The 69,851-nt window shown below is 44.4% G+C and overlaps 5 protein-coding genes and 2 non-coding genes across 8 annotated transcripts in view; 3 read left to right on the top strand and 4 right to left on the bottom strand.

The window, feature by feature from the left end:
- Nucleotides 1-10,849, top strand: part of LOC135104647 (uncharacterized) — a 25,932-nt gene extending 15,083 nt beyond the window's left edge. Inside the window, exons 12-22 of the mRNA XM_064012179.1 lie at nucleotides 1-98; nucleotides 891-1,088; nucleotides 1,471-1,635; nucleotides 2,180-2,461; nucleotides 2,818-3,003; nucleotides 3,644-3,787; nucleotides 4,075-4,284; nucleotides 4,512-4,733; nucleotides 5,074-5,277; nucleotides 5,647-5,877; nucleotides 6,334-10,849. The exon at nucleotides 1-98 is cut by the window's left edge and continues 145 nt beyond it. Coding sequence (XP_063868249.1) covers nucleotides 1-98; nucleotides 891-1,088; nucleotides 1,471-1,635; nucleotides 2,180-2,461; nucleotides 2,818-3,003; nucleotides 3,644-3,787; nucleotides 4,075-4,284; nucleotides 4,512-4,733; nucleotides 5,074-5,277; nucleotides 5,647-5,874 — 1,937 coding nt within the window. The 3' untranslated portion in view covers nucleotides 5,875-5,877; nucleotides 6,334-10,849. The remainder of the gene's footprint in view (nucleotides 99-890; nucleotides 1,089-1,470; nucleotides 1,636-2,179; nucleotides 2,462-2,817; nucleotides 3,004-3,643; nucleotides 3,788-4,074; nucleotides 4,285-4,511; nucleotides 4,734-5,073; nucleotides 5,278-5,646; nucleotides 5,878-6,333) is intronic.
- Nucleotides 10,850-11,985: 1,136 nt separating this feature from the next.
- On the bottom strand, nucleotides 11,986-27,795 carry LOC135104646 (monocarboxylate transporter 12-like). Its single transcript, XM_064012178.1, has 5 exons — nucleotides 27,694-27,795; nucleotides 15,256-15,470; nucleotides 13,954-14,061; nucleotides 13,057-13,314; nucleotides 11,986-12,968 (listed from the first exon to the last, which is right to left on the bottom strand). The coding sequence occupies exons 1-5, from the start codon at nucleotides 27,711-27,713 to the stop codon at nucleotides 11,986-11,988; spliced, it is 1,584 nt and encodes a 527-aa protein (XP_063868248.1). The 5' UTR covers nucleotides 27,714-27,795.
- Nucleotides 27,796-31,089: 3,294 nt separating this feature from the next.
- LOC135105222 (probable 18S rRNA (guanine-N(7))-methyltransferase) lies at nucleotides 31,090-37,381 on the top strand. Its single transcript, XM_064013341.1, has 7 exons — nucleotides 31,090-31,511; nucleotides 32,612-32,649; nucleotides 33,288-33,466; nucleotides 33,944-34,137; nucleotides 34,556-34,684; nucleotides 35,269-35,375; nucleotides 36,352-37,381. Exons 1-7 carry the CDS (start codon nucleotides 31,470-31,472, stop codon nucleotides 36,491-36,493), a joined length of 831 nt encoding a protein of 276 aa, XP_063869411.1. The 5' UTR covers nucleotides 31,090-31,469; the 3' UTR covers nucleotides 36,494-37,381.
- Nucleotides 37,382-38,038: 657 nt separating this feature from the next.
- Nucleotides 38,039-57,169, bottom strand: LOC135105221 (XK-related protein 4-like). The gene is made up of 11 exons (XM_064013340.1): nucleotides 57,077-57,169; nucleotides 52,567-53,108; nucleotides 49,322-49,541; nucleotides 47,246-47,338; nucleotides 46,617-46,676; nucleotides 45,849-45,982; nucleotides 44,689-44,815; nucleotides 43,438-43,571; nucleotides 43,220-43,358; nucleotides 40,030-40,207; nucleotides 38,039-39,817 (listed from the first exon to the last, which is right to left on the bottom strand). The coding sequence occupies exons 2-11, from the start codon at nucleotides 52,613-52,615 to the stop codon at nucleotides 39,659-39,661; spliced, it is 1,293 nt and encodes a 430-aa protein (XP_063869410.1). The 5' UTR covers nucleotides 52,616-53,108; nucleotides 57,077-57,169; the 3' UTR covers nucleotides 38,039-39,658.
- A 308-nt stretch (nucleotides 57,170-57,477) lies between these two features.
- Trnas-aga (transfer RNA serine (anticodon AGA)) lies at nucleotides 57,478-57,559 on the top strand. The gene has a single exon. It is a non-coding gene; the product is annotated as a tRNA-Ser (tRNA).
- Nucleotides 57,560-57,742: 183 nt separating this feature from the next.
- On the bottom strand, nucleotides 57,743-57,824 carry Trnas-aga (transfer RNA serine (anticodon AGA)). Its single transcript has one exon. It is a non-coding gene; the product is annotated as a tRNA-Ser (tRNA).
- Nucleotides 57,825-63,786: 5,962 nt separating this feature from the next.
- Nucleotides 63,787-69,851, bottom strand: part of LOC135105220 (cytochrome P450 6a2-like) — a 28,081-nt gene continuing 22,016 nt past the window's right edge. For both annotated transcript variants that reach the window (XM_064013339.1, XM_064013338.1), the window contains exons 8-10: nucleotides 69,783-69,851; nucleotides 67,486-67,670; nucleotides 63,787-65,752 (exon numbers count right to left, since the gene is read on the bottom strand). The exon at nucleotides 69,783-69,851 is cut by the window's right edge and continues 57 nt beyond it. In XM_064013339.1, the coding sequence (XP_063869409.1) occupies nucleotides 65,475-65,752; nucleotides 67,486-67,670; nucleotides 69,783-69,851 (532 nt within the window). In that variant the 3' untranslated portion in view covers nucleotides 63,787-65,474. The remainder of the gene's footprint in view (nucleotides 65,753-67,485; nucleotides 67,671-69,782) is intronic.

Below are 69,851 nucleotides of genomic sequence, written 5' to 3'. Positions count from 1 at the left end.
ATCGGCAGGAATCCTTCTTCACCTCCATGTCCTTCAATGAAAGCGTCAAGAGTGTGAAGCTGACCTGTGTTGTGGGTGGGGAGTTTGGGGTGTCCGAGGTAGGTGGTGTTGGTGTGAGGAAGGAGAGGAGAGGCATGAGGCAGTGTGTGAGTGTGTGATGAGTGGCCTGACTGTGTGCTGCAGGAGGATGTGTAGTGTCTCGGTATCATATTGCACAACTAGGAGAGGAATTTTTGTGTTTTTTGTGGTGTTTGGTATGGCTTGTTTCTTCCACCTCCTCCTCCTGTGATTCTGGCATAAGGTACTTTTTGTGCAAGATTATATTTGTTTTATTTTATTATTCTTTTTTATTTGATGCGTGTAGTGTAATATTGCTGAGTGATGTCATGCCTCAATGACTGTCAGTAGAGAGGAATGAATTGAGAATTGGATTGCATTGATTCCTGTGAATTCTGCAGCATTTTGAAGGTACAGTCCCCTCCACTTCCACATTCATCACTTAGCATTGTCAGTGTGTGAATCACCTGTTATGAATCACACCACCTGACTCATTTCATATCTGAGACATCCCAGGCAGTACTCATACAAGTAAGTGTGAGGGTAATGGAGGGATTGGCGGGATTTGTTTTGGATACGAGTTGAAGGAGGCAGTTCACAATAGGCAATACACACGCTGGCAATGCTAAGTAATGAATGTGGAAGTGGAAGAGACTGTGCATAGGTTTGCATTGAAGATAACTTCTTCTGTCAGCAATAAAGTAATATTTAACATTGGTGTCATGCCTTGCTGTTTGAAATATAACACCCATTGAAAAGAATGCCCTTCCGATGAGACTCGTATCTCATCTCTAAGGAGAACTGTCATTGCACTGAGAGGAGTGTTATCCTAGGTGACGCGATTGGTGTCCTACGTGCGGGCAGTGCTCACCAAGAGGCGGCTGGAGTCCTTTGAGATCCAGGTGACATCTCTGGAGGAAGCAACGACTGAGATCCTGAGTCCTGTGGTGGAGATGATCTGCGACACGCTCCCGGAGTTGGCCCAGTCCCTCAACAAGCTGGTGGTAGCGCTTGAGCTTGATGGACAGCAGGTGGGCAGTGCAGGGAATGTGGGGTGTGTGCTGGGCTGTGTTGCCAGTGGTGGGGGCTGTGCTGACAATGAATTCCCATGTACATTTTTTATTGATTTTGCTGAAGTGTTTTTATTTTGTTTTTATTTCTGTTTAATTTGTATTTAGACTGACTCAAGTTAAGGTATTGCCATCACAGTATTTATCTTTATTTTTGCCATGTTGATGGGCAGCTTTAATGCCAAGCCTGCTTCTCTCCTGCACTCGGCCCCTTCCTGCTGATGTACTGCAGCAGGACAGGAGTAAGCATAATAAAAGATTGGTTCATATCCCCTAGTATTTTATCCTGTTTATTTCTATCATTGTCTTTGTGGTGGTCATGATGCTGGTGTTATTTTGACAGGTGATGCAGCTGTGTGAAGTGCTGCAGGAGGCGCCCCATGTAAGGGTGCTGCACCTGCCCCACCTGGCTTGTGGGCTAGAGGGGCTGCAGGCTGTGGCACGCCTTGTGGAGACCAACCCTCTTGTGTCCCTCAACCTGGCGGGCTCCCTCAGCTCTGGCACCCCAGTGAGTAGTGGGTCTTGCCAGGTCACCTCACCAACACAATGCTCCTAGTGTGGTCTTGAGTGCAAAACAGAAGTTATTTGCTGATTACAAGTGGCAGGAGTGCTTTTACCAGCTTTCATAATGATGTCTACCAATGCAGAGAGAGCAACAGCCATGTCATCAATGATTGCATTTTCATAGTAAATACAGATGGGTCAGTGAAATAAATTCCCTCAATGTTTACTTCTTGAGAATGATGATCTTGATTTTTTTTCTCTTTTTAAATTCTAGCTTCCTCATAGCACAAATCAATTTCAGCCAGCAGGTGGTAGAGAGCCACAACCAGGAAGCAGGGAGGTACTATTGAGAAAAGTAACCTGGTGTAACCCTTAATGATGAAAATGCAGAACTGTGTAACTCAATTTTTTTTACCTGAAGATTACCACTCTTCTATGCTGTCATATTAGTCCACTAGTTTTCTTTCTTTTTTCCCTATGCATTTCTTATACCAGGTAATAGTTTCCCCATTAGTATGTGTTTGTCACTGGCTTCCTTGCATCTGCAGGTGGAGGAGCGATGCACAGGGACGGGGGCCAGCACTCCCTCCCCAACCCGTGAGGACCCGGCTCCTGCCCCACTCTCCTTCTGGAACTTCACCGATGCACAGGGCAACACTCGCTCTGTCTTCAACTCCCTACCGCGCTCCTTCTACCAGTCGCTGCCCCGGAGAGGAAGGCTACACTCCCTGTCAGCAGATAAACGCAACTCAGACTCCACCCTGCTACAGCGCACCTCCTTCCCACCGCCCACCTGCAGCCCCTCCATTCATGCCAACGGCTTTCATGAGGTACAATTGTTGTTGTACTGGTAGGAACTCTTTGTGTCCCATTAGTCTGCTGTTATTTGGTAGAGATGATACATTACCAGTGAAGAATACACACACACACACACACACACACACACACACACACACACACACACACACACACACACACACACACACACACACACACACACACACACACACACACACACACACACACACACACACACACACACACACCAAGGCTGCAGAAATAGAGGTTTCTTTTACAAGACAAAACTTAAGTGTGTAAAATCTTGATGGCAATCAGTTATATGTATTCCCAATTAATGTGATGGCTTTACTCACTTCCTCACTCTTTCCTCTCTCCTCAACTCCAGATCTTCTCGGCGTTCCGCAACCCTGTGTCGCGCGTGTGTCACCTCAACATCAGTAAATGCACCCTTGGGGCAGAGGATCTGGTGTGCCTCGGGGAGACGGTGCGCTTCACCCGCTGCCTCTCCTCCCTCAGGATGGAAGGGCTGTCCAGGATGGCAGAAATCATCCCTGTCCTCATTGCCCTTCAGGTTGGTGTGGTGGATGGGAGGACTAAGGCTTGGATTACTGGATTACTGTCTATCTATGACCCATATTCAGAAATGCTTTTGTTCTCTCACTACTACTATTTTCAAAGGCCTCAAAGATGATTAAATTGGTTTTCAGTTCTCAAGACTTTCTTCTAGTAATGTAGAAATCTTGTTAATTTGTCTCTAAAACCATAAAATAATCCCTAAAAACCCACGTAGCTTCAACTAGTAGAGACTTTTGAAATAGTGTAGGTGCAGCACAGAAGTATTTCAGGATGTGGTCCCATATATCAGGGGATGGGAGGACTAAGGCTTGGATTACTAGGCACCTTCTATCTATCTGTCTGTATATCAGGGAATGGGAGGATGAAGGCTTGGATTATTACACAGCTATTTATCTACTTATCTGTATACCAAGCCAGTAATCCTAGATGAAGCACCACACACCACACATCAGCCACATCACAAGATAATCTTGACCATTCCTCATATTTCATTTAACTTTTTCCTTCTTCTAGTTCTCTTTTTTGTAATGTCAGAGGACAGTTGCTCTTTTGCTGCTATTAATCGTTCAGTCAGAGCTCATTCTTGTCATTCATTCCAAAACTCAAACTCATGTCACTTTTTCTTCCCTCACCAGGAGAACACCAGCCTGCAGCTCCTGGACCTCACCTCTCCTCACATCCTGCTGGGAGATGCTGCTTTACAGGTCACCCTCACTGCCCTGGCCAAGAACAAGTCACTAAGGTTCTTGGTCCTCAATGGCTGGACTATACAGGTCGAGGTAAGTCAGGTTGCATTAGGTTGTAGACAGTCCTGATGGGGAAAAAAGAGAAAAAAAAAAATGGGATTACTAGGCATTTCAAATGGGAATAGAGCATAACTCTTTGAATACTCATGACAATGTGGCACTTGTTACTTCATCGCTTAATGCAAATGCCGTAGTTCTCCAGCCATCATCCTTTCCACACATAACTAAACACTCCATCCATCACCCACATCCCCTTGCACTACTTATGACCTACCTGCATTCCCACATCACCCATGGACACCTCCCCCCACACCCTTCAGAGTGAGCGGTCAGTACGGGAAGTGACACAGTTCCTGGCAGTGACGGAGCTACAGCACATTGACCTGGGGAGCTGCAGGGTGATGGTGACAGTTCATGAAGGGGTACTGGCTCGGCTCTCCCGCCAGGATGACCTCCTCTCAGCGCTGCAGGAAGGTGTCCCACCACTGCACAACAACACCCTGGCATTCCTCAACCTGGACAACTTTGAGGCAAGTATGAGATGTTGAGGTGACAGACATGGGGACATGGAATCTGTGCAGGGCAAGGATGAAGTGTTGAGGTGGCAGACACAGGGACATGGTATTTGCACAGGGCAAGTATGAGATGTTGAGGTGACACAGGGACATAGGATCTGCACAGGGCAAATATGAGGTGCTGAGGAACTGCTACAACCAGATGCAACATGCAGCTTACTTATCATTCCCTTATTCCTCAGGTGACCCTCAACAACAAGGTTGTGCTGCGAGGCCCACAGCTGCTGTTCCTGCTGCGTCACTTCCCCAAGTTGGTGGATGTGTCGCTTGCCTCCAGTCTTGGCTCTGATGTGATAGATGATGCCACCACACACCGCCTCTTCTCCCTCATGTCCAGTACTTTCCCATTCCTGCGCCGCCTCACACTGTCGGGCTGGGTGTTCTCCCTTGACAACTGTGACAAGGTGAGGATTGTGTCATGCTATCACTCCACTCAGCGTCTCCTCGGCCACATTTTCTTACTTGTGCTTTTTCCCGCATTCTTGTGATCTTGGTATTAGTGTTTGTTTGTGTCTTGGTTCTGGGGCTGATTTATGATTGTCTCTTTTGTTGTTTGATTTACCCCATTACTCCTAATTATGAGCAGAGTGGCATTATGTTCGGGTCTTGCATGCGAGCTCCCCCCAGCCAGCCTCGATGCTTTCTGTTATGTTTTCTGTTACGTACCCTTTTTATGTTCTCATGGACACTGTACACATTCCTCTCATTGGTAACATTTTGTAATTAATACTATCTGTTTGGCAGGTGATGAGGGCAGCAGGGAAACATCTGCGTGGCAGTCAGCTGCGTGAGGTGTTCCTAAGTGGCGTTGAGGTGAGGGAGTCAAGTGGGACGCCTGGGCTGGAGCACTCGCTGCTGGCTGCCCTCACTACAAATCTGCACCACCTCACCCTCCTCTCCCTGGCTGGCCTCAAGCTGTCCCCCACGCAGGCTGCTGTGTTTGGCAAGGTGAGACCTGGCTCAGGTTTTGGTACTTGTGGCAAGTTAGCATTGTGTTGTGTGTTCATTTAGTGAGCACAGTGCTGATGTGTATTACATTGCAAAGCTTAGTTTCTGAAAATGTTAGCTTTATATAATTAACTTAATTTCTGTCAGTATTTAAGCAAAAAATCGTTTTTCATTGCATTTTCTATTGATGAATCCTTGAAATGCAAGAGCAGAATGCCTTAAACACTGAATGGGAGCTTTACTGGATATCAGTGAACCCTTTATCCTCCTCCAGTCAACCATGCCATGCCCCCCTGCATGTCTTGACATGCTGACCTGTTACTCTTACTTATCCTGTGGCACCTAACATATCACCCACTGCTTCCCCAGACCATGCGGGACAAAATGGCATCATCAACTTTGGAGATTGAGACTCGTGGGCTCGGCTACCCAGCGGTCAAGGCAATGCGTCAAGCACTCACTGACGGCGGCCGCTACGAGCTGGAGTTCCTCGGGGGTCCCTCCAGCACTTACAAGGTGAAGAAGATTGACCGTCGTGAGAAGCTGATCGGGAAGTGGGCATGCATCTCCACCCTGGACCGCCTCACTGAGCTGTGAAGGGTAAGGTTGCTGGGGCCTGTCATGATGCACTTTGGTGGCAATAGTTTGTGTTGCTGACTTCCTTTCTTTCTGGATTTCAGCAGATCTGGTCATCCTTTACTTCTTTTATCCTTCATTGAATTCTTGCTGGTTTGAGGTTTGGAGAGAGTGAAGACTGATTGCCTCATGTCAGGTGCTAAGGAGATTTTTGCTAAATTTCATATTTGCTGAAGGCATTGTACTGTTATTTTACTTTTTGTAATGATCATTTCCTGTAGCTTGATTCCAGCTCAGGACATCATAATTTGTTCTTATCTAACATGTGTAGCTTGTTTAAAGTTTACAACAGTTTTGTGTAGTGTATGTATAATCGGTGTTCCTTAAAAGATTGTTATGTTACTTGGCATTTTACTATTATATCATGCAGCTAAAATTGTGACTTTTTGAATGTCTGATGAAATCTCCGCCTGGCGACAGATGGCAAGCACTGCAGCTGTTGTGCAAAGTTGCTGCTGGACACTCCTGGAGACATGCCCCCTCCTCTGGGAACATGCAGGGCCAACAGGAGCCTCAGGCAGTGTTAGAAGACTCACTTCAGAATCTCAGAAACTGTGGAGAGATTTAGTTCCCGTGCTGTGTTTGGGTGTTGAAGATATATTCTGGTGTTCAGCTGCTGCTGTCCCCAAAATGTACCCTTGCACTGTGATGTAGCAACCCGGAGGTCTTATGAGTGTGATATAGCATTAATTATGTGCGTCTTGTTTGTGCCCGTGTGTGTGTGTGTGTGTGTGTGTGTGTGTGCGTGTGTGCGTGCGCGCATGCATGTGCATGTGTATGTATGTGTGTGTGTCCATGCGTGTGTACGTGCATGCCATATTGGAAGCAATAATCAGAGGATAACAGACTCATGCCGTGTGGCATGGCATCACTGGTGCTGTGTTAAGAGGCATCCTTCCGGGAAATATTTATTTGACACAAAGTAGAGGAGTTCTCTGGGCATCGTATGAAGACACAATTTCTTACATTTTTAAGTAGACCAGAGGCAGCATTGAAGGATAGAATATGCATTATTGCTTCCCAGTTTGTGCCAAATCTGACATGCATTTATTTCAACCCTCTGTCTCCCACACTGGCACAAGAGGTAGCAGGATGTGAGCCCCACACATGGTAGTTGCCCCTCACTCCCCACCATGCTGAGAAGAGTGAGTTGCATGCAGGTATAGCTGGGCAGTGAGATGCCATGTGACCACCATCAGTAAAAATAGCTGATACATTGACAACAACAAGAAGAGCTTCCTCTTGGCCAGCCAGGTGCTCTACAAATCTCCTTGTGCTTCCTATCAGGACTTTGCCTTATTTTCGGAGACCTCATAACTGGAGGGCAGAGAAGCCTTGGTGCTTCATGTGCTGGTAGACAAATGGATAGAGCATCAAGGTGTGTTTGACTGGTGGGAAGATGTGATGTGTATGGTTGATCTTTGTTGTTTAGGATTTTGAAGAGTTGAATAGTAGGACTGCATATAACTCAGAAAGGTTGGCTTGGATTTGTGATAATTAAGAACAGTTGGAGACATTTGAGAGTAACTCATGTAGACTGAGACAGTAAAGATTGAGTTTGTGAGGAATATTGACAAGAAGAGTACTGAACTGAACTGAAAAGGGTTCCACTGAAGTAGTAGTTTACTTATTAATAGTTGAAGTTTACTGAGCAGGGTTTGGAAGGCAGTGATGTTTACAAGGTTTGTGAGTGTATAAACTTAATGTGCTAGAGTGGAATTACAAAAGTGTTTTTTTTAGTTGCAGTCATTCCTAGACAGCAAGCCAGCCGGGTATGGCTTGTGTGAGTAATTCATGCTGGAGACAAAGGCTGGAGGGACTGATGCTATGTTGTATTACACTGGAAAAAATCCTTGAAAATTGAATTCTGGGATAATGATATAATTGTTTAGGAAGTTGCTATTTTTATTGTATATAGTTTTTGGTAGTGTGCAGAAGCCATTCATGTATGTATCCATCTCATTGTTTTAGTGAGGTGATAGAGACAAGTCACGGTAATAACACAATGTACCTGGTCAGTTGTCAGGTCTACCCCACCCTCCCTTGCATGCCCCACCAAGCCAGGCTGTTGCCCCACCCTGGCACACCATGCAACACTCAACACCACCCAGTACACTGTCTTGTTTTGGTAGATATGTATACGCACTCCTATATACAGCATCCTTCACTACAGTGTTCAGTGTCATTCCATGTGTGTTAACAAACTTACCACTTTGCCTTCTGCATGACTCATTCACTGTGTGCTCAAAACACAGAGTTGGGACATGTCTCTCTTTTGGTGTATTGTTTATTATAGAAATTCCATGTTGTAGCTAAATGTTAATGAGTTTTTTTTTATTTCATTGGTATTTTTATGCATTTACTCATTTTTTAATAATAATAGTGTTACTTTTTTTTATGGCAGAGAAAGTTTGTGTAGTCTATAGTTGATTTGGTCTAGACAGTGGAAAGTTGTTTTGTATTCGTCAGTTTGTTTGTGTGATCACTACACCGCTCTTGGGGGAAGGAAAGCACTCTACCCTGCACACCTCCTTACCTACAGCCTCATAGCTTTTATTGCTCATTATTTTTCTCATTCGTGGCTACGATTGTGTGATTACTACTACTACTGCTACTGCTGCTGCTGCTAATGCTACTGCTACTGCTGCTGCTACTGCTACTGCTACTGCTACTGCTACTACTACTACTACTACTACTACTACTACTACTACTACTACTACTACTACTACTACTACTACTACTACTACTACTACTTTTCTACCTTACCACCACCACCACTACCACCACCACCAACAACAACAACATCAACCACCAACATCAACCACCAACATCAACCACCACCACCACCACCACCACCACCACCTAGAGGCAGAGGGTAAGGCATGATGAGGCATGAAACAGGACAATCATGGTGCACACATATTTCTTTAATTAAGAGAGAGTGCCTGCTGGTCTGTGTAGTCCACAACTACACTCGATATCTTTCTCCACTATCTCAGGCTTCCAAATCTTCACTGCCCAGTAGGGAATCACATATAGTTTGGAATCAGGACTGAAATTCATGCTAACTTCAAACCTGCCACTGTCATCATCACAGCCCTCTTGAAATGCATGACAGCCACCAAGCTGCCATCACCGCTGCCCTGCCTCTGTACTACATTTCAGCTCACTTGTGCCACTGTCTCAAGTCAGGTGGCTTTTTCAGGGAAAGAAAAGTACCTGACTCACTTTTTTATGTCTTTTATACTACCAACCTGAAGTATTTATGTGTGATGGTGGTGGTGATATATGTACTTGTATGTGCATGTCCCTAAGTCATTCAGGGAGATGTCCTGAAATTAATAATTTAGGGAGTGTAATTCCTCACAACTGAGGGAGGGTTTGTTACTTGGCTTTCTGAAGCAAATTTGAAATTAAAAACTCCCATAACCAAAAGTGCTCTGAAAATGCATGTGTATTGCTGCATGTAATAAACAAAATCCTCATAGGCTTTATTCCATTTACATACATTTTTTCCTCAGACTCATCATTAAGATAATATTATGAATGATTTCCACTTTACATATAGTGTGTATCTTAGAAAGTGTTTTTATAATCACCAGAACTCTGTAGGTGAGTTTGTGAACACCCCTTTCCCTCTGGTCTCAAGGTACGAGATTTTTAAGATGTATTTTGTCAGGTTTTGACCTCTGTCCTCACCCTCCTTGCCTATTCCCTCAGTGATCTGTGAAGTGCCCAACCAGGATCTCAGCAGGTCTGACCTGTGGCTGGGTTACTAGAGGTCATGATTGTGGAACGGTTCCCTTCTTACTCCTTTCCTCAGTTAGACTAGTGAAAGAGGAGTTGGCAACATGTACATAGAAGCAGTGTTATGGCAGTTATTAGGTAGTGATGAGAGAAAACCTTTAGGTCAGCCATCAGTGTGAGTGAAAACAGACTGTTGTGCACTTGTTGCAGCCACCTGTGTGTTGCCAGCACTGCAGCAGTGCAGCACACCAGCCATGTAGGGGTTAGTGTCTTGTAAATATAAGTGATAGGAACTAATTACATGTTGGAAAAAAGTTGATTTGGCCTTGTTGACATTGATAGTATTTTACATCCCAATAGTTCATGTTGATGTTACATATATATATATATATATATATATAGTATATATACGAGTATATATATATATATTATATATATAAAGATATTTATGATACCAGAATCTTCTTTGTATGTCTAGCAGAGGCATCTCTACCTGTGTTAGTGCATATTCAACCCTGTGCATTACTTTATTTACATGTACTGTATATTCTTATTCTCTTACCAGTCTTTGTTGTTATCCAAGATCCGATCGGATTATTTTGGTGTGTCAGTTGAAGGATCCCAGATGATTACTATTGTTTTGCTAGTCACCTTTATCCAGTGGGCGATGAAGGGGAGGGTGTGGCCATGCAGTGCTGTGTGCTGCATGTGTGTCTGTATTTGCTGTACAAGGTTGCACCCAAACAGCTGATACTTTCAATTACATATATGTACATTTAGTTAACCGTTAAGACTTAGGTATGCAGTTATCATCATATGTACAGGTGTTTCCTTCACGCATACAATTATGAATACTTATGTATAGGTAACTTTTTTTTTTTATGTACAGGTGTTCCCTTACCTTCCATGTGTACTTTACATTTTGTACATTTTCAACTCTTCCCCGTCCCCTGTTGCTGGTCTTGGTGTGCACAGACTGGTGCCCCGTGTGTCCAGATACAGGTGCACACTCACTGCTGTGCTACACCTGCATCATGATGTGCACACAATTGCTCAGTGGTGCTCACAGCAAGTCATTGGTGCACAGAGTCACTCCATAGTGTACACAGGCAGTGGTGTACATACCCCTCAGTATTGACAGGTTGTGCTTCCCAGCAAGCAACGTGATTGGAATAAATGTGAAAATGTGTTGCTGATTTTTATGTCCTGGCAGAGAGAGAGAGAGAGAGAGAGAGAGAGAGAGAGAGAGAGAGAGAGAGAGAGAGAGAGAGAGAGAGAGCACACACACACACACGCACACACACACACACATATCTGGATTTTCAGCTGTAAGGCTGCAAGATTAATAAACCGATTATTATTATTATTATTATTATTATTATTATTATTATTATTATTATTATTATTATTATTATTATTATTATTATTATTTTTATTACTATTATCACTATTATTATTATTATTATTATTATTATTATTATTATTATTATTACACGGTTTTAGATGTGATGGCACTGCACGGCCACAGCGATGCATCGCACCAGATGTGAGGACAGACACACACACACACACACACACACACACACACACAAACACAGCTTTTCCACAAGTTGTTGGAGTTTGGAATGAGTTGGAAAGAAACGCAGTACATGCTAGGACAATACATGGTTTTAAAGAGAGATTAGATAATAAGTATCGAGACGGGGCAGCACGAACGTAGACTTCTCCCGTAAACCACAACTAGGTAAATATAACAAGGTGAATACACTTTTTTTTAGGTGCAATGGCGCTACACTACCACACCACTGCTTTACGTTGGATGTGAGGAAAACACACACACACAGGTACTGTTTTTTGAGATAAGGGTAAAATGGGGGAAAAATAGTTCGCTTCACGGGCCGGAATGAATAAGCGTTTTCAGTGTTTTCAATACCTCGAGTTTCGCGATCCTTGAGTTTATCGCTGTACCTCAGGAAGAAAGCAAGCGCGAAACTCGGGAAGGTAGTGTTGGTATATATATATATATATATATATATATATATATATATATATATATATATATATATATATATATATATATATATATAAAGATCAACCCCACACCACTACTTTATACATTCCTTTGGCGGGACTACATTCTCTGTGGAGCATTTCTAATGGTTGCACTATGCGGCGCAAGTAATAACTCGCAAACGAATTTTCAAAATTTATCTCAGTTTTCTCTCTCTGAACCCCACACTGGGCCAGTCGGTATTACTTGTGTCTTCGTATGTTAGTTTACGGTATGTTATGGGGCATGTGCACGAGACGCAACTAAACACTGTTTCATGCCACACTTTGTTTCGTGACACCGGCGCGTTCCTGCATATGACGACGGCGGTGACAGAAGTAAGCGGCCAAGTTGAGAAGGGAGGCAAGCGCAGGCGCAGCAATGCACAGCACCATGGCGCTGCCATAGGAATGATACAAGTCTACTATTGCTCCTGTGACGGGAGGTCCCACCAGCGCCCCGACGCCTGTCACGAAGAGGAGACAACCTAGCACGTGTCCCACTCCCACCCCGGACGTGAAGTGTGAGGGCATGAGGGCGCTGATGACGGAGTGAAGGCCGCACGCCACACCAAAGCCCACCATGGCGGCAATAAGTTGGGTGGGGATGGAGGCAGCGGCGGCAAACCCAATGGTGACGGCAAGCAGGAGCTGAACAACGCTTAGCAGTAGGAGCGGCGAGCAGCCCCGGCCCACCAGCAGGCCCGCCAGCACGCGGCCCAGCAGGTCTCCGCCGCCGCTTCCCGCCAGTGCTAAGGAAAAGGCGGCACCGAGCCCTTCCAGTTCTGCCCAGTCCCTGAGCACCGCGAACACCGTGGTGATGGCCATGACGGTCAGGAAACAGGACGCGGCTAGCAGACAGAAGCCCGGCGACCACAATACCTGCTTCGTATTGACGTGGTGTGCCTTCACCTCGTCATCTGTACTCACCCTCGTTCTCGTCTCCGCTGCTCTCTTCGCTTCTTCCTGGGATTCTGATTTCTCCCCACCGCAGTGGAGGACGACGCGGCAGGGCGGAGGCGCCCTGGGGATGGAGTAGAGGGTGGCGAGAACACACAACTGAAGGTAGAGACCCGCACAGAGGATCATGGCGCCGCGCCACCCAAAGTGAACCACCATCACCTGTATCTGTGGCCCCAGCAGCAGCACCCCACATCCAGACCCTGCCATGGCCACGCCCATCGCCAGGGCGTGCCGCCTTTCCCAGAACCTGGCGAGGCCCACAACCCAACCGGAGAAGGTGAAGCTGGTGCCCACTCCTGCAATAGTTAGTCATTCGTTACAGAGGTTGTTCTCATGTCATCTCCCTCCCTCCCCCACCACTCAGTGTCCCTGCCTGACACTCACCATTCACCACGCCGTAAAAAAAGAAGATATAGGCGAGGCTGGGGGAGAGAGCGGACCCCAGGTAGCCCACTGCCGCCAGCACTGCGCCCAGGTTGAGGGTGGCGCGTGTCCCCCAGCGGGAGAGGAACCATCCCCCGAGCGGCCCGCTGCACATGAAGACTGCCGAGTTGGTGGCGTACACCCAGCCCGTCAGGCCGCGGGACTGCTGGAACGCCGCCACCAGCTCCACGAAGAATACGCTGAAGGAGTAGTACAAGGCTGCGGCGAGAGGGAAGGGGAGGAGGGGAGGGGACGGATATCAGATACTACTACAATATATGTGGATATACAAATTTTACACGTTGTACTGTTACTTTAGTATGTAGCAGGGAACAACTTACATGTATGCATGCGTGTTGTGTGTATGTGTGTGTGTGTGTGTGTGTGTGTTTTAGAATATTCGATGTACTTGCGTATGTACTGCCATCACATTCTTATTTTACTATTATTATTTTACCTTGCATTTTGTTATTTAGATATATTCTGTTTTAATTAATCATCCTTTTACTATATATGTTATTCTTAATGACTTGTATATGAACCAGAACCCACGTAATTTACACTCATTGCGTGATTTACTCTTCTGGCCCGTATTCAGAAACACTCTTGGCCTCACCTCCACTACTTTCAAAAGTCTCTAGTTGAAGTTACATGAATTGTTAAAGGCACTGATGTAATTCTATTGAGAGATTAGCAATATTTTTACAATGTTAACAGGAGAAATACTCTTGATAACCCCGCTGACCATCTATGTTGCCTTTTGAAGACAATCGTGGTGAGAGAGCAGAGCTTTTCTGAGTACTGGCTGTTGTATTTTGGTGGTCAATACAAATCTAAAAGTCTACTCGAGCCGCCCACATGAAGTAATGAAAAACTGGAGGAAGGCAGCCACCAGCACCACCCACGCCCACCCGCCGTCCACGTCAGGGCTGCGGGCGCGACACTGACATATGGGGCCTCCGCCTCCTGCAGGTGAAGGGAAATTGTACACATGAGGCGAGGGGAAGGCTGGTTCACGACTGACTGGGTAATGGAGTGAGTGAGTGGGTGACTGACTGACTGACTGGTGGAGTGACTGAGTGACTGAGTGACTGGTGGAGTGAGTGACTGACTGGTGGAGTGAGTGACTGAGTGACTGATTGGTGGAGTGAGTGACTGACTGACTGGTGGAGAGAGTGACTGAGTGACTGATTGGTGGAGAGAGTGAGTGATTGACTGACTGGTGGCGTGAGTGACTGAGTGACTGATTGGTGAAGCGAGTGACTGAGTGACTGACTGATGGAGTAAGTGACTGAGTAACTGACTGGTGAAGTGAGTGAGTGAGTGACTGACTGACTGGTGGAGTGAGTGAGTGACTGACTGGTGGAGTGAATGAGTGAGTGACTGACTGACTGGTGGAGTGAGTGAATGAACAACTGATTTGGTGGAGTGAGTGAGTGACTGACTGGTGGAGTGAGTGAGTGACTAACTGACTGGTGGAGTGAGTGAGTGACTGACTGACTGGTGGAGTGAGTGAGTGAGTGACTGACTGGTGGAGTGAGTGACTGAGTGACTGACTGGTGGAGTGAATGAGTGACTGATTGGTGGAGTGAGTGAGTGACTGACTGGTGGAGTGAGTGAGTGACTGACTGACTGGTGGAGTGAGTGACTGAGTGACTGACTGGTGGAGTGTGTGAGTGACTGACTGATGGAGTAATGGAGTGAGTGAATGACTGACTGACCAATGGAGTGAATGACAGACTGGATAATGGAGTGGCTCAAAAACTGACTGACTGAATGACTGATAGAGTGGGTGAGTGAGTGACTGATGGATGGAGTGTCTTTTGACTGAGTTAATGACATGTGGCTGACTGACTGACTAACGCAGATTATCTTAAAAAAAAAAAAAAAAAAACTTATGATTGAACTACTGGCTGACAAAAAAGGCTTTGTGATGATGTCTTGCCTGGATGTCTGACAGAACGACTGGTAGACTGATAGATTGACCACGTATGTATGCAGTAGACTTGCTGACTGAATGAATGGTAAACTGGATATTCTACTGACTTACTGACTCACTGAATGGATGGCAGAATAACTTGCTGACTGAGTGGCAGACTGACCAACATTTCCTGACTGACTGACTAACTAACAGACTAATTAGCTGACTCACTCACTCACCTCCATTCGTAGCCAGGAGGGCGGCGTTGAAGTCCTCCTCGGTGGGCGTGGAGGACCGCTTATGGGCGAGGGTGGGCGTGGGCGGCAGGGGAGCGGGGAAGAGGGGCGTGGCGGAGGTGATGTCACTGCCGAGGCTGACCTCCGCTAGCACGCCGCCCACCACCGCCTCGTCGCCAGCCTCCAGTGACGTGTTTTGTGGCGCCATCGTCGTCCTCCTGAAGGGGATATGACGTGATTAGGCATTTGTACATGCATACACACACACATACACACCCATACACCCATCCATACACACACACACACACACACACACACACACACACACACACACACACACACACACACACACACACACACACACACACACACAGGGGTTCGTGTGCGCGTGTGCGTGCGTGTGTGTATGCGTGTTATTGCAATGTTGATGTTGCTTTGCGTCGAGGACATCAAACACGTTACTGTTAGCATAGTTTATCACACCCTATCTGATGCGTCGTGTTGACGTGTTGATTTCGGCCCCAGCTCTCCTGCATCTGCTGCGGGGCGAGTCTAATTGTGAGGACTACTTCATGTTGAAAAAAAACTTATTCTCTGTTAGTTTTCATGTAATTGCTGCTTAGTAACCTTGAATTAGTGGACCACTTGATGTTTAAACACTTTTTATATGTTTTTTTTATATTTTTTTATCATTATTATTGTTTTTTTTAATGGTTGTTTGTTGTCAGAATGCCAAGAACCATTATTTATGTCAGACCAGCAAAGTTTTGTCGTGCGTGCGTGTGTGTGTGTGTGTGTGTGTGTGTGTGTGTGTGTGTGTGTGTGTAAACACACAAACCTAGGCGGTGAGGGTCAGGTATAATGCAACTGTTGCCTAGCTGACATGGTGAACAGTGGCAGCCAGGCCGAAGTTGGGCGGCGGGCGGCTAGGCGGCTGATGCAGGGCGGGATGGTGTACGCAGAGCTGTAGGCAAGGTGTGGTTGGCACGAGATGGTCCAGTAGTGCGGTGGGCTGCTAACAGGTGGAAGCTCGTGCACTGTGCTGTGTGCAGTACGACGCAGCCAACGATTATTCTTGTTTGTTGATCTGCCACTCAGCGGCGCGGAGGCTACACGCCACGGGGTTGTGGTGGCTCTGCTGTCGTGCAGTCATATGCGTCATTGAATTTTAAAGATTGTGGCCAATAGTTTTTCAAGTCCATGCACCTTTCCAGGTTTTGAGAAATTTATGTGTCCTCGTTCTAAGGACATTAATTAAAAAAAATAATAAATCACTAACATTTCACGTTTTTCTTTAGTTTTAAAACTGAAAATACATAATCTTACAAAAAAAAATTATGTATATATATATATATATATATATATATATATATATATATATATATATATATATATATATATATATATATATATATATATATAAAGGCACATTGAGGTGCCAGACCCCAAAAGAGAAAGAGCCAAAAGGATTATACAAAACTAGAGATGTGTCTTGCTTGAAGTGTTGTAAATTGTTAAGTCTTGCACTGAAAGAGTTTATTAATCGTGTGTACTTCGCCAGAGTCTCTCCACGCATTGCAGACACACACGTACGTACCCGAGACCTTTCACCACCACGACTGACTGTCGAAAAGCCATGAGGATCTTGCCTTCTTGCGTGTCTGGCTGATGACTGACTGAACCACCACTACCACTGCCACTACTACCACTAGGCCAGTCTTCACTCTGCCTCTGCTCACACAAGTGTCAACTTTCCACAACCATCCATACCCAGGTTCATTACTGCTTGCTCACCTCGTCCTCACTCTCAGCCCCCGTTCCTCCCCAGTCCAGCTCCCTCGTACATACTGTTCCAGGACCCCCTCCTCCCTCATCCCCTCGTGATACCTGGAATGTTCCGTTTTTTTCTTCCTTTTGTCATGAATACCATACATACTTGTAATTATTTCCAGAACTGACACACACACACACACACACACACACACACACTACACACATTGTATGTTTTGTCAAGTTTACCTATTTACTTTGATTGAGATATTGTACTCATTACTATTATACTACATTGCATTGCATTAGCAAGGTTTTCTTATGCTTGTTCACCTTGCCACAATTTGTTATTTAATCTATCCTATAATCTGTCTGTCTTAGGAGTTACGATTCGACAGACTGTGCCAAGCAATATGTTTGTTATGTCTTCACATATTTGTAAACCTAAATAATGACAATAAATTTACTTTACTTTATTTTACGCACACACATTCACAGTCAATCAAATCTCTCTCTCTCTCTCTCTCTCTCTCTCTCTCTCTCTCTCTCTCTCTCTCTCTCTCTCTCTCTCTCTCTCTCTCTCTCTCTCGCTCGCTCGCTCGCTCCCTCTCTCTCTTCTCTCTCTCTCTCTCTAAGAACATAATGACCACATGCTTGCTTAGTGATTCACAACAAGGAAAACCCGATGGAAATTGTGGTGGTGGTGGTGGTGGTGGTGTTGGTGAGATAGTGAGAGAGTAGTGTTGGTGGTGGCGGTAGTGTTGTTGTTGTTGTTGTTGTTGTTGTTGATGTTGGTGTTGGTGATAATAGTGGTATTATTCTTATCGTTATTGGCGGTGATGATAATTTTGTTATTGTTGTTGATGGTGGTGGCAGTTGGTGGTGGTGGTGGTGGTGGTGGTGGTGATGGTGAAAGCAGTCATCGGGAAGCCTCATAAACAAACGCTGAGGTCATGCACGTCTATGTAATGAGAGAGAGAGAGAGAGAGAGAGAGAGAGAGAGAGAGAGAGAGAGAGAGAGAGAGAGAGAGAGAGAGAGAGAGAGAGAGAGAGAGAGAAAAAATAAAACGCAAGAGAAAACGAACGAAGCCTTACACACACACACACACACACACACACACACACACACACACACACACACACACACACACACACACACCTTCCCTTCCAAAGTTGCACCCTCCATTGTAAGCCTAAATATTTCAACTTACCCACTTAACCCTCCCTACCTGTATCCAGTCTTTTCTCAGATGACAAAGCATGACAAAGCTAAGAACACCGTGTTGGGATTATAATGTGAGTAGGTGTGTGCGCATTATCACATCCATTCATTCTCTCATCCCGTCTCTCTTGACACATTCATTTCGACTCATCTCTCATAAGCATTCTTGTTAATTCTCCTTCTCATCCTCTCTCCGCTTCCATTTCTCTTCTCATTCTTTCACTTCTTCATTTGTACTGTCCTTCTTTTTCTTTCTTCTCGGTGTATCATCTCTTCCTTCCTCCTTAACCTTTCGCTTTCTCTAGCCTTTCCTTTATTTCCCTTTCTCTCCTTTCTCTTTCCCTCTTTTCATCTCATTATTACCATTCTCTCTATCTCCCTCATGTACTTTCTTCTCCTTACTTTCTCATACGCTCCTCCCGTAACTCTGTGCTCTCTCTCCCCCCTTCCTTTTCCCTTTACTCTCACGGTCTCTACGCCTCTCTGCACTCCCTCCCCCGTACCATGTCATGAGGGAAAGGTTACGCAAGAGGTTATGCAGCGGTGCAGCCTTGTGAAGAGAGAAGACATATGTCGGGAGAAGAGTGATGGATGTAGGCAGGAGACTAAGGGAAGACCAAAACGGAGGTGGATGGACTGTGTAAAAGAGGACTTGAGAAAAAAAAAATGATTTCACGTAGGCTTGGGAGAAGGTGTCAAGAAAAAAAAGAAGAGGAAGAGGAGGAAGAAGGAGAAAGGCAAAGATAAGGAGAAGAAGAAGAAGAAGAAGAAGAAGAAGAAGAAGAAGAAGAAGAAGAAGAAGAAGAAGAAGGAGGAGGTTATGCAAGTGTCTCCGCTCTTGTTCTTCCTTATGTTACTTGCCTTCCTTCCCCTCGCTCCATAACAGATCACATTCCACATTCCGCGCACGACTGTGTTCTGTCCGTGGTCATGCGTGTCTACGTGAAATTAGTGGAGTAGGTGAGTGGGTGGGTGGGTTGGTGGGTGGGTGGTATAGATGAGGGGGGGATGATTAGGTTAGGTTAGTGAGGTAGTGGAATAGGTGAGTGGATGGGTAGATGAGATAAATCAGGGCCGTGAAGGAGATAGGGATAGATAGGTTAGGAGGAGTAGTGGGATAGGTGAGTGGATGGGCAGTGGAAGGGAGTCAATCACAACCACCACCACCACCACCACCACCACCACTGTCTGAGTTGATAATGTTATGCAAACGAGCCTCAATGTTGTCAGTCACCACGTCTTGCCTCTTTCCCTTGGAGGCGGGCACGGGGACCTTTGTACTGATTAGGAAGTTCCTCATTTCAACGGTAGACAAAACCAAAACACGTAGCGATGGCTCTGACATCACTTTATTGTTTGTGTTTACGAAAACACTTTTTTCTTCTTTCACATACGTGTTAGTTTTGAAGGAACACTAGATGACATATGGAGAGGAGGAACAATAGATATGGTGTTTTGGTGATAATATCGGTTACGAAAGCAGTTTTTCTTTCTACTGTTAGTCTTGAGAGGTAACACGAGAGGACACATGGAGAGGAGAGACTGAAAAGATTTGTTGTTTTGGGGATACGAAAATGCTCTAGTTTCTTTATGCCACTTGATTCTACTCGAATTGCCTAATGCAAGTCACGAAAGCACGATTTTCTACCTTTTTCCTACGTACGTATTGGTCTTCAAGCTACACGAGAGGACAAATAGAGAAGAGGAACTGAAGAGATTTGTTGTTAGGGGGACATGAAAATATTTTAGTTTCCCTGCGTTATTGCGCGTTATTGTTACCAAAATACTCCCCAGTCATCGGCCAGGTTTGATCTTGCAAGACGCGATTTTTGTGATGTGTACCCACCAGTCATGGGTTCTGGGGGGGTGGGGTTCACCAGTCAGTCACGAGATGAGCGAAATGAATCTGAATGCTGGCCAAAGGTAGCGACTGTAGCTTGAAGAGGACGTGTTGGGTGTAATGGCTGGTAGCTGGTACGGATGATGACTTGTTCGGTGCGTGGGTGTCTTGCGGGGCGTCACCTCTCTCAGCCCCGCTCTGAACAGCTGGTCGGAGAGGTAAAGCTCGTTAAATAATTGCCGCAGTAGCACCCCACACCAGCGGTACCCGTGCCGTAAGGTTTAATACGTAAATGTCCTTCACTGTTACACGCGTTAGACTGTTACGTGATGTGAGACTGTTACGTGGCAGAGCTGAGATTGTTACCAGGCGGACAGGAGTTTTTCAGGTGGTAGTTTAGGGACACCACATGCTGGAGTCGGGCTCTGATAACTTAAGAGCATTAAAAATAAGGGAAGCAGTAAGAAGCAACTAGGTCAATACATGGTAATTCCTGTATAAAAAAGAAAAAAAAACAATTATTTCCACCAATCATCCTCGTCCATTCATTTGTCTAGTCTTTTTTTTTATCAACGAAAAGCTTTAATGAGGACGAAATTTGCCTTCATCAAGTGATAGGCAAGAATGTTATCACTGTTATGCTTTTCCTCTTCCTCCTTCTTCTTCGTGTTTTTCCTTTTCTCATTCATTCGTCTTATTATCTATTTTTATTTATTTTTTCTGTCTTCTGCAACGCCATAAAGTTACCAGATCACTAAGCGAACGTGTGTGTGTGTGCGTCTGTATCGAACTTTCCTGGGCCCGTATTCCATTCTTCTAAGGTGAATCTTTACATTCAGGGCAACGTTGAGCAACCCCCACAGCAGACGAAATCTGCGCCTCACCACTGCCATCTACTTAGTGGGAATACACAGGACTCTCTATCTTCCTCCTGCTTCGGGGATCTCTTGCTAGGGACGCCACGCTTGGGTTTCGAAACGGATCGAATCGTGCTCTGTTTTGGCTGACGGAGTGTCGATGTTTGCGTCATAAAAGAAGAAGAAGAAGAAGAAGAAGAAGAAGAAGAAGAAACTAATATGATCTTGGTCTCCACATCAGCTGGTAATAATATAAAGCAACTAGATCAAGCCAAGACAGGAAATACAGGTGGTTGGGGTTTGTAGATGGCAGGGCGGTACGTAAAAGTAAAGTTTCAATATTAAACACGCAACTGATTAAAAGAGCCTGAGGAAAACCAGTTGAGGGAAGAAGATCGAGGGAAAGACAGACATTGAGATGTAGGGACGGAATTGCGATAGATCTGCAAGGAATGGGAGGCACAGAGGAAGATGCAAGGGAAAGAAACAACTGGAGGAGACTCGTGCATGGCGCCAACCTCTTGGGAAACAGCGAAGGAAGAAAGAAGGTTACAAAACACACAAAGGTACAAGTAATAGGTTCGACTGGGCTGGTGATTCATGCTGGTTATCAAACTCTGACGATTCCGTGGGGTTCTAACCTGGTGTCCCTGCTGGGGTCAGCATAATCTAATCTCGCCTGTTTCCCTACCCGGGGGTCGACAATCAGGTGCAGGCTGAGATAGTGCACAAGCAACGTACTGTGTTTATCAGTAACGGTGAACACATGTGGTTGCATTCAAACAGTTCCGCTTCTGCTGTGGTTCCCCGCCACCCCAGTAATACCTCCAACTGCTCCTCAACCTCCACCACTCCACCACCACATTATCACACAAAAGATACCGGGCGCAGATAACGAGTAAACCTTTCTCTTCCTTTTATACTTCAGCCTGCTTATATCTGATATTTTTTTGAATGGTGGTCTTACATTCAGGCAGTTAAAAAATAGCATAGGTCATTGCTTTTCCCCGATACTATAGTTCTCAGAGAAGTGGTCTTAAGTTTAGGTTGTTAAAAGTAGGTGAGACAACACCAAAACGTTTGAGAGTGTAGGCCCAGCGTGGCGCATCACAGACAATGCTCCACACTGGGATAGGTTCAGGCGTGCAATGTTCATGGCGTGTTGGCTAGGGGTAGCGGGGCCATGCAGGGCCACCCAGTGCAGACACTCAATGCTGCGCCGCCAACTGCAGAGTCTATGGAGTAGGGTGGTCCAGTTCCCTTTCCGCCATAGACAGGTATCCATTCTAAAGCTGAGGGAACCTGGGTGCGGGTAGTCACCTGAGAATTCCGACTGCAGGATTCCAAGCCGGGACTTCCATACTGTGAAAAACCTCTGGTTACACCTCCACTACTTTCAAAAAAGCTCTAGTTGGACATACACCGGTTTTTATAGGTGTTTTTATGACTCTATTTATAGATTACCAAGAATTTTATATTACTAACATCAAAAACATTCTTGAGAACCCGGCCCATCAACTATGTGGCCTTTGAAAATAGTTGTGGTGAGAGAGCAAAGCGTTTCTGAACAAGGGCTGCCGCCTCAGCCGCCGCGTCACTACACTGCTATATGACCTCTGATAAGAAGTGACAGTAGATAAGCAATCGTTCCATTAACAGGGGCGATCATCTACTTGAATGAGCCGTCTGCGTGAAGATTATACATGTAATTTACGTGACGAAATTCTCCAACACACCTTACGAATTTTCTTATGTATTTTTTATGAAAGAGGAAATCTGGCCAAGAGCAACAAAAATGCTTAAAGAAGGTAAAGAAGAAGAAGAAGAAGAAGAAGAAGAAGAAGAAGAAGAAGAAGAAGAAGAAGAAAGGTAATAAAAAAAACTCCACTGGATTTTACCGGTTCATCATCTTACTGGGTAAAGAAGGAAGGGAAGGAGGGAAATTACGATGAGGGGACAAAGTAGTATTGAAATCGAAAAGAAAGAAAGAAAGAAAGAAAAAGACTGAAATGAAAGTTACAGGGCTAGACGTGTGTGTGTGTGTGTGTGTGTGTGCAGAGGTGATGGATGAAAGGCGCTCTCTCTCTCTCTCTCTCTCTCTCTCTCTCTCTCTCTCTCTCTCTCTCTCTCTCTCTCTCTCTTTCTCTCTACCATTCAGTCAATCAGCATTTAAATGCCCAGCACTCCAGAAGCACCGCGCCGCAGCCACAGGAAGCTATCAAGGCTGGTGACGCCAACCACAGCAGCAGGAGGCAGGCAGCGGAACAACTCAGGGTAACAGACTCCAGTATATGATGATCCGTATTCAGAAACGCTTTGCTCTCTCATCACGACTACTTTCAAAGGCCACAGAGATGATTAGCAAGGTTCTCAAGAGTGTTTCTCCTGCTAATAATGTAGAAATCTTGTTAATCTGTCACTAGAACCATAATAATACATTTAAAAATCCGTTTAGTTTCAACTGGAGCCTTTTGAAAGTAGTGGAAGCGCAGGCAGAAGTTTTCAGAATAAGGTCCAGACGCGACGCCGGAGACTAAAACAATATTCTGAAACACCTCCGCGCCGCACCTCCACTACTTTCAAAAGGCACTAGTGAAAGTTACATTAGGTGTTTTTTTTACGGTTGTAGTGACAGATTAACGAGATTTATGCATTATTAACAGGAAAATACTTTTGAGAACCTGGCTAATCATTTCTGTGGCTTTTGAAAAATAGTCGTGGTGAGAGAGCAAAGCGTTTTTCAGCCCCTCACCACAGCCGCACCGGACACATACACCTCACTCACTGATTGGTCAAACACACCGATTCTGGACCATATTCTGGGACACTGTAGCGCCGCACCTCCACTATATTCAAAGACCTGTAGTTAAAGTTGCTCGGGATTTTGAGGCTGTTTTTATAGTTCTAGTGACAGACAAACAAGATTTCCACACTATTAAGTGGAGAAACACTCTTGAGAACCCGGCTCATCATCTCTGTGGCCTTTGAAAATAGTTTTGATGAGAGAGTAATGCGTTTCTTAATACAAGACTCATTATGGAGAGAATACAGCAACAGCTTCCCCTCGTGGCGACCTTTCAGTCTTCGTGTTTCAGAACGTGGGTCAGTGCTTAGTGTCTTAGGTAATGATAAGGAAAAAAAAAAAAGACTGATAAGGAAGAAGAGGCTGTACTGTTGAGAGAAAGATAACGGAGAAAGTGAAGAGTAGAAAAGGAAACTCACATAAAAAGATGTGTTGAAAAGGGGGAAAAAAAAAATGACTGAATGAAAGAAAAGAAAGATATGGAAGAAGAGGATGAATTGCAATACTAATGGAGGACAAACAACAACAGAAGTAATGGATGGGAAAGCAAAGGAAAATAATTATAAAAAGACGTGTTGAAAAGAGAAAAAGAAAGATAGATGATTATAACTGAATGGAAGAAGAGAAAGAAAGTGATGAAAATGATGATGAATAATTATGCTGGAGATAAATAATGAAACAAAGAGTCATTTTTACTTATGCATGCACAAAAAAAAAAAAAAAAATACAGAAAGACGGAATTTAGAGGTAAGGGATCAGAGAGAGAGAGAGAGAGAGAGAGAGAGAGAGAGAGAGAGAGAGAGAGAGAGAGAGAGAGAGAGAGAGATGGGGGAGAGGAGGTCGGGGATGGAGACAAAGGCAGACAGACAGAGACAGACGGACAGACAGACAGGATGGATGAATTAAAAGTCAACCACCTCATATAATCTGTCATCAACCACAACAGGACAGCCTCTCCCTGTCAACCCTTCATCCACACCATCCACATCCATCCACACCCGTCCACAATCATCCTTCGCCCACCTACAGCCATCCATCTCACACCTCAGGCCATCCCTACTCATCCACACTCATCCACCACATACCTACAGCCACTGACACCCATCCATATCCATCTCAGTCATCCACACTCATCCACACACCACTTATACCATCCACGTCCTTTCAAACCCATCTATATATATGTACACACACACACACACACACACACACACACACACACACACACACACACACACACACACACACACACACACACTTTGAGGACTTCACACGTGGTTCTTGATAGCTACTCTCTCTCTCTCTCTCTCTCTCTCTCTCTCTCTCTCTCTCTCTCTCTCTCTCCCCCAAGACCTACAGTGTGAAGATCCCAAGGAAGGAACCTCGCACACTGAATCAGCTCACAATGCCCCGTCCCTCCTCCTTCCTTCTTACGTCACACTCAGTTGCGTCACACACACACTTTTTCTCTCCCTCTCTAGGCTTTTTGTTCATGCTCGTGCGAAAGCTGTCAGGGTGTTTAATGATGCACGGATAAACATTTCTGCGAGACGGTACACCTGACTAAGAGAGAGAGAGAGAGAGAGAGAGAGAGAGAGAGAGAGAGAGAGAGAGAGAGAGAGAGAGAGAGAGAGAGAGAGAGAGAGAGAGAGAGCATGTTTGTTTGGTGCCATGCCAGCTGTGACGGTGGCGGTGGTGGTGGTAGTGATGTTCAGTGGAAAAAAAGAGTGAATGTTTTGGTGTGTGTGTGTGTGTGTGTGTGTGTGTGTGTGTGTGTGTGTGTGTGTGTGTGTGCATGACTTGATAATATTCGAAGATGAATGGTTGGTTTATTGACTGACCGACAGTTTTGCGTCTCTACAATGGGATCATAAAGCACCTTAAAACTGCAAGCATAGTAATTATAAAAAAAAGAAGAAGTTATTTTGACTGAAAGTAAATAGATAAGTAGGTAAATAATGAAGTCAATGATGATGATGATGATGATGATAATGAATAATAAATAGTAGTAGTAGTAGTAGTAGTAGTAGTAGTAGTAGTAGTAGTAGTAGCAGTAGTATTAGCAGTAGTAGGGGTAGTAGAAATAGTAGTAGTAAAAAAATCTATACGTCTCCAGCAAAACAGTAAAGAGAAGGAGGGAAGGGTGGATAGAAAAGAGAAGGAGGGGGGGGGGGGATGTACAGATGTGGAAAGCGAGGAAGGTAAATATCCTGCCACACGCCTTCAGAAATGCCATGCCCTTCGCCCTCATTCATGACCAAGCAAGAACATGACAGTATAAAGGAAACCGCAACAAACCAACATCTCTTTCTGTAAAGCTGTCCCATTTTCTGTAATTCCTTCCCTGTCTTCTCAGCATTAGCAACCTCTGATTACCAAGTCCAACCCAGTCATTTGGCACTAATTTGAGAACATCACGCGTGTGCTAGACAGCACTTACCATGAAGCTTTGTGTTCTGCCTCCTCTCTCTCTCTCTCCTCTCTCTCTCTCTCTCTCTCTCTCTCTCTCTCTCAAATCATCTATGCAATCCTTCCATCTTTTTTAAGTCTGTCTCTTTTTTTTTTTTTTCCACCCAGTCCCATATTTACTTATTCTTGTTTCTTGATGTCCATCCGAACAATGCATTACAGGGATCCTAGCGTCAATGAAAGGCGACCACAGCAGAAAATGGGTTAAAAATACATAGTGGAAGTGGGTGACTAAGGACTATACTCTGAAACACTTTTGCGCCGCACCTTCACTGCATTCAAAGACCTATAGTTGAAGTTATACGAATTTTTAAGGATGTTTTGGTTCCAGTACCTGGGTAATAAGATTTCTACACTATTAACAGGAGAAACACTCTTGAGAACCCGACTAATCATCTCTGTGGACTTGGAAATAGTTGTGGTGAAAGAGCAAAGCGTTTCTAAACACGGGCCTGAGACAAACAAGAATGTCAAACGTGGGAGTGACTAATTAACAAAGATCGCGCTACTCACCCAAGGAAGGATAAGATTATGAAAGATCAGTACTGTAGTTTGTATCCTCGCGGTGGTCTTGCTCCCGCCACAAGACAGTCAAGGTGCGTGCGGAAGTCCCATTGTTGTTGCTGTTGTTGTTGTTGTATGGTGGTGGTAGTGGTGGTGGTACTTGGCGTCTCCTTTCCTTCTCACTGATTATAATACTGCAGCGCGCGTCACCTTGGCAGCGCAGCACAAGTTGGTCTCGATGCTTTTGTTAGCTATTGGTTGGCGACGGAGCTTATTTACTGTATGTTAAGCAATGTGCGTGTCTTGTGATGTTCAAAGGTGATTTTATTATGTTGTGTTTTCTACGAATGAGTTGCGAGATAAATAATAAGGGTATATCTCAAAAGTGCGTCCACACACACACACACACACACACACACACACACACACACACACACACACACACACACACACACACACACACACACTAGAATAGAGATTTAGAACGATAAAGGGGTGATATTACAAAGGCTATACCCCAAAAACAAAATTATCTGTCTTATTGCTTATGTATATTTTTCACCCAGTGTCCGCCACTGCTGATAAACTATGCTCTTTTTTGCTGTAGTGGTTTAATTTTACGTTACCAATCGTATTCGCTAAAATGAGTCTTGTATTTGAGATCATTCTTCACTGTTAGCGGCGCAATATGACCACGATGTTGCGGGGCCTTCATATATTTTTAAAATAGAATCAAAATGAAAAACTGTCACTATTAGTAAATCCCTCTACTCTTCCTTGTTTTCGCGATACACTGTTTTTAAGTTCGCATGGTAACACTCGCTGCTCTTGGTTCACCACGAGATCTGTAAGGGCGACAGGCGGGCCTGGCACGTGTTGCACGAATCCACACAAGGCCTCACATATTTGTTAGTGACGCTTGAATGGAGATGAGAGTGCTCAGCGAGGAAGGTAGACGATGAGGCGTTTGCTGCACCTTATCTCAGCCACTGTCATGCCTGGACTGCCGCTCTGCAGCAAGAGCAGGTTCAACTCTGCCCAGGCCTCTCCACGCTGCGCTCTGCCTCCTCCCTTCTCCACCCACCACGCCGTGGCGAACACGGGTCGTTTTTGAGGACGCTGCTTTCTGCGACTGTGCCTGAACGAGAGAGGCCGCAGACTAACCCGTATCAGAGAAACGCCACTGCACGCTGCTCGGTCCTTTATTTAAATTATGAATCGACCATTGTCACAATATGCCATAGTAGAATGAGGAAGCATTGTAACCTTCTCATATCAGCGTCTAGTAATGACTGATGACGGGTGCCACGGATCGCAGCCTTGTCCACCACCAAGCCACCACAGTGTTCCGTGTAGATGGTCAAAGCTACCAGTCAACGCCAATTAAGCGGGGATCCGGGTCTTCCTACCACAGATTTTGTTTTACCCTCGTACTAATAAACGATGATTATGCTTGCTTTAGAAGCAATATCAGTCAAAAATAACCCCCAAACACGAGTTTGAGCAAAGTTAAAAAGTATGTCCACAATTCGCATGACATGCCCACAATTTGCATGCGACGCCGCTACAGCCACTCGTGTACAAAAGTTCGCTACAAAACAGTGGAAACCCTCGGGGAGCAGCAGCCCCGCTACTGCTGAGTGGCGCCACAAAGTCTGTCTATCTATCTATATTTCTATCTTATTTAGTATGTAAGAATGCATATCTATCTATTTGTCTATATTTCTATTTCATGTAGTATGTAAGGATGCATATCTATCTGTTTATCTATTTATATTTCTATCTTATCTAGTATGTAAGGGTGCATATCTATCTATCTGTCTATTTATATTTCTATCTTATCTAGTATGTAAGGATGCATATCTATTTATCCATCTATTTATTTTTCTATCTTATCTGGTATGAAAGGATGCATATCTATCTGTCTATCTATTGATCTATCTATCTATCTATCTATCTATCTATCTGTCTGTCTGCCTGTTTTGTCTGTCTATCCTTCTATTTAGCTAGCTAGCTATGCACGTAGTCTCTCTCTCTCTCTCTCTCTCTCTCTCTCTCTCTGTCTGGGAAGATGAGAGCCAAGGCAGAGATGTTGGGAGGTAAGGAATGGGGAGATGGGAGGTGAGGTATGAGAAGGAATAGGTAAGAGAGAAGGAATGGGGAGGGGAGAATATTGACAAGGGAGGTAGACAGCAGAGGATAGAGTAGGAGTAAATTATTGGGGAGCTTTTGATTGATTGATTGATTGAGAGAGAGAGAGAGAGAGAGAGAGAGAGAGAGAGAGAGAGAGAGAGAGAGAGAATGCGCCGCAGCATCGAGGTCATGTGGCGCCGAAGGGAGAGCGCTTGGTTCGCCTAGTCAACAGGTAGTGAATCAACTTAGTAATTCGCTTCTCACTCTGCTGCCCTGCTGTACGCATCCCACAAGCTGCACCGCCAGGCAGTTTCCCTACTCCATCAAGACACACCAGACATAACGAAAACAATAGTGTGGCTTCTCAATAACACAGATTCAGTTTTTATACTTTGTTGAAGGCATAAAACAGCTGTGTGAGTGAGCGGGCCTTCGTAGTAAGTGTTGTTGTCTTTCTTATTGTTTGATTAAATGTTACTAATATTTCATTACTGTTTTTTTTTTTTTTTAGTAGTAGAAGTAGTAGTAGTAGTAGTAGTTATTATCACATATTATTATATTCATATATTAATTAATTAATTTATTTATTTATTCATTATGTATTGAATTTCGTGCTAAAAAATGTAATTGATACTAAACTACAATTATTTTATTTGCATCCATCTATCCACCGACTCACACTCACCGACCACCTCCATTAGCCCATCCATCCATCCAGCCAACCATTCAACCACATCCACCCATCCACCCAAAGCACACTACCTACAGGCCCACCTGCCCATCCATCCACTCATCTCCTACCCATTACCTCACCCACCCACACTCGCCAACCCATCCACCTACCATCCCATCCACCCTACCATCCACTACACATTGACCTAACCTTCCACAGCCACAAGCATCCACTAATCCATCCACCCATCCATCCACTGTCGACTTACCCTCACCCAACCACTTTCCCATTCGTCCACCCAACCACTCACCTACACCAAACCCACCATCCACATCTCACCCACACACCCCATCATCCACACCCTCCACTCATCCATCCACGCATCCACACACCCATCCAACTACCCACTCACCTATCCAATTACCTGTGTGAGTGTGTGTGTGTGTGTAACGACGAGCTCTTTTAACTTGTGATTATTAACCTGTGTGTGTGTCTGGCCAATGCTAACACGACACGTCACTTTGTTGGCAGTCGGGAAACACAAGGTTTACTTCAGTTTAGGCTTGGCTATCGCGGTGACCGGGTGGAATGTGAATATTATTGCTGGAATTATTTTATTACAGAATTACATTACCAAGACAATTCTGCTGTACAGTTTGTGTTCATAGGGCTTATTACCGCGGTCTCCACAGCGTCTGAGTGTGGCACCCTTGTAAATACAGTCTATGTATCTGATAAGGTTAGGTAGGTTGTGTTGCTTAATGTCCTTAGGGATTATGCCACACACACACACACACACACAGGCAAGAAAGAGGTAAAAGAGAGACTGAGTGGGGTGACACAGGCGGGGAGGAGGCAGGAAGGAGTAAGTTTTCAAGGATGGTTTTATGGTTCTAGTGACAGATTAACATTTCTACATTGTTAATAGGAGAAACACCCTTGAAAATCCTGCTGATCATCTTTGTGGCCATATGAAACTGTTAGGCAGTTTGTAGAAAGGAAGAATGATGAAGACTTCAGTAAATTACCAGCACATACAAAATGTACCAGATACTTTGAAGCATCAAAGAATATTGAATGCCACTCAGAACTGCTCAGAATTGCACAATTCTTTTTTGCTGTAACATCCCACAATGTTAATGTGGAGCGAGTCTATTCGCTGATGCAAAGTCAGTGGACGAAGGAAAGGAACAAGCTGAGTGTTGATATAATGAAAGGTATTCTGACTGTACAGTACAACTACCGAGAGACCTCTTGCGTTGACTTCTCCAACTTTTTAAAGTCCAACAAGGAACTACTTAAAAATATAAGAGCCACAGAAAAATATGCATCGGCACATCAAGCAACACACGCAGTGGTTGAAGAAGAGTTAGAAGACACCAACTAAGTGGAAAAACGGAATTCAAGATTATCAGCCATATGCAAAGGTAAATAAGTTGAGTTTCTTTTAATTAATTTACATGTTTTCCAGTATCATATCAGGACCATAATCAGGTGTTAGTGAAAGTGTCCGGAATTTTGATAGTTCATATATGGCAACCATAGTTTAATATCAACAAATTGCAGAAAAGAACCCAGGTAGTGAGAAGAAACACGTTTAAAAGGCCACACTCCTGAACAGTAACTCCGAACAATACATCAGTTTTGGCTAATGAGAGAAAAGAGAAGGAAAAAAAAAAAAAAAAAAAAGAAGAAGAACTAGATGGTGAGGAGGGGCTTGCTGGAGTGCTGTTCGGAAGGCCACTACGTCTCCTATCAACTGTGACGTCAGGATGTAAACAGGAGCACGCGGCGCCTCATAGCTGGTGATTCGCGCTGGTGTCTGCTGCCTCCCTCCTTTCTCTCGGTGATCCCTGGTGGTGCTTGCTGTCTGCCTTCTTTCCTCTCAAGCTTTGCAGCAGTAACGGTGAGCAGGGCAAGCAGGGCCTTTGTGCAGCACCGTCACCATGTCTAGCAAACGACCTGAGCACCAGGCTCCCCCCGAGGTGGTGAGTATGAGCCCAATAATTCAGTATCAAGACTAGACTCTTCCACACCCTGTCTGTCCACAACACTAACCACTTTCTCTCTCTCTCTCTCTCTCTCTCTCTCTCTCTCTCTCTCTCTCTCTCTCTCTCTCTCTCTCTCTCTCTCTCTCTCTCTCTCTCTCTCTCTCTCTCTCTCTCTCTCTCTCTCTCTCTCTCTCTCTCTCTCTCTCTCTCTCTCTCTCCTCACACCCGTCTGAAGTTTCTTATTTATCAGTCTACTAACAAAATACTAATACACCCTGCTTGTATCCATTGGTTCTGCATGAGGTATATACCTCAGCCCTTCACTCAACCAAAACTAACTAACATTACTTTTAGGGACTGTCGTATCTGCACACTTGAACCACCCTAATATTTCATAGGCAGTTTCCTCTTCTTTCCAGATTTTGCCATATTAACAAGGTGGACAAGGTGAGAAGGGACGAGTGTGGGGATGGTAAATATTAAGAAAATTACCATCTCACACTGCTGGATGAAAGTATTTGGATAATATTGAAGTAACATTAGGGTTTCCATCTGTGGGTTTGGTTAGATTAAGTTAGTTTAGGTTTACTTGAATTTTCATTTGATTAATTTTGTTGCTAATCTTTTTATTGGGTAGATCATGATTAAAAAAAAGCATTATATTTTTGACCAGAAATAGTCACTTCTGGAAATTAGTACTTGGCTAAGGTTATTCAGGTTATTTCCTTAAAACCCAAATATATTTTCCTGGTAGCCAGTGAGACTGTTAAGAATTGGTGCTGTGAGACGTTAACTTTTGAATATACACCAGTATATAGATGAATCACAAGACAGGGAAGCACGCCCTCCCCTCAGTGTTGTCAGGCTGGTGTTGGGCACTCACTCTGGTATTGTAACTTAATGGTGCTCTGTAATGCTTTGGTTTGTGTTCCCCATGATGGTTATTGATGTACAGATGTGAATTGAATATCCCTCCTATTCACTGGTTTGCCACACTCATTAATGTGTTTGTCTGGGCATTAACTTGGGAAACTAGTGGAAGTCTGAAGTGGATTTTGGCCAAAACAAAAATTTCAACTCTATGTTTTTTATTTCAGTATTATGGTGAGAATGAGGCGAGGAAGTACACACAAAAGTAAGTATAAAGTCATGTTATCTTGTGCTTCATTTTATATTCTTTTCAAGGCATTTCAAATGTATGAGGATGTAGAAATGGAACCCCCAACCCCACCACCAACAATTCTTTATTGATGGAGAACAAAAAAGAGTGAACTAATTATCTTTTTCTGTATCCAGCTTTACTGTTTACACATGTGGCAAGTAACAGACTGATTTAAGATTGAAGCAAAATGTGCACCTGCCTCAGATTAGCAAAGTTTCTTGTATGCGTCTAAGAATTGGAGTAGGTGTGGGCTATGGAACCATCTCATTATGAAGGGGCAGGGATAAGCCACTTTATGCTTTAGGGCCTTGCTGTTGAAGTATGTGGCCAGCTGTGCTATGCCTAAGCTTCTGGAGGTGTAGGGTGGTCCACGAGACTGTCCCTTTCCACCAGAGGCCAGTGGGGCTAAAAATGTGAATGGTGTGTTATGTTTTTGTTTGGGCTACCTTGTGTTGATTGCTGGCCTGGTATATAGATGGATTAAATTTTTCACAGCATGCTTCTGGTAAGAAATTTCCTGTATTTACTCATAATCAGATTGTGTCACTAGTCTTATAGAGAAAGTTTATTGTTGCATCTAAATCTTTGCCTTTGCCTCTTCTGTGGTCCAGCACTCGCATCATTGAAGTGCAGGAGAAGTGCACTGAGAGAGCCTTGGAGCTGCTGGCCCTTCCCCCTGACACCTCTGCCATGCTGCTGGACTTGGGGTGTGGCTCGGGCCTGTCTGGTGAAGCCATCACGGAGAACGGCCACCACTGGGTGGGCATGGACATCTCCTCTTCCATGCTGGGTGAGTTGCTGAACCACTGAACACTTTTGGTGTGCTGGGAGTCACTTGGCCTACTTCACCTTTCTGTGTGTTTTATGTATTTTTGTGTCTTGCTGTATTTCCTCTGGAGGTTGAAAAGACTGGATTTGATCTTGTGTAGTGTCTGATTCCTGGCTTTATTGTACTTGTGGTGTCTTATCTACTGTGTTTTTTGGAAAATGGCACTCTCAGTGGGCCTTAAAGGTGGCAGAGAAAGGAATTGGTCACAGGAATGCACTGTTTGAGTATTTTCCCAGGTGACTTCCCACTTTTAGGTTCACCCAGCCGTTATAGGGTACTAGTCTGCAATGACTGGGAAGGTTAAAAGCTGCTGGGAAAAGAACTGACCTCACTTCTTAATACGCTGATTGCTGAGGCCCTGGATTGGGATGTGTTACCTACCATCACCCCTGAGTTTGGCAAATTGGGCTTGCTGTAACCTCCTTTTGTGCATGTCAGATGTGGCCCTGGAGCGGGAGGTGGAAGGAGACATGCTGCTGGGAGATATGGGTTCTGGGGTTCCCTTCCGTCCTGGGATGTTTGATGGCGCCATCAGCATCTCGGCAATCCAGTGGTTGTGTTACGCTGACTCGGCCACACATCGGCCGGCCAAGAGGCTCTACAGGCTCTTCATGACTCTGTTTGCCAGCCTGGTAAGTGTTTTTTGTGTGTTTTTTGTGCTTAGTGTGAGTGAGTTAATGTTTGTGTATTCGTGTTAGTGTGTTAGGCTGTTTTTATGTAGCCTCACTGTTTTTTTTTTTTTGCATTCAAAGGTTTGTGGCTCAAGTTAGTATTGAGTGTCACATTAAATGTTTGGCAGTCTCAAAGTGTGAAGGCAGTGTGTGCTGGTCTGTCCGTCCTAATTGTGATGTCAGTATAAACGCACCAATATATCTTCTTTACCTTGTCCTGAACTCATTGATTTACTAGTTTTTATTGCAATACAAGCCATAGCAGCTGCTTCAAGACCACAATTCATCACATGCACACAGAAAAAAAAAAAAAAAATAAGATCATTGGCAATCAGACTGAAGTCAACCTGTGTTGTTCCTCTCTTGCTGCACCCTGCAGTCCCGGGGCAGCAGGGCGGTGTTCCAGTTCTACCCAGAGAATGATGCACAGGTGGAGCTGGTGGTGTCCCAGGCCATGAGGGCGGGCTTCACTGGCGGCCTGGTGGTGGACTTTCCTAACTCTACCAAGGTTAGTCTGTGGTATCTGGCCTCCACCTCCCCACCCCCACCCAGTCTCACTGCACAGGTGTTAGCTTGTCAGGAGTTGCCAGGAGATGGTATGGGTGAATTAATACAGGTGTTGTGTGTAATTCAGATGAATATTGATAGGTGGAGTGATTGAGGTGGTGCTGGGCAATGGTTTACAGGTGTTCTGTGTTTGAGTTTTGATGAATACTGAAAGTTAGTGGACCAGGAGGGGGAGTGATTCAGGAATGGAATACAGTTTTCATAGTCATCTAATACTGATTGGTTCCACACTCAGTGACGTGTCCATGTTCTTGTAAGAGGGAGGAGTCTACAGAGTGGAAATAACATTCTCTTTTGCAAAGGAAATGTGCAAAAAAACGTCATTAATCACATTTTACTCTTAAGTTAGAGAAGGTAATATCCTATCATACCTGCATTACACTAGGTACTGAAGTGTGCAGGTGAAGTTCAGATCAGGCCCCTCATTCACTGTTGTGTGAGGATTGGTTTATACTACCTAGTAATGTTTTGCTGTAAACAACACAAGAATAAGACTGAAAACATTTCCACTTTTTTTCTTGACAGGCTAAGAAAATCTACTTAGTGCTGATGACAGGGGGAGCAGCACCCCTGCCCAGTGGCCTGCAGGAGGAGGGGGCGGCAGGAAGCACACAGGCGCTCTATCAGAGAAGGTGAGTATGAACTCCTGCAGGAGGTGTGCAACAATGTAGCTGCCACCTCACCACATGGCTTGAGGGGGTTAGAAAGGCTGGTGCTTAGTGTAATCCCTAGGGTTCCATTCAATTAATTCTGGTCAAGATAAGTTTGACTTACGATGAGTCACAGGCACTGTGGAGTGACTCATTTCATTCTCTCACTCATGCAGAACTTTACAAGCCTGCTTACTAAAATTGATATCTCCTCTATGAGAAAAGTATTTGAATTACTTTTGTGCTTGTCATAAGACATTTACTCTAGGTAATGAACTGATGACTTTCTTAGTCTCCAAGGAAATTTATCGTGTTATTAAAGAAACCGTGAAATGCTGTAGAGTGCATGGTTTCCACAGAATTTCACCACCCAGTGAGAGGAGAGAGTGAAGATGCCCTGTCAGTAGGCTCAGCTGGTGTTTCTAAGGCTTTTGAATAGCATATAACTGATTTACTTCATTATTAAACTTTTGTCCCTGAGCAGAGTGTGGTGATGTATCAATTTAGCATATTTGTGTGAAATTTTACTAAGTATCCTTTAACTGATACAATGCCTGTGTTAACTTTGCCTCTGTGCTGCAGGATGAGGTGGACTGTTGCTCAGCCTGTATGTTTTTTAATATGGAGGTTGAGGAGAAATACCTATGGTTATTATTTAATGACTTTACAGTACTTTATTTATCTTACCTTTGCATCAGGATATTATGCTTCTCAGCTGTCATGAATTTGCAGAATTTTTGTTGGGAAAATCTTTTCTGAGAGGCCTGCCCCCAGCAAGGTCATGGAGGTGTCTGTGCAGCTCTGTATTTGTGACACATCAAGGTGTGAGAGCTACAGGACAGCTGTGTGGAGCACACTGCTGCATGACAGCCTCTTGTGAGGGAGCACTGTGGCATGTCATGCTTGGAGGCAGGTGTGATGCTGCAGCTCAACTCTAAGGGTGCCATTCTTCCCACAGGGAGCGCATGAAGCAGATGCGAGGTTCCCGGCAGCCCAAGAAAGCCTGGATCATGCAGAAGAAGGAGCGTCGGCGGAAGCAGGGACGGGAGGTGCGGCCCAACTCCAAGTACACGGGACGCAAGAGACCAGAGAGATTCTAGCCTGGCAACAGCTGTGGTGGTGTGGGCTGTGCTGCAGGGACCCCTTGGCACACCAACTGCTGTGCTGTGCTGGCAGTTGGAAGCTGATGGAGTCATGTGAACGGTGTGCCTCAGTGTTGGGACATTGTTTGCCATAGACTATTGTGCTGTTTATTTGGATTAAGTAAATGCTGGGATGGTTTGACAAATAGTTGACGTGCAAACCTGTGATTGATATATACTGCTGTATCTTGCATCACTCAGGTTTGGTCATTGTGACGTTTTGTTCCCCATAAACAGAAACAGAACTAGCTTTATTTATGTTCAATAAATAAATAAATAAATAAATATATATATATATATATATATATATATATATATATATATATATATATATATATATATATATATATATATATATATATATATATATATATATATATATATATATATATATGAAATAATTTGGCTGAATATGCAAATGTGTGTGGTGTTGCCTCCCCATTTATGATGGACATCTGCCTGGCCATCCAGTGTTGCTGTGCTGAAGATTTGTTGTGGCGTGGTGTCACAGAGGTGGTGGTGGTGGTGGTGGTGGTGCTACTACTACTCTTGTCATCATGATTGAGTATCATTGCTATTCCATGGCCAGCCAACTGGATCAGTCTGTTATAAGATGCTGGGGTTGGCAGGAAAGTTGCCCTCCCTAAGGTGGCCCATGACAGCTGTGCCCTGTGAGGGGGCGAGCACAAGTGATCACCTCTCAATACCTCTCACTGTGCCAGCCCTCCCTGGCCCTGGGTGTCGGCTTGGCCTGTACTGCTGATCCTGGCTGCTCAGCTCAGGCAGTGCAGGCACAATGGTCTTATCCATTACTCAGATTTGTTGATAATAAAGAATTTCTTGTAAGTTTTGTTTGTTGCTTTGAACTCCAAACAGCCTGAAGGATTCATACTTACATGTGTAACTTCCTCGCACTTACAGTCTCTGAGAACTTCACAAATCCTGAATCCTGAATCCTTGGCAGGAAGTGGCTCCCTCCCCAGTCATGGCTGTGGTTGGTGTGTTCAGGAACTGGTGCACATGCACTGGTCCAGGTAAGAATGTACTGTTGAGAAAACTCTAACCTGGTATAAGCCAGTGATGAAGATACGAAAGTGTCAGTTTTTTCTTGCCTTAAGATTAACATTTCTCTATGCTGTCAAAATGCTTCATCAGTTTTCAGTTTTTTTCATGCATTTCCCTTACCAGGTTAAAGTTTCCTATTAGTAAGTAGTGGACAGGTGTTCATGGACAGTGTAAGAGGTATGAGGTAATATACAGAGTTAAACATGAGTAGGTACTGTAAGTTTAGACAGGAACATCAGCTCGCAGTCTTCATAGAGGTGAAGAGATGAATTGTGTGGGTTAGTTTTTAGATATCTGTCTGATCTCCCATTTTGCTGTTCTGGTGCAGCATTGTCATTGGTGTGACGCATCTGTTCCTCCACTGCATTGTTGCCATTGTACAGTGAGGTGAGCAGCCACTCTCAACTTGCTGTGGTGACAAAGGAGAGAAAGAGAATGTTTCCGGAAAAAAAAAGTTTTAAATATTTTCAAACCACAAGCATATCAACAATAATAACATCTACAGAAAAAAAAAATTAAAATGATATCTGTCTTCCTACTAATGAAAACAATTATCAACACTACAATTGAGTTACTCCTATGGTACGTACAAGTCAGGCATATTCACTACAAGAACACTAATGCTACAAAAATATACTAGAAAATATTGTGATTGTTTATACTCGATTATTTCTTCTTAGCTTTGTGATCAGGCATTTTCTTAACCTCGCTGAATATATTTTTTTCCTGTATCATTTTTCCAAGTATTTTTTTTCACTTTTTTTTCTTGTCATATTTCCTACATTGTAATCTATCAAGAATGCATTTTGTAACATTTATTGCTGACACATACACACACACACACACACACACACGCAGTACTGTTTATGATATGGATGCGAAACTTAAATCTTCCTGTGTTCCACTCTTCTGTACACACGTGGCGGTACCAGCTAGGGTGTCGAGAACCAGCAGGGGGCAGCAAAGATTCGGGGGCAGAATTAAGCCTCTTGCAACGGATGAATACTGCAGACGGCCGTAAACGCTTTACTCTCACCACGACAAAGGCCACAGAGATTATTAGCCAGGTGCTCAAGAGTGTTGCTTGTGTTAATGATGTAGAATGTTAATTGTCACTAAAACCGTAAAAAAAAAAAAAAAAATCCTTGAAAAACCCATTTAATTTCAGCTAGTCTTTCGAATGTCGAAGGAGATGAGACACAGTGTTTCTCAGAATATGGTCTAAAATAAGGGGGATAGACAGAAGGGATGAGATAGGAGATAGAAAGAAAGTGAAGAACAGAATAGAATGAAGGGGAATAGACAAGGGAGTGTAAAAGAATGAAGTGCAGTTGATGTAAAAAGCGAGAGAGAGAGAGAGAGAGAGAGAGAGAGAGAGAGAGAAATTGTGTCGCTAAAGTGTAACCGGAAATGCAACAAGAATATACCATTAACCACACTTTTCATGGAGCGGAGTTCGTGTTTCCGTGTCCCCTGCGTGGCGTGAGAGTTGACTTGAGCGACAGAATGGAGCGAAGGAAATGGAGAGTCTCTCAGTATACTTGTTCTTGCCGCGAGACAAGGCACAGGAGAGGAGGAACGAGTCGGTTCTCTCCAGTCCACAAACCTTAATATAGATGCCTTGTCTCTGCGACCTAGTATAAACATCATAATCTTACATAAAAGCGTAAGAAAACAAGGGAGGCTGCAAGAAGCCATCAGGCCTACACGTAATAGTCCGTGTATAAAACATGCTTACCATACATATTTCCACCTATCATCCCCATCCGTAAACTCGTCTAAAATTTGAAAGCTCCCTGAAGATTCGGCACGTATCATTTAGTGACACCTCCCTTCAGGCTTCCCCTTCGCCTTCAGCCTTCAGTACCACCACCGTCAGTCCTCGACACCCAAGCATCTCCCATAAGCCCCTTGGTTCTTGGAGATGGCGTGGACTTGTGCTGGAAGGAACCGCGTTCTACTGCTCGCATCAGTGCTCGCTAGCGGGACTGTCTCTCCGTCACTACACATCACCGGTCCTGTTCCACACCGCCGACCTCGCGAGGCGCCGGCGTGGTCCTACATGCCGTCTTCCTCGTCTATAGGGTCCCAGCGGTTACCAGAGCAGCAGAGGAAGCCGCGGGAGGAGATGGAAGGGGAGCCGGGGTGACAGATGGCGTAGTAGATCATGTGCGCGAGGATTCCGATCATGAAGACTGTCAGGAGTGCCCACGGCGCCTGCACGGGGGGAAAGATAGTAGCTTACTGAGGGTGAGGGAGGCAGGTTGGGGCTAGGTTGGACTGGGGTAGGCAGTAGGACTAGGTTTTCATAAATTTACGCCTCTGTGTTGTGTTTGATTATGTTCCTGTTTTGGCACGATTGTTGCTTTGGTGTGTGTGTGTCCATCTGTTAAAGCGTCTCTCTCTCTCTCTCTCTCTCTCTCTCTCACCTTGACCGCGAAGAAGTCCCCGCTGCCCGACATGGCCGCGTTCCACATGAAGCCACAAATGGCGCTCTCCGCGAAGGCCAGAGAGTAGTAGAGGATGAAGCGGCCCAGCTGACGACCCCCTTGCTCGTTGGTGAGGGCGATCAGCCACACGCCGCCCATTACCAGCGATGACATGGACCTGCGCGCGAGAAACCATCATATTTTGAAACACCTCCGCTCCGCACTTCCACTGCATTCAAAAGGCTTTACGTAATTGAAGCTACAAGGGTTTTTAAGGATATTTTTTTATGATTCTAGTGACAGATTGATAAGATTTCTGCATTATCAAAAGGGGAAACACTCTTGAGAAACCGGCTAATCATCTCTATAACCTTTGAAAATAGACGTGGTGAGAGAGCAAAGCGTTTCTGAATACAGGCCTGTGTTTCGCCAGCCCCTTCCTTCTTCCTTCTCCTTACTGTGTGCCTTTCTCTCACCTTTGAAAGCCGCCACGTGCACGCAACACCTGCTGACTTGTGTTGACGACCTGCATGCACGATGTTACTGGCTGCATGCTACACCGCTACACCTTCCTGACACACACACACACACACACACACACACAGATCCCACCTCTCTCAGAAAAAAAAAAGAAGGGAAGGAAGAAGAATAAGGAAAAAAACGTTGGAAGAGGACAAAATATGAAAGACCGTACACGGAAAACACCAGTACAAGTAAAGATGAGGGAGTGAGCGAGAGCAGAAAGCATAAAGGCTCGCTGTCCTCTCCCCCTCTCCCGCTCCCAACCACAGTGGCTCGAGAAAGTGTGGAAGAGACCGGAAAATGGTGGAGAAATATTATAACTTGTAAAAACGTCTGAAAAGGAAGCCGGTCTCTCTCTCTCTCTCTCTCTCTCTCTCTCTCTCTCTCTCTCTCTCTCTCTTCGTCTGTCTGCCTGTTTCTGTCTGTGTGTGTATGTCAGTTTGTCTGTGTATCTATGCATTTTTTTTTCAATCTCTGTCTGTCTGTCTGTCTGTGTGTCGGTCTGTTTTTTTTTTTTTTTGTATGTGTCTGTCTATCTGTTTACCTGTTAGCTCTCTCTCTCTCTCTCTCTCTCTCTCTCTCTCTCTCTCTCTCTCTCTCTCTAGCCGACAAAAGATAACATACCGCAGCGGGGGGCGAGAGAGAGACTTAAAATAGAGACAAAACTATCAGACTGCACAAAGGAAACGCTCGCTCCACAAAAACAGATAAATAAACCCAAGGGAAAGAGGAAGAAACTTAGAACTCTCAGTGCGGGGCGGGAGGGAGGCAGGCGAGGTGGAAGCGGGTGGGCAGGCAGGCGGGCGGAGCGCTTAGGCGGGTTAGCGGGGGGAAGGCGGGCAGGCAAGCGGGTAGGAGAGGGAAAGACGATAAAGCTCCAGTCCCGCGCACTTTATGGAGCCTTCCGCACGAACCTTTAGCCTCACACCAACACATACACTGTGGTCCGTATTCTGAAACTCTTCTGCGCCGCATCTCCACTACTTGCAAAAGGCTTTGGACGAGGTGACACGGGTTTTGAAGGGTGTTTTTACGGTTCTAATGACAGATTGACAAGAAAAACAATCATCCGGACCTTTTGAAAATCGTCGTGGTGAGAGTGAAGCGTTTCTGAATACGGTCCACACACCCACATGCGCACACACACACACGCACACATGCACATACAGGGAGCATAAAACGAAGGGTTCAAAATATTATAGGGCAAGAAATGTTAACGGTTTCCTGCCGTGAAATATATTTAAAAAAAGGAAAAGTTTAGGAAAGGGAGGAGAAAAGGAAGCGTTCGGAATATACAGAGGGAAAATTGAGAGAGAGAGAGAGAGAGAGAGAGAGAGAGAGAGAGAAAGAGAGAGAGAGAGAGAGAGAGAGAATTTCTAGCGTTTTTATCATTTATGTCGGTGTGTGTGTGTGTGTGTGTGTGTGTGTGGGTGGTGGTGCAGGGTGGCGACGCACAGTACACTGGAGGCGCAGATGAGGCGGTTAGGGACAGGGTGCTCAGGGGAAGCGGCATGGCGTGTGTGGGTATGTATGTATATATGTATGTATATATATCTGCCGCCTTGGTGTCGATGTGTATAACTTGGCCCACCCTAACCATTCAGGGAGGCATTTTTCCCTCCACCTTGTATCGGGTGTGTGTGTGCGCGTGTGTGTATACTTTTGACCTTCAGTAGAAAACGTTATATCTATGAAGCAACTCCACTGCGCCTCCCCCACTGGTGAGAAATGCCCTCTCGTTCCCACACCCATTGCTTCTCCGCCCCGGGGATCGTGTTCGCCCAGCTGGTGTTGTTTTCCTCCTCACATACTCGTAAGAAACTCATTTTTTTTCTTTTTCCTACTAAGCGATGCTCTGTATTTGAGTTTTTCCAGTGGCTGTTTACGGAAAGAGCAGCAGCAGCAGCAGCGTGTGGCGGTCCGTCTATCAGCGGGAATGTAAACATGATACCAGAGAAATACGTGGGACAGCGACGAGTCACACCACCGTCATTATTGGAGGACGTACTGGAGTCGTAAATATCAGTTTGTTTCGCCGTGAAGGAATCTTGTAGTGTTGCCTTACACTTTTCAGACATAGGAATTCGTGAGATTTTCTGAGACTATTAATCTTACAATATTGCCTTACATTTTTGAGAGATAGGAATTCGTAACCTTTGTGCGTCTGTAACAGTTAACGTAAAATTGTCACAAAGCTATTACGTGAGTGTTAGTCGTCCACCAGCAGTGTTGGAGACGATATCGTGGTACATTTTTTTAAGGTAACGGAAAACTTACTGCTGAATTCCTGATCTTAGTGTTGTTTTGCACTTTCAAGACGCAAGAATTTATCCATGGTCGGTGCGTGGCCACGGAAAGACACTATACTCTCAAATCACATTTATCTGAACCGCCGGCTCTCACCTGCCTTTCGTGTTCCCGTGTCCCCGTGTTCCTGTGTCACCGTGTTCCCGTTCCCGTGTTCCTGTTCCCTTGTCCCCGTGTCGCAGTGTTCCCATAACCGTGTTCCCGTGTCTCCGTGTCGCCCGTGTTCCCATGTTCTCGTGTCCGTGCGTCTCCGTGTCGCCGTGTTCCCGTTTCCGTGTTCCCTTGTCACCGTGTTCCCATGTCGCCGTATTCCCGTGTCGCAGTGTTCCCTTTCCCGTGTTCCCGTGTCTCCGTGCCTTACCTTGCCGCCGTGAGCCCCTTGGAGTTGACCACGGTGATGAGGTGCCAGCCAGTGTTGAGCAGCCAGTGCCCCCCGATGATGAGGTACACCCAAGGACCCCACGTGGCACTCACCATGCTGTACCCCATGATGCGCGACCCTGCAGCCAACGGAGAGGGAAATAAGGAGGGAGATATGTTATACCTACCCATTCCCCACACCCACCCCTGCACACATACCTATGAAGAAGAAATGGGCCGCGTAGAGAATCAGTGTAGCGAAGATGTTGGTACGCCCTTGCTTCGCGTTGCCTTCCCGTAGGTGGGTGTACTGGTGTGGGTGCTGGAGGCGCTGCAGACGTTTCACCATTATCCTGCGGGGACGGCAAGGCGTGGGTGAGGATGGCAAGGGTGGTGAAGATGATGTTTAAGACCACGCTCTGTAACACTTCCGCGACGCACCTCTACTACATTCGAAAGCCTCTAGTTGAAGCTACACGTGTTTTTAAGGATGTTTTATGGTTATAATGACAGATTAAACAAAATTTCTACATTACTAACGGGAGAAACACTCTTGAGAACCTAGCTGATCATCTCTGTGGCCTTGGAAAACAGTCGTGGTGAGGGAGCGAAGCGTTTCTGAACACGGGCGTTACTGGGAGGGGCGCTTGTGAGTGGTAGTAAGAGGGGTTGGGTAGAGAGGTGGTGTGTAGTGAAAACGATGCGGTGAAGGCTTTGTGTAGATGTGGATGTAGGTATGATATGGTGTGTTGTGGTGTTTTGGGTGTTATTTGAGTGTATGGATGTATGTTGGTGTTATTTTTGGTGTTTTTTAGTGTTTTTTTTTTTTTGTGTGTGTGTTTTGGGTGCTGTGACTAATCTATGTATACTTGAGCTTTGTTTGACTTTGTACTCTCTCTCTCTCTCTCTCTCTCTCTCTCTCTCTCTCTCTCTCTCTCTCTCTCTCTCTCTCTCTCTCTCTCTCTCTCTCTCTCTCTCAGCATTGTTCCTCTCCTCTTAAGTATTTCAGTAATCCATATTTCTAATCCTCTCTGTTTACTTTTTATTTATTCATTGTAATTCGTCTATTCCTCTCTTTCTTATTCTTCCTTCCCTTTCCCTTGCTTTCATCTTTAATCCCTTCCTTCGCTCGCTCGCTCTCCTTTCATGTCTCTCTCTCTCTCTCTCTCTCTCTCTCTCTCTCTCTCTCTCTCTGTTTTTATGTCTCTTTCTTCCTTTTCCTTCTTACTTCTTCCTCTTTTATCTTCCTTCTTCTCCCTTTGTTCTCCCCTCGTCCATTTCCTTCTTTTTTCCTCTCCCTTTCCTCTCCCTCCCCGTTATTTCCCATCTCCCTTCTTCATCTCTCCTCCCTCTTCCTCTTCCGTTGCCCCTCTTCCTCTCCCTTCCTTCTCCCTTTTCCTCTAGAGAGAGAGAAAGAGAGAGAGACTCGCTGTCCCATTTCATAGCGGTATTGGAAAGTCATGCACTCACAGGTAGAAGGTAATGCACTGGGCCATCTTAGAGAGGAGGAACAGCATGCGAAACACGGTCCAGAAGTCTATAGGGCCAGTCTCGTCCACCTGACACATAGGTCCGCATCCAGGCCCCAGCTGAGGACCTGTGAGGGGGTGAAGCGGGGGGCAGGTTGAGTGGTGGCGTGAGAGCATTAGTGAGTTACTCTTAGTTGGTACAAGATGTCATGTCATCAGTCCTACACGTGGCAGTCCCTATACAAAACATGCTTGCCTGTTTTCACCTACCTACCACATTCATAAATCTGTCCAATCTTCTTTTAAATAAGCTCCGTATTGACTGGATGCTAACGACCTGATTACTGAGTTTATTCCATTCGTCTCTCTCTCTCTCTCTCTCTCTCTCTCTCTCTCTCTCTCTCTCTCTCTCTCTCTCTCTCTCTCTCTCTCTCTCTCTCTCTCTCTCTCTCTCTCCTTTCCTTATTTCCTCCTCTTCTGTCTTTCCTCTTCCTCTACTGTCTTCTCTCTTCCTCTCCCTTTCTTCTTTCTCTTCCGTCTCCTCTCTTCCCCTTCTGTCATTCCTCTTCCTCACCCGTCTTCCTCTTCTCCCTCTCTGACCCTCTCCTTATCTGCCTTTCATCATTTTGCATGCCCTTGTTCACTGTCCAATATTTTCCCATCATTTCTCTTCCCCTCTTTCTCATCTCCCCTCCGCTTCTCTTCCCCTCAGTTTCTCTACACAGTGAATTCCTTAATTTTCTCAGTTATTCCATATTTTTTTTGGTTTGTCTTTTTTTATTTTCTTTCATTTCCGTTCCCCTTCCCATTTTCTTTCTCTGTTTTCATTCTTTTTCTCATTTACTTCTTTCTTCGTTTATTTCTGTTTTTTTGTTCTTTCTTTCTTTCTTTCTTTTATTTTCACTGTTTTACTTCTTGTGTTCGTGTTGTCTTAGTCCTTCCCTGTTTTTCCTTCTTTACGTAGTTTCTTTACTTCTCTTTTCTCTCCTTTTTTTCCTTTTCTTTCTTCACTAGTTTCCCTGTTTCTTCCCCCTCTTCCATCAATCCATCCATTCATCCATCCAAACCTTCCTTTTTCCCCTTCCCAATCCTTCCTCTCCTCCGCCCCGTCAGTCTTGCAGCTTTCCTTATGTTCTCATGTCCTCTCTCGTCTCGTCTTACCGTTGATTTGCACCTGCCAGTCGCCGGATCTGCCCCACACGTCATCGCGCGCCAGCAGACACAGCGTGGGCCCGTCTCCCAAAAACACCTCGAAAAGCCGCAGCACGCCCAGGGTCACCATCTCGTCCAAGAACCTGTGACGATATTGCCAAACATTTTTCTGTGCTGTCTCTTGCGTCTTAGGGAGTTAGTGAGGGTGAGGTGGGGGTGGTCAACGGTGCTTTTCGTTAGTCTGGTAATAATTAGTTTTCAAGGGTGTTTTCGTGGTTCTGGTGATAGATTGAATGTTACTGAGGTAGTTGATGTTTATGTTTGTGACTGTGGTGGTAAATTAAATGTTATTGGAGGTTTTTAAGGGTGTTTTCGTGGTTCTAGTGATAGTTGTAAGCTTACTGGTGTTTTCAATGGTGGTGTCATGACTCTATTGAAATTTTAAATGTTACTGGGGGTTTCAAGGGTGTTTTCGTGATTCTGGTGATGGTTTGGATGTTGCTTTGGGATTTTTCAAGGAAGTGTGCAATGATAATTCTTCGGATGGCTTTGAAGTTAATGGGATTATTGTGGAACAAGGGTATACTTCAAGCATATATACTTCAAGCTTGTTAATTGGACGTCGTGGAGCTTAACAAGATGTGGGCGGAAGTTAAAGAAAATGAAGATGATGATTAAAAAGAGAAGAAAAAAAGAACATCATTATACGGAAAACTCACTACTAATATGACATCCTCCTCCTCCTCCTCCTCCTCCTCCTCCTCCTCCTCTTCCTACCTGATGCCATCCTCCCAGTTCTCCTTCTCCCGCATCCCAAACCGCACACCCCGGACCAATCTGCAGGGGAAGAGCGTGGTTAGGTTAGGTTAGTGGTAATTAGGGCCTGTAGGTAGTGTGTAGTGTGTAAGGAGGGGCCTGCTGTAGTGCGGGTGATGGTGGTGGTGGTGGTGGTGGTGGCGTGTGACAAAGAGGGAACCTTCTACTGTCTCAACTGATTCCCGTTCACAAATGCATAAATGGAATAAATAAAAAGAAGGGAAAACAACAGCAACGAACAATTAGCGCGTAATGAACCGACCAGCCAGCCAATCAAACAATCAGTAGCAGCGTGCACTAACTAACAGGCCGATAAGCTTCACTGCTACGGGATCATCAGGTTTCACGGGGCAGGGTTTGTTCTGAAACACTTACGGGCCGCACCTCCATTACTTTCAGAAGGCTCTAGACGAAATTACACTTGCTTTTAAGGGTGTTTTTACGTTTCTAGTGACAGATTAAGAAGATTTATACATTATTAACAGGAAAAGCACTCTTGAGAAGCCTGCTATTCATCTCTGTGGCCTTTACAAATAGTAGTGGTGAGAGAGCGAAGCGTTTCACAAGTACGGGGCCGAGATGTACTGTACCTGATGAGGGGACTGAAGGGCAGGAAGAACACGTGAATCAGCCAGCCTATTGCGCCGTCCTCGCCCTCCTCCTCCATGGACTCTCGGTGGTGGCTGGCGGGGAAGGCAAGGGCAGGGTAGTTGCAGGGTAGCGGGTGGTGGTAAGGTCAGCAGGTGGTGGGCAGGTAGCAGGTAGTTTTGTTCGTTGGTTTCAGCAGGAGTTTGTGATGACAGGGTGTTGTGTAGAGTAAAGAAGAATTATTATTATTATTATTATTATTATTAGTAGTAGTAGTAGTAGTAGCAGCAACAGTAACAGTAGTAAAAAAATAAATGAAAGCGAGGTGAAAAATACAAAACAAGATAAAGTGATAAGATTAGGAAAGACAAGAACATGAGATGAGGAGAAAGGAGAAAGAGGAAGGAAACGTTGGTGGATATAAATAGGCAGCAAGGCGAGGGTTATAAAGAACTAGTGAGTGAGAGGAAGGGGGGGGGAAAGAAGTGAAAAAGAGAGACAACAACTGGGAAAAGAGACACAAGGGAGGAGGAGAGACAGGCAAGAAAGAGGTGATAGGTAGAAACATCAATAAAGCAAATGGTGGAGAAATAGATAAAACAGGAAATGAAAATAGGAGAAAACAAGAGAGAGAAAAGATAGAATAAAGAGACTCAAGGGAGGAGGAGAGACAGACAAGAAAGAAGTGATAGGTAGAAACATCAATAAAGCGAAGAGTAAATAGGTAAAAATAATGAATGAAAAGAAAAGGGAAAATAAAGAAAAAATGGGTGAAGCAAATTTTATTGTATATTTTCTGTTACTTCTTATCTATGTAACCCCTTCCTTCTCCTGCTTTCCTTATACCTATTTACATACCTCTCTCTTAAAGAACTGTTAAACCGGTCACAGTGGAAGGAGAGAGAGGGAGAGTGAGAGAGAGAAAGAGAGAGGGAAGGCAAGAGAGGAGGGAGTAACATTCATCTTTACTAAACCTCATACTTCAGATTAGATAGTGTAGCTTATCACGAACACCGCCCTTCATGCCTAACGGATGCGAGTCTACTGCTTGTCAACATAAGAACATAAGGGTTGGTACAAGAAGCCATCAGACCTACACGTGGCAGTCTCTTTATAGGACATGCGTGAATATTTCTACCCATCATCCCCATCCATACACTTGTCCAGCCTTCTTGCAGCTGCCTATTGACTCAGCACTATCAGATTACCACAGTCTACTTCAGGCATCCACCACTTTGAGAACCCGTTTACTCATGTACAAGTTGTTCTTCCTTTGTGTTCCTTTGCGTCGCTTGGAGGGAAGGAACAGCGCGGGAGGAAGGAATTTTGACTGACTGACTGACTGAAGTAATTGACTATGTATTGAAGCGACGAGGGGAAGGGAAGGAAAGAGGAGGAAGGAAAAATAACACAGGGAAGGGGAAATTTAGGACCTCCCGTGACTCATGACTGTTTCCTGCACCTCCTGAAGGGCGGAGAAACTCCCTGGGGCAACAAACTGCAGACTCCTTCCCTGTGTTATCTTGGAGGGGAAGGGTGCGTCACAGAAGCGCTCTCTACAAGACCTGGGGAATAGCTACTGAGGGATACGTGCTCTCCCCCTCCTCCTACACTAGGGAGACGATAACATTGCTGAAATAGTATAGCAAAGAACTCGCTTATTTCTCCTTCTGTGTATGGTACATGAGAAAACAGCATTACAGAAGCACTCCCACAGGCCCTTGAGAATAGAAAGGGTAAGACACGTGCTCTCTCCATCCTCTTACATGTCCGAGAGAAAAAAACATATCACCATAACATCAACGAAACACTTCCCCCTCTTTTACGCATCCTGCAGGAGAAAATAGAGTTACAGAACCACTCCTACATGACCTGAGCATAAACAGTATAGGACACGTGCCGTCTCTTTCCTCTTACACACCCTGAAGGGAAGACTCGTAGCATCACTCAAACATTTGCCAACTAGGTCTGATGGAGTGGTTGTTGGCAAATAACGAGATCACACGGCGCCGCTCTCCAGGAAGCCGAGATACTGAAACCCCGAGACACTAAGACACCAAAGACAACGAGACACTCACTACTGCAGGTTCTTGAGTCCGGCGAGGAGGTGCGGCAGGAGGAAGAAGACGATGTAGAGGCCTCGGTTGGTGGGCGGCTCCTCCAGGCTGTACCGCTCGGCTATGATGCTGATCTGCACGGCGTATCCCATCAAGTAGGACACCATCACCACGCCCAGCCACAGCACCTCCAACCACGTGAACTGCGGCGCCATCCTGCCCGACGACGACGAGGACCTGCCTGTAGGAGGGGCAGCAGAAGGAGAAGGAGGTCAGTAACTGTTTTTTGTGTTATTACTGATTTTTTAAAAAATTACTGTGATGTCATTTATTATTATTATTATTATTATTATTATTATTATTATTATTATTATTATCATTTGAATGTATATAGGTAAGTATATTATTTACACACACACACACACACACACACACACACACACACACACACACACGAAAAAACTTTACTGGCGCGCATCCTTATCTTCCTTTGTTTTTGAAAAGTTTTCGGCTCTGCCTTTTTAACATTACTTGTGTGTGCGTATGTCTAGAGAGAGAGAGAGAGAGAGAGAGAGAGAGAGAGAGAGAGAGAGAGAGAGAGAGAGAGAGAGAGAGAGAGACCCGTAGCACACCTGATCTTTTCAAAACCCTCATATCTTCAGCCCACACCCACGCTACCGTTCTTCTCTCGACACGCAGGAGACTCTAAAATCCCTTGAAGATATTATAATCTCTTTTACTTACCTGCCACGGCCTCACTACCCTTCACCCCATGCTCCCCCCTTCCTCTCACCTTCCCTTCATTGTAATCCAGCTCCTCCCCTTCCCTTACCTCTCCCATCCCTTCCTTTACCTGATGGGATTCTCTCTACCACGGTAATGCCTCGGTAATACGCTATGATCCTGCTCTCGAGGCTGTCAGGAGCAGCGGCGCCCCACAACACGGCCGCTAAGTCCCCGCGGATTACTTGTGAAAGTGTGGTGTGGTGTGGTGGTCGTGTGTGGTAATAAGGTTTTGCTGTGTGTGTGTTTGTGTGTGTGTGTGTGTGTGTGTGTGTTTGGCGGGGTCTGTTCTTTTGTTTGCTTGTGTTTGTAAGTGTGTTTGTCTGTATGTTTCTTTTCGGGATTTCTTTTTGTCTGTTTGTGTGTGTTTCTTTACCGGTTCTCTCTCTCTCTCTCTCTCTCTCTCTCTCTCTCTCTCTCTCTCTCTCTCTCTCTCTCTCTCTCTCTCTCTCTCTCTCTCTCTCTCTCTCTCTCTCTGTGTGTGTGTGTGTGTGTGTGTATGTGTGTTCTGTTGTTGTTGTTAGTGTTTCACTCACTCACTCACTCACTCACTCACTCACTCACTCACTCACTCACTCACTCACGTATGTATGTATGTATGTATGTATGTAAAGTGACTTAAAAACCCAGCATAATTTCCTCTCATAATTACTCGTGGTGGTTAGGTTAGGTTAGGTTAGGTTAGGTAAGGTTAAGTTAGGTTAGGTTAGGTAAGGTTAGGTTAGGTTAGGTTAAGTTAGGTAAGATTAGGTTAGGTTAGGTTAGGTAAGGTTAGGTTAGGTTAGGTTAGGTTAGGTAAGGTTAGGTTAGGTTAGGTTAGGTTAGGTTAGGTTAGGTTAGGTTAGGTTAGGTTAGGTTAGGTTAGGTTAGGTTAGGTAAGGTTAGGTTAGGTTAGGTTAGGTTATGTTATGTTAGGTTAGGTTAGGTTAGGTTAGGTTAGGTTAGGTAAGGTTAGGTTAGGTAAGGTTAGGTTAGGTTAGGTTAGGTTAGGTTAAGTTAGGTTAGGTTAGGTTAGGTAAGGTTAGGTTAGGTTAGGTTAGGGTAGGTAATCACGCGTGGTAGTGGTTGGTAATGAGGACAAAAGTTACGTGCTTCACCACCACAATTATTCATGAGTCACTATTCATAAGTCGCGCTTGCTACAGTGTACATGTGTCGTAGCTGGGGTGTGTTTATGTTGTAGCTGGAGTGTGTACAGTACATACCATGGTAGCTACGCACAGTACATACCCGCCCTACTTCTTTTGGCGCTTGATAAAACTGATAACGTAACACACACACGCACACACACACACACGAAAAAAAAAAAAAAAATAGCTCATTTAAGACTCCTTAACTTAATCTAATCTAACTTAACCTAACATGTCCTTATTAATTATATCGATAACTTGCTATAAATTTTCATGTGCTTTCTTTTCTTTTTTTTTCGAGTCCAGAATTTGTGTGACATTTATTCCCTTAACGTTTGTTCTAGCACCATTTCTCTTCCCCGTGACATTTATTCCAGCACCACTTCTCTTCCCCGTGACATTTATTCCAGCACCATTTCTTCCCCATGACATTTATTCCAGCACCACCAATTTCCATAATTATGTCCTTACAATTTTCTCCAACCATTCTTTTTCTTGTAACATTCTCTTCTTATATATATATAATTTTCCTGGTTCATTTTTTTTATTCATTATCATCCCTCATCTTTTTTTTTTTTCTGTAATCCGAGCAATGACCAAAATTATTAGACAGCACCTAACGAGCTTGACTCACTCCTGCAAACATTACACACAAGCAAGAATAATTAGGTTAGGTGGCAGTAAACAGGTGGATGAATGAATGAGTGGTGATCGTGGTGGTAGTGGCAGTGGTGGCAGCGGTGGTGGTGCTGGTAGTGGTGGTGGTAGTAACTGGAAGCAAGCGTACAAAAGCGTTTAATTACAGTGACTAATGATGATAATAATAATAATGATGATGATAACGCTAATAACACTCTCGATGAGCCTTAATGATCCCACGAACACAATACCTGTTTTTTTTTTTTCGTTTATTTATTTTTTGTTGTTGTTAAAGATGAAATGTGTGTATTTTTTTTTTTTTTTTTACTATGACGTGAGGTTGATAACGAGGCAGGGTGTGTGTGTGTGTGTGTGTGTGTGTGTGATGGAAGGATGGTGTACATAGGTGATCAGAAGAGCAAAGGGTAAAGAAATAGAATAACCATAAGAAGAATAAAAAGAAGAAGACAAAGGATAAAAAGAAGAAGGAGAATGAAGAGAAAAGAAGAGAAAGGAGAAGAGAGAAAAAAACAAGAAGAACAAAAATACACAAGAAAAAAAAATAAAAGGAGGAGGATGAGGAGAAAAAGAAGAAAAAGAAGAAGAAGAAGATGAAGAAGAAGAAAAAAAAGAACTGAAAGAGGACACAATAGTCTAAAAAGAGAACAGAGTAGTGTAAATTACTGTGTGTGTGTGTGTGTGTGTGTTACTTACTTGACTTGGGGTGGTGTGTGACGTAGCTGTCGTGGTCACGTAACGGCATTTTGGCTGTGATGCTGTGACGCTGAGGGAGTGAGTGGTAGAGAGAGAGAGAGAGAGGGAGAGAGAGAGGGGGAAATGCGCACCTTTCTCCTCTCACCTTCCCTCACAACTGTTTCTTCTTCCTTCTCACTTTTTCTTTCTTTCTTGTTTTCCGTTTTTTTGTCTCCTTTTTTTCTCACGTTGTCACTAGTGCTGTTGTTCCGTTGCTTATCTCCGTTTTATCACACTTCCCTGTCTCTCTCTCTTTTTTTTATTAATTAATTTTCTCTATCTTTCGGTCTTTTCTTTGCGTTCACTTTCCTCCTTCCAGAATCTGTATGTTTGCATTTATTTTGTCTATTTTATCTTTATCTATCTATCTATTTATTTTTCAACAGTGGACGTAATAATAAGGTGCTTTATACGTTCATTTTTTCTTTCTTTTTTTTTTTTTCCTTTTCTTATTTTTCCATTCACTTTATTAGTTAACTTATAAGAGCCTAGCGTTTCTTATCCTGCAGTGGAAAGAATCACGATCATTTCACTTATTCATCCCTAACATTTTTTTTTCTCTCTCTCTTATGCCAGTATTCTGAAATGCTTTGCCCGCCCACCAAGACAGAGATGATTTGCCGGCTTGTCAAGAGTGTTTCTCCGCTTAATAATACTGAAATCTTATTAATCTGTCACTACAAGCATTAAAACACCCTTAAAAACCCGTACAATTTCAACTAGAGCCTTTTGAATGGAGTGGAGGTGCGGCGGTGTTTCAGAATATGGTCCTTACTGCGATGGAAATATTAACGAAGACTTAAATGGTTACTAGTTGAAGTTACATGGGCTTTTAAGGATGTTTTCGTGGTTCTAGTGACATATTAATCACTACCCATGCCTCTAGTTGAAGTTACACGGGCTTTTAGGGATGTTTTCGTGGTTCTAGTGACATATAAATCATATTTATACATTATTAGCTGAAGAAATACTCTTGAGAACCCGGATAATCATTTATATGGCGTTTGAAAATAGTTGTGGTGAGAGAGCACAGCGTTTCCGAACCCCACAAGATGACGCGCGGGACAGGCGGATGATCACTTTCCAAAACAGCAGTCCCGGAAACACGTCAACACACACACACACACACACACACACATAGGATACATCACATTCTACGCAGTACCTTAGAAAGAAAAGACTGGAATGAGAGTTTTAGTAGAGTTAGTATTACTGCACCAGAGAGAGAGAGAGAGAGAGAGAGAGAGAGAGAGAGAGAGAGAGAGAGAGAGAGAGAGAGAGAGAGAGTATCGAAACAAATTAAGTTATCACCAGCAATTCGTGTTAACCTATCACTCACTATCGGGTCTAAATATTGACTTTATCTTGACGTCCACGTGATCGCGGCGCCGCCAGTGTGTGTTTGTGCGTGCGTGTGTGTAATTAAGTAATCCCACATTTCTCTATACGACTTGACTCGGCTGTAAACAAGAGCTGCGTACAGGACGAGGAAATTGAGTGTGTAGTTTCCTTGGCAAACAGGATGAGTGGCAGCTGTAGTGAACGAAATGTCTCGAGTACTGAACGAACATTAGTATGACACAGCATCCCAGTAGTAGAATGGCGGAGCTTCGTGAATTCTTAAAGTATATAGCTACGTGAATCAGGGAAACAGAATTCAACATTGCTTCGGTGACGTGTGTATGTGTGCGTGTCTTCTGTTAGTTTAGGGAAACGTACTAAGTTCTAGTACACAACCACCATCACCATCACCACCACCACCACCGCCATCACAGATTACAGAGATAGGACAGATAGGTAATCATGATAAAGCGGACACCCTCAGCCCACCGCCAAGGCTTAACGAGAGCCATCCGTCCATCTTCCTTTCAGCCATCCATCAATCTATACAATCATTCATTCTTTCATCTATCCACTCATTCACTATAACCATTCAATATAACCACTCCATTCATATAGCCAGCCATCCAACCATCCATCTTCCATCCATCCATCCATTCATCAGTACATCAGCGCATCAGTAAAGCGTATGACGAATGTAATGATGTAATTATTTTGTTATTCATTATTCATTTTGTTTTACCGGTTGGTGGACACACACACACACACACACACACACACACACACACAGAGAGAGAGAGAGAGAGAGAGAGAGAGAGAGAGAGAGAGAGAGGTACCTACGCACTAGTATTCATCTAGTTGTACGTTTCAAGGCCAACCCTTCACTTTCTTCAATCACCATCTATAAACGATTAATCCAGCTTCTCTATTAATTGTACACTCCTCGTCTCTACCATCTCCTTTAGTTTATTCCGGTATCTATATTTCTACTAGAGGAAAACTATACTGTGTGTGTGTGTGTGAGTGTGTGTGTGTGTGTTGACCTAAGTGGCGTAAACAGGATCTTTGATAAGCTTGTGGTGACCTGTCCTGGTTATCTACATTCTGGTGCTCGGAGTTAAGGGTAAATTATGTACTAAAAAACACAACATAATTCTTCATTCTCGCACCTCACCTTGGCGTAAGAACTTAAGAATATAATGGGAGCTTCCTGGACCTCCTCTCAAGATCTGGTGATTCTCATAAAAAAAGAAAAAAAAACACGTATACTTTCAGATATTCGATGCTAATACCTTGTACAGACACTAATGGCTGAAAGTGGTGTTAGAAGGCCCTGAGAGTAACTTAAGAGCATAAGAACATAAGGACATTAAAAAAAAAAACGTGCAAGAAGCCATCAGGCCTACACGTGGCAGTCTCTGTACAGAACACGCCTGCCTGTTTCCACCAGTCATCCTCTTCCATAAGTTTGTCCAATCCTCTTTTAAAGCTCCCTATTGATTCGCCACTAACGACCTGATTACTGGGTCCATTCCACCTGATAACTAAGTGTTCCGACTGATTACTGAGTGTTCTACTTGATTACGGAGTCTATTCTAAATATAATTGCTTGTGCTTTGTGTTGAGAGAGAGAGAGAAAAAAAAACTCATTACCTCACTTTTTTTTTTTTAGGTTCTAATTACAGTCTTTTATAATATGATTACTGAGTGTTCTACTTGATTACTGAGTCCATTTTGAATATAATTGTTTGTGCTTTCTGTTGAGAACAAAAAATAAAAAGAATTACTTCCACTTATTTATTTTTTTAGCTTCTAATTACTGTCTTTTAGAGTATGAAACTAACTTAGTCTCATGGGTGTAATATAAACAAAGCTATCTTGATTTAACTTACCCTAATACAGCCTAACGTAATTTAATCCATCCTGACTTAACGTAACTAACTTGACCTAAGAACCTAACGTAACCTAAGCTCAGTTAACCTAACAACGTGATACAAAGTAACTTAACATATCCTAACTTAAATGTAACTTAACCCAGTCTGACCTAACCTAACCTAACCTACCCTATCGTAACTTCACCAACCATACCTAACCTAACCTAACCAAATCTACTCTAACTTAACCTAACGTAATGTAATCTCACCTACTGTAACTCTACCCTACTCTAACCTAACCTACTGTAACCTAACCTAACTTAACCTATCCTGTGTTACTGTCCTCTTTTTCTCTCTCTCTTTGTTCCCCGGCATAATTATTTCGTCCGCTCTCTCCTGGTTAATTAGAACACTCATTATTCTCCCTTTGTCTTGATTGCTTTATGATGATGAGACTCTGTGTGTGTGTGTGTGTGTGTGTGTGTGTGTGTGTGTGTGTGTGTGTGTGTGTGTGTGTGAGGTCTTTGTGTGATATGTTTTCATTTGGTTATTATTATTATTTAGTTAGATTCAATATTATTCTTTGGTGTCGTTGTTGGTAATGATGATGAATTAATAAGCGATAATGATTATGGTGGTGATGATGTTGGCAGTGATGGTTGTGGTAATAATGATGATGATGATGATGGTAATAATAATAATAATAACAATAATAATAATAAGAATAATGGTAGTAGTAGTAGTAGTAGTAGTAGTAGTAGTAGTAGTGATGGTGGTGGTGGTAGTAGAGTAGTAGTAGTAGTAACGGTTATAATAATTGGAATATCAGTATTTATGTTCATTTCCACTAATTTTTCTTTCTCTTTCTGTCCACTTGTCTTTCATTTTCATCATAAGAAAAATGTAAAACTTTTCTACGTTATTTTTTCAACTACGAAGAAGTTTTATACGTTTATTTATTTATTTTTAGTTTTTCCATTCAATGTTCACGCACTGCAGTTTTTAAATTTCCTTTATCCTTTCCCCCATTTTCAATTTCTTTTATTTCTTTCTTTTATTTCATTTTACTATTTCTGTTTTCCCATTTACTTGATCTTTCGTATTTTTTTTTCAGTCTCCTGTTCCTTCTGTTTTCTTTCATCACCGTCACTTTTTTCTCTCTTTTCTTTGTTATTTTTCTAATTCACCAGATGTTTTCCGCACAATGTCACGTAACACACAGACACACACACACACACACACACACACACACGTACAGAAGCGCTTGACAGCCGTCACTGCCGTCGCCACACATGCAGACTGTCTCCCCTTCTGTCTCCTTTCCTTGTCTCCTGCTAGATATGATAACACGGAGGGCCAAGCCAGCCAGCCTCTGATTACACACACACACACACACACACACACACACACACACACACACACACACACACACTGGTTTATTTATTTATGTGTACTTGATCATTTATTTATTAAGTTTTATAAACGATATTGGATAACAGCAAACGTTAAGAAGAGTAAGCTAACTTGACAGATTGCTAGGTCAGCACACACACACACACACACACACACATACATATATAGATGCACAAACAGTAATATGCATGTGCATGCGTGCATGCGTCTTTCTTGAAATAATCATTCATTATTTGCTTTCGGAGCAGTGATGGCCGAGTGGTTAAGGCGTCTGACTAGAAATCAGATGGGATCTTCCCGCGTAGGTTCGAATCCTACTCACTGCGCAGTAATTTGGTGTTTACTTATTTTGTATAAATTTAATGCCTTTACATGGAACTCTGCAAAATTATGTATGGAATTATGTATTTGAAGTACTTGCAATATATATAGTTTTATTAATAAACCCTCGTGTTGGATAGTCAACAAGAAAAAAAGAAAAAAGTTCATCAAAAGGAGTTTCTGTGTCTCGCAGTGAGTAGGATTCGAACCTACGCGGGAAGATCCCATCTGATTTCTAGTCAGACGCCTTAACCACTCGGCCATCACTGCTTGATGTTCAGTAATATGCAACCAAAAATACACACGATAGTGGTTAGATAGGAGAAAGTGTGTCATTTATAGCGAGAAAGGTCACAGCGGAATCAAAACACACACCTTCGTGGGCTGTGTGACGCCGCGCGTCGCTCAAACACTCCAGGCAGCCCTAAGACTGTGCTGGCTTGACGGAAGCACTGTGAGTCTAATCTGGTATAAAGTCTGATAGATGTGTGGTTGTATAGGAGACTAACACAACCTCAAATAGTTTGTCTGTGCCTTTTAATGAACTGTAGAATGCTAGGGGCGTTAGTTTACCTTCTGAATTTACTGCAATGCTTGTTTTCGATGACATGGTGTCTAGGAGACCGACAGGTTGTATAGAAGACTGACAGGACCTCAATCTTTGCCTTTTAATGGACTGCAAAATACTATACACATTTATCTCTTTGCTAAATTTACTGCATTGCTTGTATTCGATGACGTACCATTTTTTGGGAAGCTGACAGGACCTCAACTAGCTTACTTTTGCTTTTTCCTGGGCTGCACCATACCGAACACGTCGCTCTGCTTGCTAAATATACTGCAATAAGTGTGTCTCATGGGGCACCATCAGACACACTTTTCCTGAGTGTGGAATACCAGAGACGGTTATATGCGTGCTAAATGTTCTAGGCTACGTGTGTCTGATGTACCAGTTTGTGTTGCCGCATTTTTTTGATAAGGGAATTATGGAAGACTATGGCAGGATGGTTCGCGCGTGTCATGTTTGAGCCATTGCCTTCATTCATAGGCCAGTATTAAAAACGCTTTGCTCTCTCACTACGACTACTTTCAAAAGCCACAAAGATTATGAGTCAGATTCTCAAGACTGTTTCGCCTTTTAAAAATGTAGAAATCTTGTTAATTTGTCACTAGAACCGTAAATATATCCTTAAAATCTGTGTAGCTTGAAGTAGAACTACTTGAATATAGTGGAAGTGCGTCGCAGAAATGTTTCGGAATATGGTCCTTACACTCAGTCTGCCTGGCGTCTGTAAGGAGGGAGTGAGGCAGAGGGAGTTGGCTGCCGCTGTGGTGTGATGCGCGCACCATGTGGCTGGTTGTCATAAGGTATTATTAGCTGAGACACGTGTTCGCGCCCCGCTGCCACACACACACACACACACACACAATTAGTTACATATATACAATATGATGTTAAACTCATCTAAATTTACTCCAATAACAAGTGACACACCTTCATTATCATTTCAAGGACTGAAATGTTACAGGAGTCATAATAGCATTCTAGAAACTATTCATTTATCACCAGAATCACGGAGACACCCTTGAAAACCTGTATAGCTTCCATTAGAGCTTATTACACTATTACTGGAATCATGAAAACACCCTTTAAGGCCTCCACTGTCACTATCATCATGAACACACCCTTGAAAACCCCTACAAGTTAAAAAGAACCTCTTAAGCTATCACAGAAACCATGAACACACTCTTGAAAACCCCCTGTAACTTACTCTACAACCTCTTAAACTCTCACAGGAACCACGAAAACATCCTTGAAGATCTCTACAAACTTCCACCAAATCGTGTTAAACGTAGGCCAGATAGGACCCTCGAAACTTTTGAGAATGCAGTGCAATATTTCATGGCCGTTGCAAGCCCAGGGGGGAAACTAAATTGGATTCTTCTGAGACAGTCGAGAAACAGTGTTGTGTGGGGTTGTATGTTGTTGGTGCACGCGATGCTTCAACCCATTCTTTTTCTCTCCTGAGGTTTTCTGTGTGTGTGTGTGTGTGTGTGTGTGTGTGTGTGTGTGTGTGTGTGTGTGTGTGTGTGTGTGTGTGTGTGTGTGTGTGTGTCCTGCCTGGCCTTGACCCTCGGGAGGCTTTCATCTTTCTTTTCTTCTTGCTTAGGCTTTGCTTGTGGTTCAGAAAAAAAAAAGTAAAAATAAAAGTAGAAACGAATGAAAAAAAAACGGGAAAAAATTTGGTACATGATTAAAAATAAACGAATGAATGAAGGAATAGATAGATGGATAGATAGATAGATAGATGGATGGATAGGAAGGAGGCAAGGTGGTCAGGCTGTAGGAAAACAGAAAAGGATGAGGGAAGGAAGAGTGTGGCTATATAGAGAGTGGAGGCAAGAACACAAGGAAGAATGAGGAGAGGGAGAGTGTATGGATGCATGGAGGCAAGGAGGCAGGGAGGGAAGGATGGGGAGAGAGAGAGGATCTTGCTGATGTAGTGTATGTATGCATGAAAGGAAGGAGGTAAGGCAGTAGGGAGGCAGGGAGGTGAGACTGTATGAAGGAGGGAAGGAAGGCATTGAGATGAGACCGTAGGGAGGAAGACAGCGGCGGATAGACCGAGGAAGAGTCAGGCTAACGTGGTGATATCTGTGTCAAGAGGTTTATCATATCGGAACGCATAGCCGACTCGTTATCAGGCTCAGGGCAGCGCAGCACCTCCCTAGCTAGCGGCCTTATCATTACCCACCACGGCCGACCACAGTGCACCGCCACCACATACACACACAGATACACTAGTGAATGTACAGCACGATACCATGAGAGATACAGATACTTGAGGGTATTTCACAAGACGTCTTTTTATTTTTTTAATCTTTAGTGGTGCAGGAAAGCAGACCACTATAGGGAAGAAAACGGTTTGGTTATACAGAGTTTAATAATGCTGTTGGATGTTTCACAATGTCAGTGTGTATTTGAAGAGTCGACGGACCTTTAAACAAATTTTCTTATGCACGACACACGAAGACAAAAATAGACTGACTGAATTTTAATACATACGAATCTGATCAACGACAGGTGTTTCTGCTAGTAGACAGATAGATAACTAGATAGATAGATAGATAAATAGACAGACAGACTGATAGATAGATAGACAAATAAATAGATAGATAGACAGATAGACAGCCTGGTAGACAGATAAACAGCTAGATAAACAGATGGATAGATAAACAGATACACAGATCGATAGATAGATAGATAGATAGATAGTACTGAACACAGTCTCAATTACACGCATTACATGGATGAGTGGACGCTTGTGGATGACTGTGGCTGGCTGTAGGTCTGAGGTGGATGACTGTGGGTTGGTGTAGGGTAGATGTAAGGTGGATGGGTACTGCTAAAGTTTGTTACCTCGCCCTGCGTCTCCCGGGGGGGTTCACAAGACATCCCCTGCATTCTTAAGTAAGTGAAGGGGCGATACCTCCTCCACTGACGGACGCTGAAGTTTGGAACTTGCGAATAGGAGAGCTGAGTAAGACACGTTCACAGTTCCCAAGGGATTATTAGTATTGTATTGAAGAGGAAACCTGATACTGCACCAGCCCCCTCCTCCTTCCTCTTCCTCCTCCTCACCGCTCCCCCACGACCAAGACGCGTATAGGCGAATAGATTGATAGATAGATAGATAGGTGGGTAGAAAGGTAGTTTGTTGACCATAAGTACTGTACGTCATTTAGAATAAAAAGCAATTAGCAGTCATGAAAGAGGGTAAAAATTTATAACATTGATGTAGTCAGTGAATGATTCATCTGTTTGTTTCTCTCTCTCTCTCTATATCTATCTATCTATCTATTTATCTATCAATCTATCTATCTCTATCTGTCTGTCTATCTATCTACCACCCTGTCTATCTATCTATCTATCTATCTATCTATCTGTCTATCTATCTATCTATCTACCTATCTATCCATCTATCAATCCACCTATCCTTCCATTTATCTACCCACCATCTATCCACTTATCTGTGTACACCAATACCACCACCACCACCGTGACTTCGCTCGCAGCTGTGTCCGTGGCAGCGAGGCGCGTCAACACATATTTGTCTTGCATCCCGCGAGATTCGTGTTCACAGTTTCCCCGCAGAGAGGTGTCCGGTGAGGGAGTGTTGCTGTGCTGTATCTGTAATTTACGCGTGTTTCCGTATCTGTCAGTCTGTGTTATGATTGTATGCTCTCTCTCTCTCTCTCTCTCTCTCTCTCTCTCTCTCTCTCTCTCTCTCTCTCTCTCTCTCTCTCTCTCTCTCTCTCTCTCTCCTTCATTCTTAATCTTGTCTTGCCTTCAGTAATTCGCTCGTCACTCACTGAATATCTTCACTCACTCACACCACATTCCAGCAGCGAGCGAGGAACGAGTATTGTTGGTGGGGCCTTCAGCAGTGGATTAGAGGCGGAGGCTGAGACGGGCACCGGGAGGAGAGACGCGGGGGATTACCTGAGTTCATTTCCGAAGGGGTGGTGGGGGCTGTACGGGACACGCGGGGGTTGTGGCTGGGCTGTGCAGGAGGAGGATCAATTCTGACAACTACAGCCTCCTCAGCTTGATTTGATTGCGTGTATAAGTATAGATAAAGATTTTGAGCGTTTACACTCCTCATCTCGTTTCGCTGTTTCTCTAGAGTGGCGCCATGTAGATTAACGTACACACACACACACACACACACACACACAGTAAAGAATAAAGGATTCATAAACTTCAGGACGAGAAGACGGATAAGTGTTCCGGAGTCTTGCGTCTGGCAGTGCTTCAGGCAACGGACCATGTACTTCTGCCCGCACCACCTCTACTTTCAATAGGCTGTATATAATTGAAGTGACACGGGTTTTTAATGGTTCTAGTAGTAGATTAACAAAATTTATACATTATCAACAGTAAAAGCAGTCTTGAGAACTGCTAATCATCTCTGTGGCCTTTGGAAATGAGCGTGGTAAGAGAGAAAAGCGTTTCTGAATACGGGTCAAAGTTTTGAGACAAGTGTGGCTGCTCCTTCCTACTTCATGTCATCAACATTATAACATTCACCAGCATATGGAGTGCCGCCAGCGTTTAAGACACCATTAATTGTTAGCTCTTCTATCGTCGTTATCATCAGGGTTAATGATTTCAACTGTCACCTGATAATTATCCTTATCATTAGCGTAAAGCGTCACCCACACACTGTAATCACCCTCCTTCTCACCCTCCTCTTCACCCTTGGTCATCAGGTTATCACAGGGACGCTGCGCTGAAAGATTTTCTCACATACTCAATCATTCAATTTCATCCTTCCCATCCGTGGTGCAGTGGCTGGCGCGCCTGCAACAAAGCCACGGGCCCTGGCTCGAATCTCGGTGGACGCACAGCTCACCCACCACTTCGTTCTCCCTGCGGGCTGGTCGATAAAGAGCTACCTGGGAAAAGCTAGGAAGGGTAGACTGTGGAAACTGGTGTCACAGTGGCCCAGTCCCGGAGTAAGAGATATTAACAAACTTTTCAGATTTGGGTAGACATTTTACCTACGTACACTCCAGTGGCTTTTTTTTTTTTTTACAGCCTTTTTGATGCCCTAGGCTACAGTCCCTTCTAAAATAATAATAATAAAAAAAAAAGAAAAAACAGAATCAAAAGCCGATGAGACTAAATTACTGCCAGCCAGTGCAACGTTATTGAACTTGTCTCATCTCTCCTTTCGTCTTCCATCCTTTGGTGTTCGCGCCTGGCTGTTAATCTTCATTCTTCCCTTTTGCCTTGGCGCGTGTGATGGCAGGCTGGCGGCGTCACGAATCTCCGTCCTGGGAATGGAAGCGTCAGGGAGGGAGACTCGCTTCTAAGTTTCAATCTTGGTGAATCACGCGGCGCCTCCCTCGTGGCTCGTGAATGGCCCTCGCAGCAGCAGAACACTCAAGCTTACTTTACCGATTCAGGTGTTGCTGCGTCTGTCTGTCTGTCTGTCTATCTGTCTGTTGGTCTGTCTGGTTGTTTGTCTCTGTGTCTGTGTGTCGATCTTTCTCTCTCTTTCTCTCTCTCTCTTTCTGCTTGTCTGTGTCACTGTCTGTCTGTCTGTCGTCTACCTTCAACTAGAGCCTTTTGTGTGTAGTGGAGGTGCGGCACTGGAGTGTTTTAGAATACGTTCAGCCGTAGATTGTCCCACGCAGCGCACTGGATCGAAGGAAGGAACAAACAAGTCATTCGTGGATTTATATTACAAACAACAGGGACAAGATGACAGTCTGAGTAACACTATTTTGCTGCAACTTGCATACCCTTCCCACCCTCTCTCTCTCTCAACCTTCCCCTGATAGTCTAAACGATACGTTCAACTTAACCGACGGACAATGAGGTGATTGAAAACATAAAGAAAAAACAAGATGACGTATAGTTAGTACCAGACATCGCCTACAGGTCCGCCTGACTGAAGCGGCGAATATCTGTCTGTCTGTTAACAAAGTAGCGAACTTGTACAAAGATAGCACCGGAAACATGTCATCCCCTCGTTGATGATGACGTTGGTTAAGACTAATATGTACTCGTATGATAGCAATAGTAGTAGTAGTAGTAGTAGTAGTAGTAGTAGTAGTAGTAGTAGTAGTAGCAACAGTAGTAGTAGTAGTAGTAGTAGTAGTAGTAGTAATCAAATAAAGTAATAATAACACACCTGAGACAAATGAATGTAATGTAAGACCTTTGAACTTAAATCTACAACAAGAGTGGCGTTCATTAGCTCACCTCACCACCATGCAAGGTCCTCAGTACAAGTAAGCATACACTTTCCTTCTCCTCCCAAGTAATTCCACATTTTTTCCCCTTCCACACTCTTGTTCCCCTCTCAAGTAATTTCTCACTTTTTGTCCTCTTCCACACTCTTATCCTCCTCCCAGTTAATTCCACGGTTTTGTCCTCTTCCACACTCTTATTCCCCTCTCAAGTAATTCCTCACTTTTTGTCCTCTTCCACACTCTTGTCCTCTTCCAAAGTAATGTTTCGCCTAAGTAAACTGTGGATGGCTTAAAAATGTTGGTGAAAGCGTGGCAGCAAACACAGGACGAAACGTGACGCACAGAACCATCGTAGTATTAAATAAACACACACCCTGGACTTGCATGACAGACAGACGCTTAACAATCAAGTTTTTTTTTTCTTTTTTTTTTGGACTTGCTTTCCTACTGTATTCTAAAGGGACTGGCGGACTGGTACCTTCAGTTCGCCTTTTTTTTATCTTCCCAGTAGTGTTGTCCTTGGCCAGAATCCTTCTTTAAATAAAAAAAATATAGGATAAGGAAAGAAAAAGAAAAAGTTATCAACACACACACACACACACACACACACACACACAACAGCAAGAAAATCAACACACAGAGCCATCATATTTGCACTCAGACGGCCGTCTTTTATCGTTGACAAAGCTAAGTATACTCAGCGGACGAGATGCAGGTGGCCTCGAGAAAGGAGGAGGCTTCACAGCAGTCCACAGAACACATTATCTCATATATTCTACACGTGCGTCGCCTCTTAGTCCTGCGAGGTACCGGTGGCCTCGAGAAATGACGAATTATCACATCATTCAACAAAACACATGGTCTGACATAGGACCATATTCTGAAACACTCCCGCGCCGCACCTCTACTACTTTCAAAAGGCTCTAGTTGAAGTGGTACGGGTTATTGAGGATGTTTTTACGGGTCTGGTGACAGATTTACAAGATTTCTATATTATTAACACGAGAAACACTCTTGAGAACCCAGGTAATCATCTCTGTGGCCTTTGAAAATAGTCGTGGTGAGATAGAGACCAAAGCGTTTCTGAATACTGGCCACACTCCAACCCTGCGTCGCCTCTTAGCCAAGCACAACCACTATACCTCACCACACTCATCACTCGTCACTGTGGCACTCGGAAAGCAACCGCTGGAGATCCTCCGTTACCGCCACATCCTGAGGGCTTACAGGCGGGTGCTCCTCCATCTCTCCACGCAGCAGGACGGGCAGGGGCGTGGGCTTGAAGTTGATGTAGAGCCCTCCCTTCGGCTGTAGCGTCAGGATGCGAGGGTCGAGGACAGCTGGGTAGGGCGACGCGGGGTTAGGCAGTATGTCAGCCCCGGAGAGTAGAGTCACCAGCCCCGCCTTCACCGCCACTTGGGCAAAGCGAATACCTGACGAAGGAGAGGAAATGATAGTGGTGGCGGTGGCCGTGGAAAGAGAGAAGAAAATGGTGTTTGTGAAAAGGATAATTGCTTGATATGAAGATATAGCTGCCCAAGGAAATGAGATGAGAGATGAGGATTGAGAGAAAGAAAGAGAAAGAGGTAGGAGAGAAAAGTGAAAGATGAAAAACAGAATAAAGAGGCGGAAGAGGGATGAAAAAAGAAGAAAAGAATGTAAAGATGAACGAAAACAAGCCGGTTAAGAACAGCAAATATGATAAAGAAGGAAATGAGGTAAGGAAGAAGAAGAAGATGAAGAAGAAAAAAAAATTGGGAAGCTAAAAATAAGAAGAACCAAGAGAAAAAAAAAGAAAAAAAGAAAGGAAAAAAAGATGATAAAAAGAAAAAGAGCAGGAAAAGGAGAAGAAAGAGGAGATGAAAAAAAAAATAAAACAGAGAGAGAAAAAGAAAAAAATGAGACAGACTGGTAAAGAGAAAGAAAGAGAGAAGGAAAGATAAGGAACAAAAAAAAAATATTTGCGAAGCGGAACCAGAGAGAGAGAGAGAGAGAGAGAGAGAGAGAGAGAGAGAGAGAGAGAGAGAGAGAGAGAGAGAGAGAGAGAGAGAGAGAGAGAAGGCGCATATTGACAACAGATAGAGAAGATTTTGGTTCAGTGTACAATGGGATTCGAGTAAGAGGTGAGGAGGGGAGGCGCGGAGAGAGAGAGCAGAGAGAGCAGAGGGAAGGAAAGGCTTAGGGAGAGGCTGGGAGAGGAGAGAGTACAATGGAAGAGATGGCCAATATTTTGAAACACTTTGCTCTCTCATCACGACTATTTTTCAAGGCCACAGAGATGATTAGCCGGGTTCCCACGAGTGTTTCTCTTGTTAATACAGTAGAAATCTTGTTAATCTGTCACTAGAATCGTAAGAACACCCTTAAAAGCCCGTGCAATTTCAACTACGAGAACCTTTTGAATGTAGTGGAGGTGCGGAGCAGAAGTGTTTCAGAATATGGTCGAGAGAGAGAGAGAGAGAGAGAGAGAGAGAGAGAGGAGAGAGAGAGAGAGAGAGAGAGAGAGAGAGAGAGAGAGAGAGAGAGAGAGAGAGAGAGAGAGATGGGAGGGGTGTTGGGGATTTAGAATATAAACCTCTACACCTTTCATGTTTTTGTTGTTATTTGGTTTTGTTCGTAACTTTTAAAGCAACACACACACACACACACACACACACACACACACACACACACACACATTTACTATATTCTCTCTTCTATTCTTCCTACTTTTATCTTATTTCTTGCTTTATCTCCTTTTCCTCTCACTCTTTTTTTTCTTTCTCTCTCTCTCCATTCTTCCGTATCTCCTTTCTTCTTCCTTTCCTTTCCTTATTTCTTCCTTTCGTTTCTCACTTCTACTTTCCCTTCTCTCTCTCTCTCTCTCTCTCTCTCTCTCTCTCTCTCTCTCTCTCTCTCTCTCTCTCTCTCTCTCTCTCTCTCTCTTCAATATTTGTCATCTCTCAGTCTCTCCTTTCTCCACTCACTCACTCTTTCCTCCCCTTCCTCCTTCAGTGTCTCCTTCAGTCTCTCCTTCTTCTTCCCTTCCTTCATATCCTTCCCTCCTTCGATTAATTTTTTCTTGTCCCTCAGTTTCTCCTTCTCCCTTTTCTTCCTTCTTCTTCCTCATCCTTCAGCCCCTCCTTTCCTTTCCACTGTTCCTCTCCCATTGTTCTCTCCCACTCACCCACACACGCGCGCGGTCCGTCACCGAAGGGAAGGTAGGTGAAAGGGGTGTGTGTTTTGCGGGCGTCGTCCAGGAACCTCTCTGGCGTGAAAGTCTGCGGGCGTGGCCAGTGGGCGGGGTCGCGGTGCAAACTCCACACAGGCATGATAACAGCTGTTCCCACTGGCACCTCTACGTCGCCTAGTCTGCAAGGAAAGGGTGTTGGGATGTTGGGGAGGTGGGTAGGGTAGAGTAGGATAGTCAAAGTGTGGGGTTACAGGCGATGGGAGTGAAGGGGCGTTGTTGACAGTACGCTGGGGAGAAGAGGTAAGGTGAGGTGGGTGTAGGGAGCAGGATGGAAGGCAGGGGAGAGAGAGAGAGAGAGAGAGAGAGAGAGAGAGAGAGAGAGAGAGAGAGAGAGAGAGAGAGAGAGAGAGAGAGAGAGAGAGAGAGAGAGAGAGAGAGAGGAGGGAAGAGGGAAAAGATACTGGAGAGAGAGGGGAGGGAAAAGGGGGGCACTGGAGACAAAACAAGGGTGATGGAGACAAGACGGAGAGGATTAGTAGAGAGAGAGAGAGAGAGAGAGAGAGAGAGAGAGAGAGAGAGAGAGAGAGAGAGAGAGAGAGAGAGCGAGAAAACGGTTCACTGGTTCACAAATGGGGTAGTGGATGTCTGGAATAGATGAGGAATTGATCGGTAAGTGCAACTCATAAACCGTGAGGGATTGCCGCCGAGGATACGACCCCCGGCCAAGGCGCTCACTCGCTCACAGGGCCCGTGTTCAGAAACGCTTTGCTCTCTCACCACGACAATTTTCAAAGACCACAGAGATGCTTAGCCGGGTTCTCAAGAGTGCTTCTCCTGTTAATGAGGTAGAAATCTTGTTAATCCGTCACTGAAACCGTAAAAAAACACACTTAATAACCCGTGTCGCTTCAACTAGACCCTTTTGAAAGTAGTCGAAATGAGGCCAGAAGTGTTTCGAGATACGGAGCGATGTCTGGGGAAGGAAGGAGTCGGGAGGAGCGAGAGCAGGTCGAGTACGTAGCGCGTCTTTATGTTTGTATAGCACGACTCAACCTAAATAAGGCGAGATGAGAATTTGAGACTTCACAGGGCCTTCATACTTCTCGTGTTCTTGTGAGCCTTCCCACCTCTTCCCTTTCCCTTCCTCTTCCCCTTCCTCGCCTGCAGCTCTTGTGTGTTGGGTGGGGAGGGGGAGGAGCTGTTATTCAGTGGGGTGCGAGTTTGGCTGTTGTTGTTGTTGTTGTTGTTGTTGTTGTTGTTGTTGTTGGTGGTGGTGGTGGTGGTGTTAATGCTGCAGCTATATAATATTACTGCTGTCATTGCTAACATATTATCCTTATCACTGCCATTTCCATACTGTTAACGTACTACTCTCATAATAATTACTTCATCACCATCACCATCACCATCACCATCACCCTTCATAACACCAAAGGCTAAAGGGAAGTAAACATACATAGCTACACACACTATTGTACACCACCACACTACAACACCACACTACCCTTAGGGACTGGCACCTTCAGGGGACCTTTTTTCCTGCCTTTTTGTAGCCCTGGACCAGAACTCTCTTACTTAAAAAGATAAAAAAAAAAAATGAAGAAAGAAAGCATGCAGACATTGTTAATATCTCCTTCCTCTCTCCTCCTCCCGAAAGTAAGAGGAGGAGGAGGAGGAGGAGGAGGAGGAGGAGGAGGAGGAGGAGGAGGAGGAGGAGGAGGAGAAGGATGAGGAGGAGCAGGAAGAGGAAGTATATGTTCCCCGAAATCCTGTCGCGGTCACACCAAGCTTGAGGGAAGAAGAAAACCGAGGGAGGCTGGGAAGGAGAAGAAGGAGGAGGAGGAGGAGGAGGAGGTAGTGTGTGGGATGCCTCGGTATTGATCCCCCACGGCAAGCTTCACTGAACCATCACCAAGCCCGAGGGAGCCTGCTGGTGCCCCTAACAAGCCCGCCACCTCAGCGATCACAGGTCATGGTGCTGGCGGCGCCATAATAGAGTGACGGAAAATCTGCTGCGCGTGCGAGAGTTTACAGATAGAGGCGCGTGTCTGCCCCGTATTCGGAAACGCTTTGCTCTCTCGCTCTCTCTCCGCGACTGTTTTCCAAGGCCACAGAGACGATTAGTCAGGTTTTCAAGCGTGTTTCTCCTGTTAATAATGTAGAAATCTTGTTAACCTATCGTCAGAACCATGAGAACACCCTTAAAAACCCGTGTATCCTCAACTAGAGCCTTTGGAGTGTAGTTATGGAGGTGCCGCGCAGAAATGTTTAACAATATGGCCCTGTCTCACCTGTAGGCCGCCGTGCACACCCTCTCGATGACGGGCGCCGCGGGATACAGCCTCAGCGTCTCACTCACC

This window comes from Scylla paramamosain, chromosome 11 (assembly GCF_035594125.1).
Source record: "Scylla paramamosain isolate STU-SP2022 chromosome 11, ASM3559412v1, whole genome shotgun sequence".
Taxonomy (NCBI): Eukaryota; Metazoa; Arthropoda; class Malacostraca; order Decapoda; family Portunidae; genus Scylla; species Scylla paramamosain.
This window is presented reverse-complemented; position numbering and strand designations above follow the sequence as displayed.

What these genes read in the sequence shown, in the direction of transcription:
- LOC135104646 (XM_064012178.1), bottom strand. Translation starts at nt 27,713, where the DNA reads ATGACAGTGGCTGAGATAAG. An exon ending in CCTCCTGGCTACGAATGGAG is followed by an intron (nt 14,062 to 15,255) that starts GTGAGTGAGTGA and finishes CTTCACCTGCAG; the next exon opens with GAGGCGGAGGCCCCATATGT. An exon ending in TTTTTACGGCGTGGTGAATG is followed by an intron (nt 12,969 to 13,056) that starts GTGAGTGTCAGG and finishes TAACTATTGCAG; the next exon opens with GAGTGGGCACCAGCTTCACC.
- LOC135105222 (XM_064013341.1), top strand. Translation starts at nt 31,470, where the DNA reads ATGTCTAGCAAACGACCTGAGCACCAGGCTCCCCCCGAGGTG. An exon ending in GCGAGGAAGTACACACAAAA is followed by an intron (nt 32,650 to 33,287) that starts GTAAGTATAAAG and finishes TCTGTGGTCCAG; the next exon opens with CACTCGCATCATTGAAGTGC. An exon ending in ACTTTCCTAACTCTACCAAG is followed by an intron (nt 34,685 to 35,268) that starts GTTAGTCTGTGG and finishes TTTTCTTGACAG; the next exon opens with GCTAAGAAAATCTACTTAGT.
- LOC135105221 (XM_064013340.1), bottom strand. Translation starts at nt 52,615, where the DNA reads ATGCCGTTACGTGACCACGACAGCTACGTCACACACCACCCCAAGTCA. An exon ending in CTGGCAGGTGCAAATCAACG is followed by an intron (nt 44,816 to 45,848) that starts GTAAGACGAGAC and finishes ACCCCCTCACAG; the next exon opens with GTCCTCAGCTGGGGCCTGGA. An exon ending in AAGGGGCTCACGGCGGCAAG is followed by an intron (nt 40,208 to 43,219) that starts GTAAGGCACGGA and finishes TCTCGCGCGCAG; the next exon opens with GTCCATGTCATCGCTGGTAA.